The sequence below is a fragment of the Arachis stenosperma genome, chromosome 1, assembly GCF_014773155.1.
Source record: "Arachis stenosperma cultivar V10309 chromosome 1, arast.V10309.gnm1.PFL2, whole genome shotgun sequence".
Classification (NCBI taxonomy): domain Eukaryota; kingdom Viridiplantae; phylum Streptophyta; class Magnoliopsida; order Fabales; family Fabaceae; genus Arachis; species Arachis stenosperma.
Genome location: NC_080377.1, coordinates 6026365 through 6098453, shown reverse-complemented (window position 1 = coordinate 6098453; position 72089 = coordinate 6026365). Strand labels below are relative to the sequence as shown.

General features: G+C 31.5%; 5 protein-coding genes across 12 annotated transcripts; 2 read left to right on the top strand and 3 right to left on the bottom strand.

The window, feature by feature from the left end:
- Window positions 1-2511: 2511 nt before the first annotated feature.
- On the top strand, window positions 2512-6394 carry LOC130944356 (uncharacterized). The gene is made up of 3 exons (XM_057872648.1): window positions 2512-2673; window positions 2951-4587; window positions 5470-6394. The coding sequence occupies exons 2-3, from the start codon at window positions 3152-3154 to the stop codon at window positions 5714-5716; spliced, it is 1683 nt and encodes a 560-aa protein (XP_057728631.1). The 5' UTR covers window positions 2512-2673; window positions 2951-3151; the 3' UTR covers window positions 5717-6394.
- An 18169-nt stretch (window positions 6395-24563) lies between these two features.
- On the bottom strand, window positions 24564-30294 carry LOC130947365 (uncharacterized). Of its 8 annotated transcripts, none has more exons than XR_009072630.1 (5): window positions 30050-30294; window positions 29441-29933; window positions 25605-25690; window positions 25268-25400; window positions 24564-24942 (listed from the first exon to the last, which is right to left on the bottom strand). XR_009072630.1 is itself a non-coding variant. In XM_057876061.1 (5 exons), exons 2-5 carry the CDS (start codon window positions 29734-29736, stop codon window positions 24653-24655), a joined length of 459 nt encoding a protein of 152 aa, XP_057732044.1. In that variant the 5' UTR covers window positions 29737-29856; window positions 30050-30290; the 3' UTR covers window positions 24564-24652. The 8 variants fall into 8 exon arrangements, 2 of the variants coding, with proteins under 2 accessions (XP_057732044.1, XP_057732036.1); XR_009072635.1 differs by having other exon boundaries at window positions 24564-24872; XR_009072638.1 differs by having other exon boundaries at window positions 29441-29856.
- A 1927-nt stretch (window positions 30295-32221) lies between these two features.
- Window positions 32222-34772, top strand: LOC130974220 (transcription factor MYB119-like). The gene is made up of 3 exons (XM_057899007.1): window positions 32222-32715; window positions 33082-33208; window positions 34029-34772. The coding sequence occupies exons 1-3, from the start codon at window positions 32222-32224 to the stop codon at window positions 34770-34772; spliced, it is 1365 nt and encodes a 454-aa protein (XP_057754990.1).
- Window positions 34773-38782: 4010 nt separating this feature from the next.
- LOC130945999 (GDP-mannose transporter GONST2-like) lies at window positions 38783-42539 on the bottom strand. The gene is made up of 10 exons (XM_057874685.1): window positions 42481-42539; window positions 41782-41967; window positions 41388-41580; window positions 41092-41231; window positions 40849-40978; window positions 40658-40756; window positions 40116-40270; window positions 39902-40018; window positions 39040-39137; window positions 38783-38936 (listed from the first exon to the last, which is right to left on the bottom strand). The coding sequence occupies exons 2-10, from the start codon at window positions 41961-41963 to the stop codon at window positions 38893-38895; spliced, it is 1158 nt and encodes a 385-aa protein (XP_057730668.1). The 5' UTR covers window positions 41964-41967; window positions 42481-42539; the 3' UTR covers window positions 38783-38892.
- A 6088-nt stretch (window positions 42540-48627) lies between these two features.
- On the bottom strand, window positions 48628-50585 carry LOC130960752 (uncharacterized). Its single transcript, XM_057886215.1, has one exon. The coding sequence runs from the start codon at window positions 50276-50278 to the stop codon at window positions 49004-49006; it is 1275 nt and encodes a 424-aa protein (XP_057742198.1). The 5' UTR covers window positions 50279-50585; the 3' UTR covers window positions 48628-49003.
- Between the last annotated feature and the right edge of the window lie 21504 nt (window positions 50586-72089).

The following is a 72089-nucleotide window of genomic DNA, read 5'->3' as shown; positions in this document are numbered from 1 at the left end:
GATCTCTCCAAATTACTGCTTAATTTGATACAATGACTAACCTTTTGTTATTAGTGGAAGAAATCAAGAAATAGTTAATTTAATATATTAAAATATTATATATATAATTTCGACAGTTGATCAATTGAACGAGTCACTTATGATTAACTATACTCCCCAAATTGATATTTTTTTTTCCAAACTATATTATTTGACAAAAAAATAAATATAACCAAATATATTTACAACCGTTCAATTCTCAGCGGTGTGGGGGATATGGCATTTTTCCAATGATAATGATAATAACTACTACACAAAGTTTATGCTAATCGCTTTCAATATGTCATTTTTAATATATTACATCTAAAAGGTAATTCCATTATACAGTAATACATTTTTAAGATATTAATATGCATACTATACCGAGAGAGCTCCTACTAATAATTCAAAAGTTTCATGTTTGTTTTCTTTAATTATCTTTTATAGCCCTAAATAACTTTTTGTTCTTTATCAATATTTGAATTTTAATATTGTCTTTATAATTTTCTTCTTCTAGTAAATCGTTGAAGAAATATTTGATTTAATTTTTTTATAAAACTGTTTTTCATATAAGTTTAGAATTGTTAGCTTAAATCTCTATTTTTTTTATAAAATTTTTCAATTTCACAGATCAATAATTAATTTATTTTAAATTTTAGTTTTATTTGAGAATTTATTATTAATTAATCAGTTGTTGTATGTACAAATAAAAATTTAAATTTTTAATACTTATTTAAATAAATTTTTAAATTAATCACTAAACTAACCCAAATTGATTTGAGGTGTTTCAAATCTCTATTATATAAATAAGGGAGTCACTTAAATAAAGGCGTCTAAAATATTTTTTTAAGATATTTTTTAATAGTTAAAATTTAATACATATAATCGATTAAATCGTGTTATTTTTATCAAAATTAAGCCTGACAAATTAAAAATGGTAAATCAAATTTTGAACTAATCTAAATTAATACTATTTAAAAAATAACTACAATACCCCTATTATAGGAAATGATTAAAATACTCTTATTATATATATATTAAAAACTCTAAATTCTAATATTATGACAGCAGAGAAGAAAATGACTAGAATTTACGATTCTCAAAATTAATATATATATATATATATATATATATATATATATATATATATATATATATATATATATATAATAGAGGTATTTTAGTTATTTTTTATAATAAAAATATTGTAGTTATTTTTTATTAAAAAGTATTAATTTAAACTGGTTCAAAATTTAATTTATTAATTTTTCGACTAAACTTATTTGTCCGGTCTAACTTTAATAAAAATAACATAATTTAATCAATTATATGTATTAAATTTTAATTATTAAAAATATTAAAAAAAATATTTTTAATATTTTTATCTAAATATCTCCCTATAAATAATTCATTTCACAAGCATCAAGCGACAAAATTAAGAAAACTATCAAGTTGAATTCTATAGAGTGAATCTTTCATTTTAAAAGAGATACTAAAGAGATTTACTATTGCATTAATAAAATCTAAAATATGTTTTTAATGTTTTATTGATAGACGAAATTATTTATGTTATTTTCTAGAGTAAAATCCTTGTTAAAAAGTCTTTACTCTCAAAGTATTATTTAAAAAAACTTAAAATAAGGTACTATAATTTTATGAATTTTATTATCTTGTGTCTTAAACATATATATTAAAATTACAAATTAATTTTTTATTAAAAATATAAAAAAAAATTTTTTTAATATATTTATTTTATATTTATTGAAAAATTTAAAATTTTATTATTAGTAATTTTATTATATGTCCCAAAGGTATATATTAAATAAATTCTAATTTTATTAATTAAGGATTTTTTTAAAATAAACATTTTTTAATACATGTATAAAGATAGAAAGTAAAACAGAAAATGGTAACAATTTAAAGAATCAAAATTAATTTAGTAAATATGAACATCAAAGCTTTAAACTAGACACCAAAAAATGGAAGCTTGAAACTATTTCAAAGACTAATAATAAATGTCAAAGTCATGTAAAAGAAAATGAAAAAAGAAGTTGATATTCGAAAAATAATAATAAATTTAAAAAAATAAAATAAATTAATTCTTGAGTTTTTTATTTATAAATATTTAAATTTTTAAAAATTTAAAAATATATTTAAATTTTTTATATTTTTAAATTTGGACACATTAAATTTTAAGTTTAATTTATTTTATTTTAAAAATATTCTTATATGTGCATTTATATTGACCAAATTAATACAATTAAAATAACATTTTATTTTAATTTTTCTAAAACTTAAATATCTACAAATGAAGAGGTGAAAAGTTTATTTATCTTCTTCTCAAAATTTTAATACTCTAATCTAATTGGACCATTGCCACCGCCATAGCCGGTCACGAACCCATGATATTTTTTCTCACTCTTCTCAGTTCTCTCTCACCCTCGTTACTCTCTCATATAAATACCACTTCAGCCTCCTCTCATCTCACTGAAACACAGAAGTCGCAACCACTATTGCGCTTCTTCTCCGCTGCCGTACGTCGGAAAATCTTGGCCGGCAAAAAAAAAAAAAAGATTCCAAGAAAAGAAAATAAAAAACAGACCCAAACAAACCGCAACATTAACCCGAAAATTCAGCTCCTCACACAAATCGCAAGTGAGTAAATTAAATCAACACTATCTCTCTTCATTTTCCACTAGTGTCTCTCGGATCTCGCTTCTTTTTCTTTGTTTCTCGAGACCCGTTCAAAGATCCGATTTTCATGCCTACAGTAATCATTAGCCATGAAAATTTTGCGTTCATTATTTACTTATTTTTTAATTAAAAAAGAAAAAAATTGAACGCTCTTTCTTTTTTTTATATAAATATTTCATTTGTGCTGTCCCCATGAAAGCGCGTTTCCAATTATAAATCTGCTTTGTTGGTTTTTCAGGTTGGAGTGCTGTTGTTGAATGGCAGAAAGAAAAAAACTAACAAGAAAAGAAAGTTTGTTATGAACAGGTGTTTGAACAAAGCTTCTTCTTCGTCTTTTCGAACACTGATTCTTATTCTCATCCTCATTCTCTTTATATAAAAATACCTCTTTCTTTTATCTCTTTTTGAGTTCAATCTCTTTTCTCTCTGTGACATAATCATGGGAGGATTGAAGGTTGTTACTCCATGTTTGCAATGGTCATTACCTCATTATTCCCCTTCTTCTTCTCCTTCCTCTTGTTCTCAAACCCTAGCTTCTGCGATTTCATCCCCTTCTTATGTATATTCCTATGCTTCGTCAAAACGACGCAGTTTTAATCCTTCCCTATCGTGCCGATTCGTCCACCCTTGCACACTCTTCAAAACGACGTCGTTTCTCCACAAGTCTCGATCCTTAGATTTTCACAATCACCTCTTCTCTACCAACACCAGAACACCGATCAGAAGATCTTGTAGCGCGAGCTTAGATTCCTTCTCCGACGAGGAATTCGCTAAGAAGATCGAAGACTTGACCCTCGGGTTCCAGCTCAACGAAGACGATTCAGATTCGGATACCACTTCTTCTCCAACCTCGTCCTCGAATTTCGTGAATGGGCAGAGCATCCCGGAGCCGCCGTGGATGGTGTCCGGCGGTGGAGAGGAGATAATAATTCCGGCGAACATAGAGCGGAAAGCGAACAGCGTGGAGCTTCCGTTCTCATTGAGGATCATCAAGAAGAAGCTCCAATGGAAGGAAGGTTTTAGGGAGGCAGGGGAATCCGCGTGCTGTTCGGTGAAGAAAGCGTTCTCTTCTATGGTGTTCATCATTCGAGAGCTCCATAGCTACACCCTCCAGATGAGAGAGACTCTCTGCTACCAAGACCTACAAGGAATCCTCGAGAGGGTACAAACGGAAATGCACGCTTCCTTCGTTTGGCTCTTCCAGCAAGTGTTCTCACACACGCCTACTCTCATGGTTTATGTCATGATCTTGCTCGCCAATTTCACCGTTCATTCCATGGGACACAACGCCGCCGTCATGGCCGCCGTGAATCCACCTACGCTGACCATGGAGATGGAGGAAGAGGAGTCTGTCAGTGATAATCAGAGCGGATTTGATTCCTCTGCGGTAAAGACATTCACCGTGTCATCATCTAACGGGAAGAAAACGACTTCAGTTGGTGGCGGAAACGGTGGTGGAGGGAAATTCCGGCCAGCGGCGCACGGAACCGACGGGGAAGGCCGGTCTGACCGGTCGGACCGGCACCAGGGAACGGTTTTCCCTGACGGTTTGTCGTCGACGCAGTCTCAGGTTTACAGAACAGGGGAGAGCAATAACAATAATAATAATAATGCGGAGTCTTCGTCAGTGGAGGAGGAGGAAGAGGAGCTGTGGAGTTCGATGGTGGAGGAAGCTTCTAGAATGGAGGATGTGAATCGTGGCTCGATGAAACAGTTCATTTCGCCCGTAACAGCCAAGATGGAGAGTGATGACTATGCTGAGTATCTGAGAACGGAGTTGGTTTACCAAACGGGCTTGTCCAAGGAACCAAACAACTCTCTTCTTCTCTCAAACTATGCTCAGTTCCTCTACCTCGTTGCACATGATTACGACAGGTGAATTTTCCTTTTTTTTTCCTTTTTAAAAAATTCTTCATTTTTATTTGCTAATTTTGCTTGCCATGGCATAAGTATTCTAGTTTCTAGTATCATTATTATTATTATTATTCCCGTAGTAATGTTTTGGTAAAGTCGAAATTCACATGCATAGAGTCTCCATCTTTGGTTAAAATATATTTATTAAAGTTATATATGACTACTTGAAAGTCCATAAAAATTAACTCGTCATGTGTTTCTTGCTTTGTTAAAAGAAAATGGAAAGCAAGATTTTACAAAAATATATTTGATTATTGTATGTTGTGGTAATATACTCTTATAGGACTAATTTATGATTTTGTTTTTATATGAATTATGTGTGTGTTACCAAAGAGGTCGTTCTAGGTAGGAGCTGCGAAAGCATATTCTAATTCATCGTCAAAAATATATTAAAACCCAAACTGGAAAAATTAGGGGGATAAAAAAGACAATGAGGTTCTTGATTTGTCCAAGTTTGAATCTTGATAGAAGAGTGTGCGGTGTATTTACCCTGCACCACAGGTTCATGAGCAGGATCAATATATTTCGGTATCTGTCATCTTCCGTGCGTGATAGTCACGTGCATGACAAATGATCTCACACGGAACTTTGTTGACTTTGACTTTTTAATATTTTTTTTGGTCTAGACTTTATTCACTCTGTTATTTACTAGTATTTAAATCTGTATGTGGCTATATGCCTATAAGGAAAACGATCAGAGACAGCACATAATAATAAATTGCTTAGTAACGTAATGAAAGAAATATCCTTGAAATTGAGTAGTTTGGCATTGCAATTTTCATGTGAAAAGTGGTTAAAAATGATGTTGACATTTTGGTCTTGTTCTTTGAATTATTTCACCAGAGCGGAAGAATACTTCAAGAAGGCAATAGGGGTGGAACCTCGTGATCCAGAGGCATTCAATAAGTACGCAACGTTTCTATGGAAAGCAAAGAATGATTTGTGGGCTGCAGAAGAGACTTATTTGGAAGCAATTTCAGCTGAGCCTACAAACTCTTTCTATGCCGCTGATTATGCTCATTTCCTATGGAACACTGGTGGGGAAGACACTTGTTACCCTTTGTCATCTGATGCCTCCCAAGAACTTTAATTGGAATAAATATCTCAAGAAGAAACAAAAAAATAAAATATATGTAAAAGAGTATAGAGAAAATAAGGGAAAAAAATTTTCAAAGCAAAATAAAAAAGAGAAGTTTTGTAGGTTATGTTTTGTTCTAAATTTTTTTATTGAGTGAAGATGAGGGAAATAGGAGAGGTGGGGTTTTGTTTTGTTATATAACTCTTTGTAATTATAATTGTACATAGCTCTTTTTACAATGGCTCATTTTGAGCTTATTGGGTCACGTTTTGTGCAATCGAATGTGCAATTATAATTATAATTAGTTATGTGATTTTGATGGAGAAGACGGTGGCTGTGAGGTGGCGTTTTGGAGAGGCAAGGCGATGCATGGATTGTGTTGTTGAAATATTTAATTTTGGCTTGGCAAGTTGGCAATAAACGGCACTGCGTTTCATATGGGAAGATGAAGGGTGGAGTGTGAAAGGGGAAATGGGACCTTTTCACCTTTGGCTCTCTCAAAATGTGTTGATAAGGTTTATGCTTGGTTGGATGTCATTGAAGCAGGATTTGCTTTTTGCACATATTTAATCACACTAATGTTTCTTATCTTTGTTTTGTTCACACTTCACATACTTAGTGTAATGATGTTTAATCACATGGCAAATTGTAATTAATCCTTCCTTGTTAATGTGATGCCGTTTTTGGATATGATTTTCTTTCTCTCAATATTAAAATGATTTTTTCCATTTTCAATACGAGGCTTGAATTTCACGTGGGTTATTTTCAATATGCCGTATGATTATTAATTATTTTTCGTACTGATCTCATATTGCTTATGTAAGCGATGTTACTGGATTCTCTCTGGACAAATTCTTAGTGGGTCTAGTCTTTGATAGTTTTCTTTATGCTCAATTTATTGAATGATGATGGAGAGGGATAAAGAAAAAGAATATGTGCTGGATGAAAGAAAGGCTAGAATTTGAGTAAGGGATTTATTGGACATAATTATTAATTACTAACATTTTTTATTTTGCATATGATATAATATTACGATTTTGCTCTGATTTCTTCCTTCTTCACTAATCAATAATGATGTTTTATATATGGTGGGGGTACCAATTCCTCCTTTTTGCACGTTTCTTTTGTTATTGCTTGATTATATTTCAATTTGATGATATATATGACAAAATATTTTCTAATAGGTTACTTGAGGGTTAATGTGGAAATGTCAGTCATCTGAAAAGAAGTTTCCGAATAAAGAGCATAGTAGGTCACATAATTCTTACATAAATAGTTTAGAATTCAAATTAAAAACTATTAAAAATATTTCTATGTTCACTTAAAAAAAAAGATCAAATGACTTCTTTTTTCATTTTAACTTTAGTTACTAATATAAAAATCTAACGGTTCAAATTTATTCCTGTCATTAGTTTCTCGTAATTAAAATCGGTTTGAGGTTTCAAATTTATTCAAGTGATATATTTGAATCGGTTTGAAAATTAAATTTAGTTTAATTTATTTTACTTGTATCATTACCGTTTCAGGTACAACTCTGCGTAATTTCATTTTTCACGTACAATTTCTCTCTTCTTGCACAAACTTTATCAGATTTTTTCTCCTCTTTCTTCTTTTTTGAGTATAAAAATTTTGATATACAATATACAAATATTGAAATACAACATAAATTTTTCCAAAGAACCATAAGTTCATAATATTAACATCGAAACTAATTTTGGTGCATGCACATAAATTAAATTTTGATTCGCAAAACAAAAATTTTAAAAAATCACAAATTTAAAACTGTTCATAAGCTGGTCTATTACTATGCTCCAAATCCAAATAGATTAAAAGGCCCAATCTAAATATTGACCTTCACTACTTGTTAATCTCCTCGAAAGAGGTCGGATTCGACATAGATTCCTTCCCAAAGAAGTCGGACTTGATGAATAACTGGCAAATAACACCTATTCAAATAAGTAACTATCCCTAAAATCTCTCAACCCACTTCTAAGAGTCATATCTCAACTACCCTAAGACAAAGGGACGGTTATCTACCTTAAAAGGTTGAACTACTCCAATGGTGGTTATTAGATCACCCCTATAAATACACTGACACTCCTCAGGTATCTCTAAATTCTAATACTCTATAAACCTGTTTAACCCCTTTGCTGACTTAGGCATCGGAGTGTCTTTGCAGGTACCACCCCCATTCTTTCACACAAACAAGTCGGACGGCGGCTCCCAGACGCACACCAAGTCGGAGACCACCTCCTTCAGAATGTTGGGCCACTCTTTCAAGCCCAATCCATTCAATTCCAGTTACCTACCGTAACAAAAACATTGAATCATTTAACCAATAAAATACATTAGTATAAAAAAATTTATATACTATGTGCAAAAGTTTTTATGCTATATCAATAAATTATGTGTTATGTGCAAAAATTTCTGTATTATATACAAAAAATTCAAATATATTAATAAATTTTTATATTTTTCAACAAAAAATATTTATAATAAACAAACATGAAAAAAAAATGTAATACATCATGCATGGGATGTATGAGAATAAGAAAGTTTTGTGGTGCTAATGAGAAGATATGTGATCATCAAAATGATTTTTGTGAACAACTGTGGTATTAATAGGGATGTGGTCTTTTATACAATGCTAAAAATGAAATATTGCAATAAAAGGTGGAGATATAATAAGTTATTGTAGCTCTAGTATTTAGTTGGAAAACTTTTTTTTTGATTTGGTGTTAGTCTTTGTATTAGGTGTGATTTTTTTTGTATTTCGTGCATTTTTATATTAGTAGTGTCCTATTTTTATCATTATTCTTGATGGCAATGACGAAGGAAATATGACTGAAATGTAGGATTTATTTTGTGTCTTCTCTCCTCTTTTTGGGTCGAGTTTGTGGCACATTAATTTAGATATGCCATACGTATGTGTGTTATGCGTTGATATGAATTATGGGGGTGCTATACATGGATGTGGGATAGCTTTTGGCTGAAACTTGGTGGAAGAAATCGGACTATCCGAGTTCTGTGCAAAAAAAAATTGGCTTACCAAATCGGATTGTCCGAGTTGTGAGGGAGGGAAAATAAGTGAGTTTATAATTATTGTTAACTAAAAATATAATTAAGAATGAATGAGTTTTAACTAAAATTAAACTAAATTAAATAGAAGTAAATTATTTGCTGAAAGATATTTATATATATTAATTTGTATATATATTAATAACAAGTTTAACAGTTTGGTAGTTGTGAGTATTATTTTCTCCTTAAAGAGAGGGGTTCGAACCCCATTTTCCACATTTTGGGAAATTTTAAAACTCAGGCAATTCGGTCAAACCGATCTTACCGACTTTGATCGGTTCATTTTGAATTTGACCGATTCGTTGCCTTATGCAATCACATCATTGGACTGGACCAGTTTTGGGTCCAATTCATTGATTTTTTCGATCTGGTTTTAATAACAATGCCCTCAACTACACTAACATATTTATTTCAATTAAAAATCTAACAACAAACAAAAATTTATTACAAAAAATTCTGCCTAGTTTACTCAAAATTTTCCAAAACTATTTCCAAACATTATTCAACTTAAATGTAATAATTAATTATAATTTCTAAAATTATTACAAAAAAAATTCTAAACATATATTTTTTTACTAATCTATCATATTACATCAATTTAAATATTATCATTAATTAAAAAATTCACTAATCAACTACAACTATACATATACATATATATAGACTCAACAATAAATTTTTAAGTTCTAATGATAATCACAATCTTAATCTATATGTTCCTAAATTCACTTTCTAACAATAATAACATTAACTCTATAACATATAATATTTACTTCATTTAAATATATATGCCTAAATTTTTAACAATAATAATAATAAATCGAAAATATAAAAAAAATTAAAAACTAAAATTACATAATTAGAGTGGCTGAGATAATATATAATATAAAGTTTAGGACGATTAACATCTTTATATTTTTTTTTTCGGCATTGTGAATTTTTTCTTCAAGCTTGCATGAAGAACAATGACGTTTTGGAGGTTGAAGAAGAAGAAGAGAGGAAAAGAATTGCTGATGGGGTTCTATGAAAGAGACTCGAAAGAAGTGAGTATAGTCTAGGAAGCATGTTGGTATAAGGGGGACATCGTCTTAGAGGCAACGAACGCACGCCACGTGACTGGGACCTCACAAATCGGACGGTCCGAGTTGCTCCCTCTAATCGGACCGTCCGAATTTCTACCTCCAACTCCTTCGGTCCGATTTCAGCTCTCCTGACACCACATGCAAGTAAAGTACCTGTATTCTCCATAATAATGCAACACACCAAACTCTCCTCCATATTAAAAATAAAAAGCGCGAGTTTATAACCCAACAATTGAAAAAAAAAAAAAAGAATTCCTCATCCACTTTATCCATGATTGCAAAATAACATGTCTAATATTATTATTAGTAGTAGCAGCAAAAATAGTAAAGCTTTTCTTAAAAATTGTAAAATATTATATTCAAATAAAAGATCAATTTAGATTGATTTTTGAAAAAAATATTTATTTTTTTTAAAAAAATTTAACAGACAAAAATTATTGTATATTTAGATAGATTTTTTAAAAAAATTTAAGTATTAAAAACGTCTTTTATTTCTTTTTTTTAAATAATATATTATTAGTTATAGAAAAAAGACAAATAATTTATTAATAAAAATACTTTTTATAAAAGACGTATCTAAATAAATTTTAAATTGAATAAAAGTATTTTATTTAAAAAGATAAAGATATTTTTTTAACTAAAAAAAATCAATCCAAATTAATACTAAAAGCTAAATATGAAAGATGAAGATGAATTTAACCCGGTTGAAGATGAAGACTTTGATGGGGCCAATGAACAACTAAACTTATCTTCAAGAATGTTGTTCATCTTTTTTAAGATCTCCATACTCTTTGCATTTTGTTGGTAGGATCATACTTAATGAAAGAGAAATTGGATTTGGTAATTAGAGGTTGAGAAGGTTGGTTGGGGGAAGAGGGAAGGGGGAAGGGGATTTTAAGAAAATTGAAAAAAAAAGTAAAATTTAATCTCGATTTTTTATTATTTTGTTAATTTTTATTTTGTTTTTTTATCGATTGGAAAATGATATTGTGGCCTCTAATGATTAATTTTGTCAAACATTTTATTTCTTCTATTATTGTTTCTGTCTAGAGTTAATGAATTTTGTCTACATATTACGTTAGCTGAAGACGTGTTAAATAACCATTTTAAGGAATAAAACGTCTATTGTCGTATCAGCAATAGGCTGCAATAAAATAAAATAATTAAATCCTTAAAAAAAAATTTAAGCTCTATTTAAACTCGTAACTAATTTAAACATAGACACATAAATACATAATAAATCATGAATTAGAATAAATATCTCTAAATTTCAACAAGCCATTGTATTTGCTGTATTGTTGTTGGCCTTGGTTGGCCATAACGCCAGTTCTTTGCTCTCCTCTTTCTTTTTCTATGCAAAGTCCTAGTATAAATGCAGTAAAAGTTATCTCATCAAATTTAATTCATTTCAATTATTTTCTTTTTGATCTCAAATATAAATTTCATTTTCTATCTTTGCAATATCCATCTATTAGTATTGTGAATGTGATCTTATTAAATTTTAAAAAAAGATAAAATATATTAGGATAAGTATATATAAAATAAAATAACATAAAATTATTTTAAAAAAGAACAAGATAAGAATGTGATAAGAGATAATCAAAATTAAATAAGTCAATAAATAAATAATTAAAAATAAATTAATAATGCAATAATAAAATTAGAATGTAAAAATATTATTAAATATGTTGAATTCTATTTTAATTTGGAGAGAAATTGGAGGAACAAAAAAAAAATAATATCTCCTTCTAAATAATTTGAGTTTTTCTTAGGTTCTTGGTTAATAATGTTTCAACACCTAGATCTGCTTCAAAACATATTCGTCAAAGCATATGGCATTCATTGAGTTAGGAATGGGTTTTCTATTGTTTAAGATAAAGTATTTAAGTGAAGCCAAGCAGAAAATGACGCCATTTTCACGTGAAATTATTATGAGGACTTGGTATAATTGGTTATTAGATTTGAGGCTATTATCTCTCCATATCCATAAACCCATACCTCTTTAAGTGAGCTCAGTGCTTCTTACTATTACATCTACATTCTCCAATTAATTTCTTTTCCGTGCCTTTTTTTTTCTTAATATTTATATAAGATTAATTTGCTTTATTTTTCTTTTTTGTTTAATTATTGTAGTCAGCTGTAATACATTGACAGAAATTATCACAACAAAATCCTAGTTATTAGGGTGAAAAAGACTAAGCTAAGGTATTCTAATAAATATTTTTTTAAGTATTGATTTTTCAAGACTTAAAAATTAATAATTTTGGAAAGCCGACATTTTGATGACTCCTGTTACGGTATGTAACCGGAGATTAGTCCAATGGATGGTGTTCGGCGGCCCAAGTGTATAATAGAGGAGGACTCCAGGTAGGTCCGCAACTCGGGAGGCTCCGTCCGACTTGTGCTCGCGTGTGAATGGGGGGTGGTACCTGCAAAGACACTCCGATGCCTAAGTTAGCAAGAGTGTGAGCAGGTCTTAGAGAGTATTGGACTTAGGGATACCTGAGGGGATGTCAGTGTATTTATAGAGGTGAGCCAATAACCACCGTTGGTGTAGTGCCGTATCTTTAGGGTGGTAACCGTCCCCATTATCTTGGGGAGGTTAAGATATGGCTTTATGAGGCGGTTAGAGAGATTTTAGGGGCGGTTACTCATTTGAATGAGTATTTATCTGCCAGCTAATCTCACATCCGACCTCTTCATACCAAGTCGTGGTTGACACCGACTTCTTATGTGAAAGTCGGTATTTTGTAAGGCTTATCCTATTGGATTAGGCCTTTCGGTTGGACCTGGGCCCTTATCATTGGGCCAGGGTATGAACAGTGCCCCTACTTGAGCCCAAATTTTCTTTAAAGTTTGGGTTCAAGTATTCAACTCGGGTTCGTAGTCGACTTGTTTGAGGGAATACGGATCTTGGAAACCGACGTGATTTTCGCGACCTTTGATTTCTGACAGTTACGTCAATTCAAGCGTCGTGTCCGTTGAGGGATCATTTAGGGATTGAGGGCTTTGGTAACGGTGCAGTCTCATTAATGACTGCCTCGCTTTTTACCATTATGCCCCTTAGCCTTTTTTATTAATACTTTCCCTCTCTTTCCATTTTCCGTTTCTGCACTCTTTCAAACTTTCTCCTTATCTTGTTCGTACTGCATCCTTGCGTTCGAAGACTTCTGTTCTTCTCCAACCTCCATTTTCGGATAAAGGTTAGTTTTGTTTTTTCCATGCCATGCTTTATGTTTGCATGTTTTGTTTTGCGAGTAGATAGGTTGACCTGTAGATTCTGGTTTCGAATCTCTCTTCTTTAGTGGCCGTATTTTTTGATTTTCTTTTTCTTTTTCCTTTTTGTAGGTTTTCTGCCACTTTCTTCTTTATATAAAAAATGGCCTCTGTAGACATTCTTTCTCAGTGGGTTGACGATACGGTCCTTGGGGAGGAACCGTTGGTTGACGCTGAGTTCATCACCCACCTTCGTACTCATCATAGGCTCTGTACTTCGGACGAAGACGAGCCCAAATATGAATTGATAATCCCGGGTCCTGAAGACCGGGTCTGTTTTGGGAGAGCTAATGAGGCGGCCCCTCATTTTTTCTTCATGTATGAATGTATGATCACCCGTTTGGGTGTTTTTCTTCCTTTCTCTGATTTCGAGATATCCGTTTTGCACCACTGTAAGGTTGCCCCTACTCAACTCCACCCCAATTCATGGGGTTTTTTGAAGATTTACCAGTTTATAAGCCACGCTCTGGACTTCCCGACTTCCTTGAGAATCTTCTTTTATCTTTTCCATATGACTAAGCCCTTTAGTGGGCTAAACAACAAACAACAATGGGTATCCTTCCGAGCCATTCAAGGTCGGAGGATTTTCACCCTTTTTGACGAATCTTTCCATGACTTCAAAAATTTCTTCTTCAAGGTTCAAGCCGTAGAGGGTCACCACCCCTTTTTTCTGGACGAGCATTCCTCCCCTCGCTTTCCCCTTTATTGGCTGCCGGCCACCCCTTGTGAAAAGATTGGTCTAGATGACCTAGACGAGGTGGAGGTGGCCATTGTGGGGTTTTTCCGAGAAGCATGGGGGAGGGCCCCATACTTGGATACGAGGAAAATCCTCCAGGGGACGTCGGTCTTTGTTCAATCTTGCATAGGTAGTGCATGCATTTCTTGTTTCCGAGTTGCATTTTACCGACTTGTATTTTACCGACTTGTAACTTGGTTGTTCGTTTTGTAGATATGGCAAAGAAAAATGCTCAAGAGTCCTACCAGCGGGTGCAGGAAGCCAAGGCAAAGTCCCGGGCCAGGTCCGGGGGTTCCAAGGCGGTCGTCTCTCCTCCTCCTCCTCCTCCTCCTAGAAATGTGGGTACTCCCTCTCAACCTTTTATCCTCTCTTCCTCCTCAAGTTTGGCTCGACCACTCCCTTCTGCCCCACTACTTTCCGAGCCAGAGAAGAAGAAGCGCAAGACTTCAGAGTCTGGCCCTTCTTGGGAAGGTGGGGTTAAGGCGGATGCTTTTGCATTCGTCCGAAAGAACATCTATCCTCTCATAAATATGGATGATGTTTCTGTTCGGAAACACCTTGCCACTCTGGCCGAAGAAAGTTTTAGGGCGGCGGGAGTTTGTGGCAAACTTTTGGACATGTTTGAGAAGACTCCTCTCAGCTCCTTGGGGACTTCCTCAAAGGTTGAGGAGCTAGATGAGAGGCTTCTTTTATTTGAAAAACATCAAAAGGAGTTGAAGGAGGAGAGGGATAAGTTGAGGAAGGAGAGAGATGACCTCCGGGAGAAGGAGAGCCAGCTGCGAGCCCAATGTACTATGGAGGTAAATCTAAGGAAGGCAGCCCAGGAGAGTTACCAAAGCCTATTTAAAGATATGGTGGAGGTGAAGAAGGATTTGATGAACTCTCGGAATGCTTATACTGAGTTGGAGGACTCTATCGCCGATGGTGGCGAGGAGTCTTGGAGAATTTTCTTGGAACAAGTCAGAGTTATCGCTCCCGACTTGGACCTTTCTCCATTACATCCTGACAAAGTAGTTATTGATGGCGCCATTGTTGATCCTTCTGTTCCCGAGGTCGTTTCCGAATCAGACCTGAAGACTCGGGGACAGAGGATTATTGAGTCTCCTCCTCGTCCCCAAGATGCTCCGAGTTCTTCAATCCTCACTCCGACTTCCTCTTTGGCTCCTCCTCCCGGTCCTGGTGGTGTTCCTCCTGGTGATTCCTCTACTCCGTCCAAGAAATGACTCTTTTATTTTTGTGGCTATATGGGGGCCCGGCCTGTGGGTCCCCCCTTTTTTTAAACTTCTATTTATTTGCTGGTGGTTGTGAACAATTTGCTTCTGGCCTTTCAAGGCCGTAAACAAAATATTCTGTTTGTTGCCCTTTTTTGGATAAGGGTTTTAAACAAAATAAATGCCCTTTTTGGATAAGGGTTTTTTAATCGAAGTAGGTGCCCTTTTTTTGGATAAGGGTTTAAGTTACTTTGCGCGTGCACATGCTTTTCTATTTTGAAATATGTTTGATCTTTTTCGAAAAAACTTTTTGCTAGCTTGCATTATTTTCTCGAGCCTTTTTCGTGGAAAGGCTTGTATGCAAGTTTTAAACTTTTCAGGTTGTCCTATCTCTTTTGTTATCCTTTATACTCGACTTTGCTTTAGTGAGTTTTTATGACTTAGGTTATTTTTGCGATGCGTTTTTCTTCTACTCGGTGTTATACTCCGATCTGTGGATCAAAGTTTTCCAAGTTTCCCTACTCGGGATCTCTTTCCGACTTATGAGTCGGGTTGGTTCCCGAGTTTTTACGATCGACTTATATAACCTCTTTACACCGACTTGTACCTCGTCGTTTTATCCTGACGACCATCTAGGTCGGTTCATGGGATTTTCACGCTTTGTCGAGCTTAAGTCGGCGCGTTTCGTAGAAAGACTTAGAAAAATAAAGGAGGATATTACAAGAGATATTACGAATGAAAAAAGATCTTTATTAATCGGGAAGGTACCTTTTTGCTACTAAGGGTCTTGACAGTATATTTTCCCTTAGCCTCTACTATGATGCCTCGTTAAAAACCCCTCTCCAGAAAAAACCCTTTTTGGGAAAAAATCATGAAGCTGGGAAAAGAGTACATCAGGGAGTAGGGTTCGCTTCTAACTGTAGTACCTTTTCATATTACAAGCATGCCACAACCTTGGTAACTCAGTGCCATCCAGGTCGGTTACTTTATAATAACCTTTCCCTAACACTTCCTTGATTTTGTATGGCCCTTTCCAATTTGCGGCGAGCTTTCCATCTCCCGATTTGTTGACCCCAATATCGTTTCTAATTAGGACCAGGTCATCTACGGCGAATGTTCTTCGAATGACTTTCTTGTTGTATCTGGTAGTCATCCTTTGTTTTAATGCCGCTTCTCTTATCTGGGCGTTCTCTCGGACTTCGGGGAGCAAGTCGAGCTCCTCTTTGTGCCCCTGTACATTTCCGACCTCATCATGGAGAATTACCCTTGGGCTTTGCTCACTGATTTCTATAGGAATCATGGCTTCTACGCCGTAGACTAGTCGGAAGGGTGTTTCTCCTGTGGCGGATTGGGGGGTCGTCCTATAAGCCCATAGCACTTGGGGGAGCTCGTCAGCCCAAGCTCCCTTTGCTTCCTGTAATCTCTTCTTCAGTCCTGCCAGTATGACTTTGTTAGCTGCCTCGGCTTGCCCATTGGCTTGTGGGTGTTCTACCGAGGTGAATTGATGTTTGATTTTCATACTGGCTACAAAACTTCTGAAGGAGGCGTCGGTGAACTGAGTCCCATTATCTGTGGTGATGGAATAAGGTATTCCATACCTTGTGATAATGTTTTTGTAGAGGAACCTGCGACTTCTTTGAGCGGTGATAGTAGCTAGTGGTTCTGCTTCTATCCACTTTGTGAAGTAATCTATTCCCACGATCAAGTATTTGACTTGCCCTGGTGCTTGGGGAAAAGGACCTAACAAATCCATTCCCCATTTTGCAAAAGGCCAGGGGGAAGTTATACTGATGAGCTCTTCTGGTGGAGCCACGTGGAAATTTGCATGCATCTGACATGGCTGGCATTTTTCACAAAGTCTGTTGCATCTTTCTGCAAGGTCGGCCAATAGAATCCTGCTCGGATCACTTTTCTGGCCAGCGATCTCGCTCCGAGATGGTTTCCGCAGATCCCACTATGTACTTCCTCCAACACCTCGGTGGTTCTTGAGGTCGGTACGCACTTTAGTAATGGCGTTGATATCCCTCTTCTGTAAAGGACATTTCTCACCAAAGTATAATGTTGTGCTTCCCTTCGGATCTTTTTAGCCTCTTTTTCCTCTTTGGGGAGGATGTCGAACTTCAGGTATTCGACTAAGGGGTTCATCCATCCGAGGTTTAGGCCGACTACCTCAAGTACCTTTTGTTGATCCTCTGTTTTTGATACCGAGGGCTCTTGGAGGGTTTCCTGGATCAGGCTTCTATTGTTCCCTCCGGGTTTGGTACTTGCTAACTTGGATAGGGCGTCAGCTCTGCTGTTTAGATCCCGAGTTATGTGTTTAACCTCGGTTTCCGCAAAGCGCCCGAGGTGTTCCATGGTTTTTTCCAAGTATTTCTTCATATTGGGGTCCTTTGCCTGATACTCTCCACTTATTTGGGAAGTCACCACTTGTGAGTCGCTGTAGATCATCACCTTTGTAGCGCCAACTTCTTCTGCTAACTTTAATCCGGCAATCAAGGCTCATATTCTGCCTGATTGTTTGAAGCCGGAAATTCAAATTTTAAGGAGACCTCTATCTGGGTTCCTTTTTCATCTACCAATATTATGCCTGCGCCGCTCCCCGTCTTGTTGGAGGATCCGTCTACATAGAGTTCCCATGTAGTCGGTTTTTCCTCTTGTTCTCCTGCATATTCTGCAATGAAGTCGGCGAGACATTGGGCTTTAATTGCAGTCCGAGTTTCGTATCTTAAATCGAACTCGGAGAGTTCTATCGCCCATTGAACCATTCTCCCTGCAACATCCGTCTTTTGGAGGATTTGCTTCATGGGTTGGTTTGTACGGACTCTTATTGTATGAGCCTGAAAGTAAGGTCGTAGCCTTCGTGAGGCTATCACTAAGGAGTAGGCAAACTTCTCTAGTTTGTGGTACCTTAGCTCAGGGCCTTGTAGAACCTTACTGGTAAAGTAGACCGGGTGTTGACCGACCTCGTCTTCTGTGATCAGGGCTGATGAGACAGCCCTGTTTGCGACGGATAGGTATAGGACGAGGTCTTTTCCCTGTATTGGTCGGGTCAAGATAGGAGGTTGGCTTAAGAAATTTTTGAACTCTTGGAACGCCTCCTCACATTCCGGAGTCCATTCAAACTGGCATCCCTTCCTTAACAGGGAGAATAATGGAAGGGATTTTAGTGCCGATCCTGCCATAAATCTGGAGAGGGCTGCAAGTCGGCCATTGAGCTGTTGAACCTCTCTTAAACAAGTCGGGCTCTTCATTTCTAGGATGGCTCTGCACTTGTCGGGATTGGCCTCAATCCCCCTTTGTGTTAGCATGAAGCCTAGAAATTTCCCTGCCTCTACTGCGAAGGCGCATTTTGCGGGATTTAGTCTCATCCCATGCAACCTTATAGTGTCGAAGACTTGTGAGAGGTCGGTTAAGAGGTCGACTTCTTGCTTGGTTTTTACTAACATGTCGTCGACGTATACCTCCATTAAGCTCCCTAAATGGGGGGAAAACACTTTGTTCATCAGCCTTTGGTACGTGGCTCCTGCATTCTTCAGTCCGAATGGCATGACCACGTAGCAATAGTTGGCTTTTGGTGTGATGAACGATGTTTTCTCTTGGTCGGGTTCATGCATCGGGATTTGGTTATATCCCGAGTAGGCGTCCATAAATGATAGGTATTGGTACCCTGAGCTGGAGTCCACCAGGGTATCAATACTTGGTAAGGGATAGGGGTCCTTAGGACAGGCCTTATTCAGGTCGGTATAGTCGACGCACATCCTCCATTTACCATTTTGTTTTTTGACTAGCACTACATTGGCTAGCCATGTTGGGTATTTGACCTCTCTGATAAAGCCGGCTTCCAGGAGCGCCTGTACTTGCTCTTCTACTATGGAGGCCCTCTCTAGGCCGAGCTTGCGTCTTCTTTGCTGTATAGGTCGGGACCCTGGGTAAACCGAGAGCCTGTGAGACATGAGCTCGGGATCAATCCCGGGCATGTCGGAAGCCTTCCAGGCGAAGAGGTCGGAATTAGCTTTTAGGAGTTCACCCAACCTTTGTTTCAGGGTTTCCCCTAGGTTGGCTCCTATGTAAGTGTTTTTTCCTTCCTCCTCACCGACTTGTATCTCCTCGGTTTTTCCACCCGGCTGGGGTCGTAGCTCTTCTCTGGTTCTTGCTCCGCCCAACTCTATGGTGTGGACTTCTTTGCTCTTTCCTCTCAGATTTAGGCTTTCGTTATAGCACTTCCTTGCCAATTTTTGATCTCCTCTCACCGTTGCTATTCTTCCTGGAGTCGGGAATTTCATGCAGAGGTGAGGAGTTGATACCACTGCTCCGAGTCGATTAAGGGTAGTCCTGCCAATTAAGGCATTGTAGGCTGACCCTTCGTCGATGACTATGAAATCTATGCTCAAAGTCCTCGATTTTTCCCCTTTTCCGAAAGTTGTGTGAAGGGGCAAAAATTCCAGTGGTTTTATTGGCGTATCTCCTAACCCGTATAGGGTGTCGGGGTAAGCTCTCAACTCTTTTTCATCTAACCCTAGTTTGTCGAAGGCGGGCTTGAAAAGGATGTCCGCCGAGCTTCCCTGGTCTACTAGGGTTCTGTGGAGATGGGCGTTAGCTAGGATCATGGTTATTACTACGGGATCATCATGCCCGGGGATTATCCCTTGCCCATCTTCTTTTGTGAATGAGATAGTGGGAAGGTCGGGCGTCTCATCCCCGACCTGATAGACTCTTTTGAGATGTCTTTTGCGAGAAGATTTGGTGATTCCACCCCCCGCAAATCCTCCTGAGATCATGTGGATGTGTCTCTCAGGGGTCTGTGGTGGGGGATCTTTCCTGTCCATATCATCTCGCTTCCTCTTTCCATGGGTGTCCGACCTCTCCATGAGATATCTGTCAAGCCGACCTTCTCTAGCCAGCTTTTCTATCACATTTTTGAGGTCGTAACAGTCGTTGGTGGAGTGACCATATATTTTATGGTACTCGCAATACTCGCTGCGACTTCCCCCTTTTTTATTTTTAATAGATCTTGGGGGTGGCAGCCTTTCGGTGTTGCAAATTTCTCTGTATACGTCCACTATAGAAGTCCTTAGAGGAGTATAGGAGTGATACTTTCTGGGCCTTTCGAGACCGGGTTCTTCCTTCTTCCTGACTTCCCTTTCCCTCTCCCTAGAGGAGGAAGTAGGTCCAGGTCGCGAACTCAGGTCTCTTAGTTTGGCATTCTCTTCCATGTTGATGTACTTCTCGGCCCTTTCTTGTACATCACTTAGAGAAACGGGGTGTCTTTTAGATATGGACTGTGAGAAGGGACCTTCTCTAAGTCCATTGACTAACCCCATTATTACTGCCTCCGTGGGCAGGTCTTGGATTTCTAAACATGCCTTATTGAACCTTTCCATATAGGCTCGTAAAGACTCTCCGACCTCCTGTTTTACTCCCAGGAGGCTTGGTGCATGTTTTACTTTATCTTTTTGGATTGAGAACCTCATCAGGAATTTCCTTGAGAGGTCTTCAAAACTAGTGATGGATCTTGGGGGGAGGCTATCGAACCACTTCATCGCTGCTTTCGATAGAGTGGTCGGGAAAGCCTTGCATCTCGTAGCGTCGGAGGCATCAGCTAGATACATCCGACTTTTGAAGTTGCTAAGATGATGCTTTGGATCCGTAGTCCCATCATAGAGGTCCATATCAGGGCTTTTGAAGTTCCTTGGAACTTTTGCCCTCATTATGTCCTCGCTGAATGGATCTTCTCCGCCCGGGAGTTGATCTTCTCCTTCATCGCGGGAGTTCTTGAGGGAGGATTCTAGCTGCAAGAGTTTTCTTTCTAACTCTTTTCGCCGTTCCATCTCCTCTTTAAGGTACCTTTCGGTTTCCTTTTGCCTCTCCCGCTCTTGTTCCAATTGCTCCAGGCGGCTATGGACTAGTCCCATCAATTCAGTTACGTGGGATGGTCCACCCTTTTCTGACTCACGTCCATCTGAGGAGTTTACCTTTGGATTCTTCATTCCAGAGGTACCCTCTCTGTGTTGGTCGTTATCTTGTTGTTGGGCCATGTCTTCGTTGTCATTACCCATGTCCAGATTCTCTTGTTCAGAATCTGTTTCCACATGGCCTTCTTCGTGGGATCTGTCCGCCATCGTTGAATGATCTCTCGGGTCCCCGGCAACGGCGCCAATGTTACGGTATGTAACCGGAGATTAGTCCAATGGATGGCGTTCGGCGGCCCAAGTGTATAATAGAGGAGGACTCCAGGTAGGTCCGCAACTCGGGAGGCTCCGTCCGACTTGTGCTCGCGTGTGAATGGGGGGTGGTACCTGCAAAGACACTCCGATGCCTAAGTTAGCAAGAGTGTGAGCAGGTCTTAGAGAGTATTGGACTTAGGGATACCTGAGGGGATGTCAGTGTATTTATAGAGGTGAGCCAATAACCACCGTTGGTGTAGTGCCGTATCTTTAGGGTGGTAACCGTCCCCATTATCTTGGGGAGGTTAAGATATGGCTTTATGAGGCGGTTAGAGAGATTTTAGGGGCGGTTACTCATTTGAATGAGTATTTATCTGCCAGCTAATCTCACATCCGACCTCTTCATACCAAGTCGTGGTTGACACCGACTTCTTATGTGAAAGTCGGTATTTTGTAAGGCTTATCCTATTGGATTAGGCCTTTCGGTTGGACCTGGGCCCTTATCATTGGGCCAGGGTATGAACAACTCCATTCTATTGGTTAAGACTTATTATGAATATTAATATATATAATAATAATGAACTAAAAAACTTACGATGAAAAATCATTACCATAAAAATTAACTATTATAATAATAGATCAAATGGAGTTCAAAATTTTGTAAAACACTTTTTTTTTTTATTATTGATCTCCTCGATATATTAAAATTCCTTTTCACGCATTGACTTCTTAAAATTCATAACATAGATGTATGTTAAGCAAGTATAAAGTCGATAGTGTCCTTTGGATTCAAAGTTTCTTATGGTCAGGTAGTATGTAAATAATAGGTTATTGCTCTTTTGGGTTTATTTTGTAGGGATACATTTAATTATGCTTATTTTCAAGTAATATCATGCATAATGTCACCTACTTTTGTAATTATTTAGCCTAATTTGTCCGAATAATAATGTTAGTGCATTTTGCTTTTAATTCCTTTTTGTTGGTTTGCTTTTACTGGTTTTAATAGAAAATTATTGGGATCCAAAAGTTAAAAAGAATGACACAAAATATTAAAATTATACACCGAAAGTGTAAAATAATTCTACACGAACATTAATTCAACTGTATATTGTTAATTTGTTATACGGTAAAACCGTAAAAGGAAAAAAAAAAAAACTAGAATTTTTAAATTCACTGTTTAATAAGTTAATTAAATATATAAATTTAATTCGATGATTCAGTAAAATTAAAGTATATCAAATTTTCTCACAATCCCTCAGACAATCAACCACGGTTTTCTGGCTATTATGACATCTAGGACATGTATCCAAATAGTCAACCAGAAATGAGTATAAAGAGAATAATCTAAAAAATCTGTAAAAATATTTTTTGGAATATACAAAAAATAATGCTACACGTAATCTCCTTCCTAAAGTATTTTCTTCTTTTTCCCTTCAAGATATATTGTTCCTCTTGTTATTTATTTATTTATTTATTTATTTGTACAAAGTTCTCTTGTTAATTTTATTTATTTAATGTGAGATCAGAACAGCAAACACTTGAAAGGGACGATGGGCCATGAGTTTAGAACAGGCCCAACAAAACAGATCATTTGTAAAACAGATATTCTTTTAATACAGATCTTGGGGCCAATGTGGGTTGGGCTTTGGGTGCCCTAAGGTGGGTTTAAGTTTAGTCTGAGCCCGTCCGTAACTAGCAGGCCATGACAAAAAAAATTGTTCATTATGTAAGCTCGTAGAGATACTTTCAATAAGTGTCGTGTCCAAAAAATTGAATTTAAGCAATATTGATGTTTTTTTTTTGTCAGATAGATTAGACAACTTCCCATCTTAAGTACTATACAATACACCCACGCAGGCTCATTTGGCAGCACTATTGAAGTTGATAATAGTTCCTTAGTCTGTGACCAAAATAAAAAAAAAGGTTGACCATACTTCATGACCAAAAAAAAAAAAAAAATTTGTTCATAGTGATTCTCTTGAATTAGGCATAGTTCATGACAAAAAAATAGTTTTATTTTTTATTTAACTAACAGTTAGTTAGTTAACAAAATATAGAGAATGATGAGCAAAAGTTAATTGTTTTACTTGTTATTGTAGGGAGAGAAAGATTAAATTTAAAAAAAACGATTGTTGTAAAAGTTTATTGTTGGTTGAAAAAAACTTATTTCTAATCTTTTTCTCATTTTATTTATGTGTATTATAGTATTTTTTATTTTAAAAAACAATTTTATTAAATATTATTGGTGTAACTTGCATTTATTATTTAAAGCCATTTTATCTTGTTGTACCAAATATATGTAACTATTATGGATTTTAAAAAATCATCTTTAAACGGCTAATAAAGATAAAAACCTTTAAATGATTAAAGCAATTTCTAAGGAATTTAGGCTATTGATTCAATTGTACTATATATTTCAAAGATACATTACTAACTTGTTTTAAGGTAGAGTTTTATTGAGAAGTATGTTTAAGATATTTGTTGACACTCTTTTGACTGAAAGTAAATATCTTTAATAATATATTAAAAAATTTAAAATGTTCATTCCTATATCTTTAAAAGGGTATTTTAAGGACACTTATTTACCAAGATGTATTTTTTAGAGTTTAACGAACTTACTCATTACTTTAGTGCCTCCAAATTTTTCAGATCATTCCTACAAATTTCTGTGTATAGTCTCACCCAAGAAAAAGAAATCCTTGTAGCTAATCGTCTAGACTTAATTCAGGGTATTTATTAGTTTTTAATTATCATTTAATTGTAGGCCAATTTATGTAGAATGTATTGAATTTAGGGATGAGTAGGCAATATTTATTTTTGCTCTTTGTTATCCACATCTGAATTCTAGTCTATATCCAAATACAAGAGTAGATCTTTAGTTTTATTGCTATATCCTTCAATGGGTCATGAATGAGATAAAAAAGTTTTTATACGTGTTTGGTTATTATTGTTGAATAATGCTGTAAATATTTTTGTCTAATATTTCTAAAAATAAAAACAAATCATTTTTAGATGTAGAAAATATTAGCTTTGCTAAATATTATTTTATGTTTAAAACTAGTATATAAAATTTTTAATTAAGAAATTGAAATACTTCTTGTGATACTCTAACAAAAAGTCACTTGGCGCAGCATTTGCCAAAGTTTGAATTCGGATGCAGTGAACTAAGAGCATATGGTTTTACCAATTGAGTTAGGCCTCAACTGTCACATGATAGACTTTAAATCTTTAATGTTTTATTTATTTTTGGACAAGATGATGAATTTTAATTTTTTATTTTTGTGTGTGTTAGACAATAGTAATGGGCCACAAAGAAAACAAGAATATTATTTATTTATGTTAAAAGAGTTTAGGTCTATATTAAATTAATACAAAAAATTAGCTGTTACAGACTTTTCTCTCTATACAATTGCTGAAGAACCACCCACCCAGGCCATAGAACCATTACAAGAAGGTTGGAGACTGCTCTGGCTGACCACCATCCCACTGACCAAGAACAGGAACCTCCAAGATGCAGTACGAAGAAAGTAAAAAAGGTGAAGAAGACTTTTCTGAAACATCCTCTTTGGTGCCCAGAGTTGAAGAGTGGATGCAGGAAGAGACAAGCAACGCCACCATCTCCTATGCAAACAGGGTAGGGACAGCAGTAGAGAAGGGTCAATGGAACCTCCAGAATCGGAAGAAAAAGACTCTATGAACGAAGACGAAGAAATTTCAGAATCTAAAAATAAGGAAACAAATAGACAGCAAGAAAATACACAAAAGTCATACATGGTGGTGGAAGATCTTGAAGAAGGTCTATACAACATAATCATTAATGAAAGAGCCAAAAAAGACCTATGAAAACCATGGTGGAACTTCCTGATAGTGAAGCTAATGGGGAGAAAGATCGGTTTTGAGGTCATGAAAAGAAGACTTGAGACAATGTGGGAAAGATTTAGAGGTATTGATGTCATAGATCTTGGCAATAATTTTTTTCTCGTTAAATTTCACGCTGAAGATGATCTAGATCATACCTTCTTGGACAGTCCTTGTAAGATATATGACTACTACCTTGCTATCCGCCTATAGGAACCTAACTTTAACTCCCTTGTCACCACCATAGGCAAGATCACTGCTTGGATTAGACTGCCTGGATTACCTATTAAACTATACAACGAAAAATTTTTGAGAAAGATAGGTGATCTGGTTAGAAGGATCTACAAAATAGATTATAACAACCCAACTGTGCAGGGATAAATTCGCTAGACTATGCGTTGAGGTAGACTTGACAAAACTGCTCCTAAGAAGATATATGGTGAACAATACTCTATATAAAGTCGAATATGAGGGTATTCATTAGATCTATTTTACCTGTGACAAGGTTGATCATGAGTAGAAACACTGCGCCATTTGGAGAGAAATAATGGAGAACAACATTATGGAATAACCACAAGAACCTATTCATGGAGACAAATAAAAGGACAACCCCAAACATGAAAGAGTAGAACATTAACACAGAGACAATCACAATAAAGGATTCTAAGAAAAAAGAGAAAAGTAAGGAGACAATACATAATAATAGTGACAATCATGGGACTTGGATGGTGGTATAAAAACAATGCAGAAGCAGGAAAGAAATCAAAGAGGCAAGCAACAAAAATGAAGCAGGTACTAGCAAAGCACAGGAAAAAGAAGAAGACATGAATAAGGCAAATGAACAAGGAAAAGAAGAAGACTGAAGCAGCAATGATAAACAAACCCAACAAAAGAACAAGCAAATGAAGAAACAACAAAAGAAATTACAAATACAACATCAATATACTGAAACAAATAGGAGCAACAACAAGGACACTCAAAACAAGATCTCACAAATCACAGGAGAAAACAAAAGCAGCAGCACACAAGAAACAAGAATGATACCTACTAATAGAACAAAAATCAATAGGAAACAAAAAGAGATACAACATAAAGACAACTGGATTGAGACAGATGATGTTACATAAAGTACAAGCAACATGGAAACTAAGAATGAAGGGACCATTGCCATCAACCCAAAGGAAGGGAGGTCACTCGACCCTATGGCTAAGGTGATGGAAAGGTCTGATCAGCCGAGACAGGAAAGAATCAACAATGACCTCATGGAGACAGATCAGCAAATTAATTTTGAGAAGCTAGTTGAAGGGTTGGACTTTACCACACCTAATCCTAGCAATCTAAAGGAAGACGATGCTGCTGAAATGTAGCTCCACTAAATCTCTCCATTTAATTATTATTATTATGGCTTGGAATGTTAGGGGTGTGGCTAGCAATGCGTTTAGACGCACTCTTAAAGAAATTTTAAGGCAATATAAGTTTGATATTGTGATCCTTGTGGAAACAAGAATTAACTGAGATAATGCTAAAAACTGTATTAGAAACTTGGGATTTAACTACTACATCATAAAGGAAGCTCAGGGATATGCTGGTGGAATCTAAATCTGCTGGAACAATAGCTATCTCATGATCACAGCAGTTGAAACTCATAACCAATTCATCCATGCCAAAATTGCTACCCAGGGAAAAGAGGATTGGTACCTAACTGCCATCTATGCTATCCTTCAACCAAGAATTCGTAGTGATCTTTGGCCTCTACTTTACAACATAGCTAACAACATGAACAAAGCTTGGCTAGTAACTAGGATGATTTCAATGAAATAAAGGACCAATCAGAAAAGAAAGGGGGGAGGGCAATACAAATTTGAGGTCCTGCAGGAACTTTGCGAATTGGATAAATGATTGTGGGCTCATCGACCTTGGCTTTGTGGGAACCAGATATACCTAGAGAGATCCAGTTTGGGAGGGGCGTGATAGGGTCTTTAAGAGACTTGATAGAGTCCTTTGCAACCTGAATTGGAGATTGGATAATGAAGATGTTGTCGTCAAAGTTCTTCCTAGGGCTAACTCTGACCACCATCCCCTCCTCATCATTAATGACACAGACAACAAAAGAGGGGAAAAACCTTTCAGATATGAGTTGATGTGGGCTTACCACCCAGGTTATGAGGACATTGTGAAACAACAATGGGCCCAAAACTCAACCTTCATCAATGGTCTCAACAACATTAGACAGGAACTAAACAAATGTAATAAGGAAACCTTTGGAAACATATTCAGGGCTAAGAGAAGGATGCTCAACAAATTAGCCGGTATTCAGAGACACCTCACTTATGAAATCAATGCCTTTCTTGACCAGCTCGAAGCCACTCTCCAAAGGAGCTTAATGAGCTTCCGGATAAGGAAGAAATTTTTTGGCTCTAAAAATCTAGAGAGCAATAGATCACAGAAGGTGACAGAAATATTAAATTCTACCATACAAATACCATAATCCAAAGGAAAAAGAATAAAATTCTTAGAAATTGGATCAAAGAGGCGCAACAGCTTGAAGATCACATCACTGGCTATTTTTTCAACCTATACCAAGAGGAGGTAACCATCACTCATAACCCAGTGAATACATATTCCCAATCTAACTTGAACTCCTTATTTTGTAGGTCTTTGGATAGCATTCCTACTGATGCAGAGATAAAGAAAGCGCTTAACATCATTAGTTCTCTAAAAGCCCCCGGTGAAGATGGATTTCAAGCAGCCTTTTACAAAAACAACGGGGACATTTTAGAAAGGAAAACTTACGACTATATCATGGAGTGCTGGGACAACCAAAGCTCATTCAAGACTCGAACTCCACCCTCCTAACACTCATCCCCAAGAGCTGCAACCCAGAACTCATTACTCAGTTCAGACCCATAGCCTTTTACAATGTTAGATACAAGATTCTAACCAAAATTCCTGTGCAAAGATTGAAACCCTTACTTGATGAGAGAATATCCCCCTTCTAATCCAGTTTTATTCCTGGGAGAAACATTCAAGGCAACATCCTCAAAGCTAAGGAGCTCACGCACATTATGAAGAAATTCAGAGACAAAAGGGTTTTATGGCTATCAAGATAGATTTTGAAAAAGCATATGACAGAATCAAGTAAAACTTTATAGAACAAAGATTGTGGAATTTCAACCTGACAACTAAGTTCTCTAACATCATCATGCAAGAAATCAAAATTGTCGATTACAATGCTCTTTGGAATGGGAGCAATACTAGAGTTTTTAACCTCATGAAGGGAGTGAGACAAGGGGTCCCATCTCGCCCTACATGTTTGTGATTTATATGGAAAAGTTCTTGCAGAACATAGAGCAAGCAGTGAAAACGGGTAGTTAGAAGCCTATTAAGGTTCGGAGCAACGGACTAGAGATTTTTCACTTTATTTTTGCTGACGACCTCCTCCTCTTCTTCGTGGAAGCCTCAGTTACTCAGTTCACAAAAATATAAGAGATTCTGGATAACTTCTACAGAGAGACAGGCATTAAAGTTAATCATTCCAAGTCTTCTATAGTGTTCTCTCATAATACCCCGACACAAACACAGCAGGAGATCATTGGAATGTTAGATTTAAAAGAGAACAATGCTCTTGGGAGATATCTAGTTGCTATGATCAACAACAATAAGGAAAAAGAGAATTTCAAAACGACAATTTATAAAGTTCAAAACAAATTAAAGGAGTGAAAAAGCAAGCGCCTCTCACTAGCAGGTAGAGTCATCTTAGCGCAATCAACCATTAGTCTCATCATCAATTTTGAGATGCAACATGGCAGAGTACCTAAAGACATTTATAGCGAAATATAAAAAACTTCAAAGAAGGTTCATTTGGGGAGGCAGTGATAATCAAAGAAAAACACATGCTATGAATTGAAAAATCATATGTACCCCTAAGCAAGAAGGGGGGGGTTTGGGCATGAGAAACTTGAGCACTACTATGAACGGTATTTTTTTTCTAAAGATTATTTGGAACATCCATGAAAATTCTAACTCACTATGGACAGAAGTCATCATCAACAAATATTGCACCAATAACAGAAACTTTAACCAGTCTATAACTTGGAATACTAACTCATCTCTCTAAAAGGAGTTGGTAAAATGCTGGCCAACCTTCAAAGATTGCACTATCCATTAAATTGAAAATGGGTTGTCAACTATTTTTTGTAACTGGATAGAAGGAGAGGAGGACCTACTAAACAAGGCTATTAATAACATTATTGACACAAAGATCACACTATAAGAATGGACAGACAGTACAAAAGATTTAGATAAATATCAACTCATCAATAATTGCTTACCTGAGGTAATTGTTCGAAAGATCCTGACCCAACCAACTCCTATAAAAGACCTGAGAGAAGACAAACTAGGGTAGAAGCACACAACAGATGAAAACTTTTCAGTAGAAGCAACTTACAAGGCCTTAGCAACATAGTTAGAACCTAGGATAAATCTCTAGACATAGATTTAGAGATGGGAGGAATCGCAAAAAGCTAAATTTTTCATGTGGCAGGATCTCCATGAGAGAGTTTTCACCAACCAAAGGAAAGTTCGAATTTTTGGTAGTGAGGATACTTGCCAACTTTGCGAGCAACATGCTAAGGATATCATTCACGTCTTAAGGAATTGTCCAAAAGTCTCTTCAATTTGGACAAACTTACTGTGGCCCAATGCACCTCAAGTCGGTACCAACTTCAAACAATGGGTAGAAGATAACCTGACCCATCAATTTGGGATTAGACAGGACAGAAATTGGCAAGATGTTTTTATCATCACTTGCTGAAAATTATGAAGCTGGCGCAATAGAGAAATTCATGACAAAAATTATCAGAGACCACCCCAAGTTCACAATAAAATCTAGAAAAAAATTGATGAAGTGAAGAATGCATTCTCAAGGAAGAGAATCTTACCTTCCAACGCTAGAAGAGAAGAAGCGCACATTAAATGGAACCCACCCCTACCAAAATGGTTGAAACTGAACACTGATGGATCAAGAAATGGCGCAACTAGGATGACGGGATGCGGTGGTCTCTTAAGAAACTGCAGTGACAAGTGAATTGGAGACTTTTCTCATTCAATTGGATGTGTCTTAGTGTATAAGGCTGGACTTTGGGGCATGTTTAATGAGCTCAACTTTGTTTGGACTATGAGTTTCAAAAAGCTTGTAGTGGAATGTGACTCTAGGCCATTATTTCCTTGAACAACAAAAAAGATCTTAATAAACACCCAAAAATTTTATTTAGGAAAATTTCTTTTAGAAAAAAAAAAAGCCTAGAACATTTATTTTGTAAATTAGAAAAAATAATAAATGTGTCGATTGCTTAGTACAAAAAAGTTTAAACATTGATCCAGAATTTTATTTTTGAGATGTACCTCCTAATGAGATCATTAGGCTTTTGAAGATGAACAAGGGGTTTCTTGTCCCGTTTAGTTTGTTGTTAGGTTTTTCTCTTTTGAGCATTTTAATCCTGTTATAATACCAAAAAAAAAGTCTCGGTCTAACTAAGTTAGGTTGTTCTAGACTTCCAGTAGTTGGTTCACTAGTTCGTTTAAACAAATGTCGGAGATTCGAATCTCATCTGTTGCATGTAATAATGATTTATTGGCCAACAACAAACTTTTAAATAGAACTCTAATCTGTGACGAATTAGTTCTTAACACGTAAAAATAAAAAATACTATGAAAAACTATATAAAAAAAAAGAATCCAGGTCTAGCTGATTCTTTCAAAATTTATTCATACATGATAAAGAAGTGATTTAAATTTGTTCATCTAGTTGTTAGTTTATTAGTGCGAATTCTTAAATGGATAAAAAGTTTTTATACGTGTTTGGTTGTTGTTACGTTGTTGTTGAATAATAGTGTAAATATTCATGGATAATATTTCTAAAAATAAAAATAAATTATTTTTGGACGTAGAAAATATAACAGTTGCTAAATAAACAAAGTTGACATCAATGGCATATAATAACATGATTTTAAAATCTGTAATTTTTTTTAATATATGTATAGAATGTCCTATCAATTATATATATATATGCTTCTGTATAAAGTGACGTTATTTGGCCATGCTTCTGTATGAAGTGACATTGTTTGACCATTAAAATTGGAAAGATATAGCACATTAATATTTAATTTGTTAAAGATTGATTTTAAATGTAGTGGATTGTTATATTAAAATTTAATTAATTTGTGTTTTAAAAATATATGTTAAAATTATAAAATAAATTTTTTATTAAAAATATAAAAAAATCAAAATTTTAATATATTTATTTTTATTTATTAAATAAAATATGTAAAACCTTTTTTAATATAATCTTATCAATTGTGCAGGATGCATATTAACTAAATTTTTATAATTATATGACTATTTTATAATTGTTCTCTATATATATATATACACGTGTATACATTATTTTTCTTTTCTTGCATGAAATTTATCTTAAAATGTTTAAGATGACAAGTGCATGGAGATGTTTTAAAATGAATATTCATTTCTAATAAATTAAATAAAAATCTTAATATTATTTGGCAAAAGAAAAATAACAATAAATAATATTAATATTTTAGAAAGCTACTAGTAATATAATCTTAACTTTTTAATTTATTAAAATTAAATTATATTGTTTCTAAACGCACATCTAAGAGTGAGTTATATTATCAACAACTATTTATGCATTATTCCATATATATATGCGCTAAACAATAAGAACAGTGGCTATCTTTCATCACACCATCATGGGTTGATGTTTGGTCAAAGGAAAAGTCAACAGAAAACAAGAAATTAGATATAGGTTAAATTATATATAAACTATAATATTATATATACATAAATGAAATTAATATGGGTTTAATTACATACACCATTGATTCCTCCCCACCATTGAAGATATACATTATGTCCATAAGGGAATTGGAGGAGTTACAAAACATGGGAATTAATTTCTGACCATTTGATATAGTGCAAAATCAATGGCTCCAATTCCATTTGCTTACAATAAGATTCTTTTCCATTGGTGTTAAATATCATCTCTTCTCTCAATTATCCCTTTGTTTTTCCCACTTTGATATTCCACTCTCCTCATGAATAGTAATAGTAGTAGTAATAGTGTTCATCATGAAAATGATGTTATTCCATTTCTTCATCATGAGTATGGTGGTAACAACAAGGTTACTACTAATAATAATTCTATGTGTCGGTTAGGGCTTCCTTTAACAGCCATAGATAGGTTCTTATGTAGCCAACAACAAAGTCAAGTCCTTTACAATGATGATAGTGTTTTTGATGAAGATTTTCAAACTAGGTTTTCTAATTGTTATTATGGTGGTGGTTCAAATAACCCTTATTATAAGTTTGTGTGGCCTAATTGCACTACTCAAGAAGCAAGCATTGTTGTTCATGATAATAATAATCAACAAGAGGGTTTCAATAATTGGCTACAACAATTTCACAATCAAGAAGATGTTCATCAAGCTTTAGGGAAAACTAATGTCAAAGTTGTGGGAAGAAACCCTAAAAAAGCTTCTTCTTCTTCTCTATCCTTGATCAAAGGACAATGGACTCCTGAAGAGGACAGGTTAATTTAGTAAACAAAACATTTTTCTTTTTCTTGCTTCTTCTTTTAATTTTTCCTTTTTTTATGCTTTTTAAATCTATATATTTATGTAATTGTATTTCTTATCATGTTGAAATATACAATTTTTTTTCCATTCTTCCCTTTCTTCTATTTTGCATAGTATGTATTCAATTTTAGTTTCAATATTATAACTTTTCTTCCTTTCTATTTTCCACATTATTATTTTGATCTATAATACATGTCTTATTTTGAAATATATATAACTTTTCTTTTTTTATTTTATTTTGTATAATTTATCTAGATGTAACCAATTTTATGTTATTTTCATGATCTTATTATTTTGATTTATGAATAAATAAACAAAAGGAAATTGGAGAAGCTGGTGAAACAACATGGAACAAGGAAGTGGTCACAAATAGCTGAAAAATTGGAGGGAAGGGCTGGGAAGCAATGTAGAGAGAGGTGGCATAATCATCTCCGACCAGATATTAAGGTTAATTCCTTCCTAATTTCATTCTAATCTTTTAATTTATTTATATTATATTGTCCCATCAGATTAACAAAAATTATTATATTATATATTTTAGTATAAAATTGAATGATGATGGATTTTCATAATTTATTTTACAATGTTTACAGTAACAAAATTGATTATCACAATTTCTTTTAATAAAAAAAAAATAGAAGATTATGAGATAGCTAGATTTATATATATTTTCAATGATCTAACAATGTAATCTGTAAGTTGGAACAATTAATTTTCCCAGCTTTCCTTTCTTTGTCTCTTGTGGAATATAACTTTTTCGGATGTACAAGATTTATCATTATATTGTTAACATTTTTCATAACTTCTGATTCATTTATATCACTATATTATCCTCTTATGTTCTAAATTTCATCCTAAATTCACGTTTGTAATTGATGGTACTAATTAAAGGCATTTTTAGCTTCACTAAAAACCAATGTTTCCCTCCATTCTATTCTTTAATTTCCCTCCAAAATTCTCCTAACTATACATGATATTTATGAGTGCACAAGAATAATGCACCTTTTCTTTTAACAAATTCTTAAAACTGAATCAAGTAATAAACTTCTTTTCTATCATGACAAAATCTAATTATTATGACATGAAAAACTTAAATTACAATATTCACAAGTTACTTTTTATACATTTTGCACGGTCCTAAGTATTATACAATTTAGTATGAAATAAAAATGTATTTGATTACCATAACTTATTAAATTGAATTTTCTATATATAAAAAATTGTAAATTTTTTTTACATCCACACCAAAATTATTTTATGTTTTCAGAAAGACGGTTGGAGTGAAGAAGAAGAGAGGATATTGGTGGAAACTCATGCCAAGGTTGGAAATCGTTGGGCGGAAATCGCGAAGCATATACCAGGGCGAACTGAAAACTCGATCAAGAACCATTGGAACGCAACAAAGAGAAGGCAGAACTCAAGGAGAAAGAACAGGAAACCATCATCATCAACCAACTCAAACAATAATGGCAAACCACAATCTTCAATTCTCCAAGACTACATTAGAAGCCAAACCCTAATTGGTACCAATAATATCAATGCTCCTATTACCACTACTAATTCAACCCCAACTATTACTAGTGAATCTGAATGTGATAATAATAATCCATATTATTCATCACCAACAATCATAGCTGAATCATATGATGATGAATTACTCTTCATGCAACAACTTTTCAAAGAGAATAATCAAATTGTCAATGGAGATGGTGTTGGTAAGAACCCTAGTGATGAATGTGGTGATGGGTTTGTTCATTATTCCAATAATTATTATTATCTTTCAAATCCATGGAACATGCACAACCCTACCACCAATAATAATAATAATGGTTACCTTGATTCTGATCTCTATATCTCTCAATTGATGAACAATGGAGTTTCAACAACAAGTTCATCATCATCACTTCATGAGGCTTATGAGAAGAATCAAAACATGGATTTTCATTGTTCAGCTGTGAAGAAAAGTGAGATGGATCTGTTAGAGTTTGTTTCCACTCAATATCAATTTTAATTTTTTTCCCCATGAATATTAATTTATATATTTTATGTTATTATTATGAAATCCAAGCTTAGGATGTCTTATGGTCTATGGATTTTTTATTTTGTTGTGCTTTTGAATAATTAAATTTCATTATTGTGTTATTAGTGGTTTAAATTGCTTTACATATATGTTGCATGAATCTGTTGTTACAATGGATTTACATTTGTCTTATACCGTTATACGCCCGAGAAAGAAGAAATTATTTATATATTTAATTTGTGAATTAGTTATTGTATTGATAAATATCAAATATATATATATATATATATATATATATATATATATATATATATATATATATATATCTTTTAACAATATTATCACCTTTTATTAAAAATATATTAATTATAAATATAGATTATTAACAATATTTGTAAACATATTCTCAAAAGAATATGAATTTATACATATATATATATTTGTGAGAAATCAAAATCAATTTTGATGATTAAACAATTTGAGTTGGATTAGAAGAAATATGAGAAGTTTTAAGAAGGATTACAATTTCATTGTGAGGAATTCAAAATTAATTTAGGTTGAAAGATAAAAATTTTGAGAAATTTGTAGTATGGTCAAAAATGATAATTTATACAAGCTTACAACTAACAACACATCAAGTTGATGAACTTGACAAATTATAAAAAAAAAAAAAAAGATAATTATAGAAGGATCAAGAACCAAGAGTTGCATGACTAGTGGTGTTTTTTTGCCTCCATAAAATTAGTATAAATATAGGTAATTTGGCCTTAAGTTTATATATACTATTTTGTTAAGAGTTATGAGTTATAATTAGTGGCTTTAGAGAGAAAATTGTAAGGTTTATCTTTGAGTGTTATGTCTCCATATTTATTTTCTGTATCAAGTCATTAGTCATTTTTTTTGTTAAAAAAGATTAATTTCATTCTTTTGGTATCTTCTCTTTATATTTGGATTAAGTGCTTACACTATTTAGTTTGGTCTTTTAGATATAATTGAGACTTGGTTTTGAGGTGGAGTATCGTAAATTACTATTTTATATCTCGTTCGAAATCGATTTAGTTAGGATAGAGTGATTATCCGATTTTGTAACTTTGTTATATCATATTTCTCTAGTAAAATATTTGGTATTCTTTTATATCAAATGTGTAAATTTTGCACTTCTGTTCGCACGCTTTGTTTTCTAATATTTTTATCCGTAATATCTATATTTGATGATGAATTATGCTGTTTTTGGGTGAAGTAAAACTTAAAATATAATTGAGGAATAAATATAATATAATTTTTTATTTATATACCATTTTAATTAGAAGTTAAATATACAACTATTAAGAAGTTTAAAAATAATATTATTGAACAATAATTGATTAATAATAAGAAAATAACAATTTTAAATACTTTTATAAGATGCAATATCATTTGCAAGGTTGCATTATTGATAAAAAAAATATATTTACATTATTTTGTTCCTTCTTCACATAATGTCTTTTTAATCAAACTATGCATACATAAAAGAATTAATAGTAATTAATTATATATAAAATATATATTTTAATAATATATATAAATATTATCATTCCTATTTTAATAATTAATGTCACCTTTTTTACAAAAATATATAATATAAGAAAAAATTATGTGTAAAATACTAAAATGACATTATAAAAATAAGAAAAAAATTTCATTATGACATTTAGTTTTTGTGAACTTTTCTGGGGGTATTTTGTCCGGGCGTTCTATGAAATACTTGAATATTGAAGATGATAAGAATGAACTTTGTGCAGATAAAAATGAAATAAAAGAAATTATATTGACGGTGTTAATTTTAGAGGTCAAAGTTATTAAACACATGGGCATAATCATTGAAACGACTAATCAATGCATTCGTTATGGATTTCGAATTATTAGAGCCACGTTGTCATAACTCATAAAGGGAATTGATTCCTTTTCTCGCTATATTAAATTTCAATAAATTAAAATAATGATGATCACATTCACATATATGATATATGTGTGACCCAAAACCAACGAACTTCACATATAATGAAAAAGAATAAATAAATTAGTTGATTTAATTCATTGTGAATTGTGTTACAGAGCATCAAGCTGCGGGAAATATAATGTATAGGATGTAACATTTTTTGAACTTGTTTTTTGAATCTTTTGAAGCTCAACATTTTCTTTCTACTTATTACCCTATCTAAATTTAAATCTAAATGATATCATTACGATGAAAATATTTATTAGCAACAATTTTTTAGCTAAAATATTTACCAAAAAAGATTGCTCATTATTTTATGAATTTTTTCTATAAATTTCAACGCCACTCATGTTATTTAAAACGTGGAAAAAAGAAATAAAATAAACATTTTATTAGTCCCTTAGTTTTACATTTTTTATTCTTTAAAATAAATAAATAAATAACAAAAATCGATCACTAATATTGCAATTTTTGTTTTTATTATTTTTTATAATTTGCTCTTTCTTTGAAAAAAAATAATTGACAAAAAAATATTAAAATAGGATTGGTGATAGGATAGGATAAGGTTTAAACTTTATCCTAATCTTATTCCATAGATTTAAATTTTTTCTAAAATTCAATCTTATTCTACAGTTCTACTTATTAGGAGAATTTTTTAACTCTAACTCTAACAGCACTCTAAAATTCTACACTTGACCCTACTGCTCTAACCGATCTACAATTAATCAATTTTTTCAATTAAACATAATATTTAATTATTCCATAATTTATAAACATACTAATAAAATAAAAAATACAAAACTATTTTCATATTAAAATTAAAAGCAACAAATCATATTAAAATCTATTTTTATATTAAAAAATGTGAGTTCGATTTCCATCAACTTCATTAAATATGTATAATAATAATCTTTAGTTACATATTATACATGTGCGGATTGGTCGGATTGGGTTAGACCTAAACCCGCACTCGATCCTTTTCGTTCTGCTCTTAATCCAACCCATTGTGAATTGGGATGTTATTAGTCCTATTCAAACGTACATATTTGATCGAATTAGATACCTGCAAATAGGGCCGTCAAATGAGTCAAATCCATCGGGTCAACTCGTTTACCCATTTAAATGGGCGAGCTTTACTTTTAAAATTAAACCCGTTTAAATTTCGGGCTAAATGGGTTGAGCCCGATTAACCCGTAAAAAATGATGGGTTAAATGGATGGCCCGTTAAAATTTTGTTTTTACATTTTTTTCAAAAAAAGTAACACTTTTAGTCGGCATTGCCCCCGATCCGACCCAAAAATCTAACTCATTAACTAAAAAATATTGTTTGTTTAAAGTTTTTGACTTAAAAATAATATTTGTTGTCAAAATATTTTTCAAAAAATAAAATAAAAAAATAAACGAACTAACCCGTTTAACCTATCGAGTTGACTATAAACAGTCCGAACTGAAAAATTATGGCCCACGAATAAAGCGGATTTAAACGGGCCAACCCATTTAATCTACGGATTTAATGGGCCAACTCATTTAACCCACGCGAACCTAAATAAGCTGTACTAACCCGTTTGACAGCTCTACCCGCAAATATGATTAGTATTGTGAGCCCTATGTTAAAGTAGTGTAACACACAAGAGGCTTTGATGAGATTTAAAACGACTTCAATAAAAACTAGCACACAAGAGTTACAAAATTCAAATATTGTATCGATGTGCTTTGATGAACAGAAAATGAATTGCTGAACAATACAATTTTAATCGTCCTTGATGCTTTCTCAAAAGAACATTACTAATTACTTCAAGGACAATGCCACTTATTGAAATTAGTAATACGTGCCAAAAATAAAAATCAAGGTTTAAATCATTCAATATATATAATTCCTGTGTCTACGTATAATAATAATAATAATAATAATAATAATAATAATAATAATAATAATAATAATAATAATAATAATAAAACTCGCTGATATTATTCTTTATGAGTATAAATCTTGCGTGCTTCTTTCAACTATTCACCTTGACCTTGCGGTGTATGATAAATAATGAACTATTTTCATATATGTGACTCTATATATCACAATTAATTGGTACATATTATTTTCATTATAACTTATAATAATGATAGCTTCTGGGATCATGACATCTTAGCTTTTGCAAAGAATACACCAGCAAAGAGGCCTGAAAATATTATAATAATGTGCATTATCAATATAAGATAAAAGAAATTAAAAGAGAAACTAGACAATAATAATAATAACAAGGAGGTGTTGTGATAAATTACCAAATAAGATGCTGAACAAATTTGATATACTTAGTGGAACCTTGAACACTAAAATGCCAGCAATGGAGATTGGAATCTTGTTTAAGGAACCTACAAGACTATATGTTTTGAACATACACAATTATAACAGAGACATTAGAAATTTAGAGAAAAAAAATTGGATTTTTTTTTTGGCTTGACATCTTGTAAAGTTTTTCATAGATTAAGAAGTAACATTTAAAATTTTACTTTGATTAACAAATCTCTAAGTTCTTTAGTTATGGTAAATTGACAATATAGTCTTTTTTTTTCTAAAAAATAAAAAATACAAAAATTACAAAAGATATCCAATCTTATTTGGATAGATGTTGTGTGGAATCAACTAATTCTTTTGACTCCTTTAGCTAAGTATGAAAATACCCAAAACTATTAGTAAAATTTTTAGTATTTTCTAGAGCTGGCAAATTAGCTAGATCACTAAAAAACCAATTTTTGAACAAAAAGAATTTAAATAAATAAAGATTTTTAAGTTGATAAGTCGGATCTTTAAGTCGAATCAATAAAAAATTAAAAAAAAATGTTGATTTTTTTAAAAAAATGCAAACTCTTTAGTTTGTAGAATGATCCGTTTGACCATTTTTATTTTGGTTAATCGAATCAAATTTTTTTTATTGCCTTATTTTTATAGCCTTAATTTTAAAGACAAAAGTTTATTCGTTTAAGTCGAATTAACGAACTAGTACCATAAATTTGACCCATTTTAACCGACTCAGTGTTTTTTCCTTAACTCGGAATACTGATATACACTCTGCCACTAAGAAATTCTGAAGCTCCCTTATGCAATCCATGTATTAAATTATTTGAAGTAGATGAAATTAATTACCTATATGTGGTAGGTCCAGTTTGATGCAAGAACCACATTGATGTGAAGCTGATAGAAAGTCCAATGAATCCACTTGCAGTTGCAACTCCCCAAAACATTGGCAACTTCACCACATTGCTACAACATAATACCAACCATAATCATAATCAAGACACCATAAACAACTAGTTAGGATTCTGATTGAGTTTCTGAGACTAAGAAACGTATCACTCACGCATGTATTACATAATCCAACTCGCCAAAAACAAAGATCAGAACTATGGCCAGAGGTAGAGACAACAAATTATTCAGCAACACCATTGAAACTTCATTTAGAGATCCTGATTTTGTTGCTTTCTTTGCTTCATCCATCACCCATCTAAGGGTAAGCTGTCACAAAGCATTTCATTCCATTATAGTATGTTTCTGTCATGAAATTATTCATTACAAAAGTTTAAATTGATCGAAAAAAAATACATAGATTTGCATGAATCTTGCATAGGCCTTATTACTCGTGGATCGAACTTGTTAGAATCTTATTGAGTGTATTCAAGTTATCTATTCAAATTGTCTAGAATAATACAATATAAGAGGATATTTATAGGTACTAAGAGAATCGTAATAATAAAGACATAATCTCCTATAATAAATATTCAGATATACTAAATAATACTAATTGATCCTAATTGATCCTAATTATATTTTAACAAAACTTTATTCTAAAAGTTTAACCCGATAAGAATATGAAATTAAAGCAAAGGACTAAAATCTACATACAGAATAACTTGCAGTAAGAACACAGTTGATAATCTGCCAAGCATAGCCAACACCGTCGAATGAAAGATCCGTAATGCCGCCACTCACGGCGGAGATAATCTGTATCAAGAATGTTAATGTTGTATCTTAACTAAATTTAAATAAGTGAGTATATATAATTATGATGTAAGAAGAATGAAAATTCTATTTACCATGAGAAACATGGCAGCCCAGACTTTTGAATTTTGATGTTTCCTAAACAAATATAATTCTCCAATTGCTGTCAAGATATTTGTCACATTCTTGAGAATTGTCACCATTGCAATATTTATGAACTTCAAACTGCAAATTGAAAATAGTTCACCATATAAAAAAATGGTTTCTCTAATGATCATCATATCCAAATCTTCTTAGATCTTAAAAGAAAAAAGAGAGAGTTGATTATTCTTGCATACCTATACATGCCTGATACAAGCATGCTAATAAATATGACATTGACAGGGATCCAGACTCTAACCAGCCTCCAATTTATCCTTTCAACCGAAATTCGGCCGAAAAGCGACAACAGAACCACAACCAGAGTGCTAATAAGGTTCTACAAAGCACAAAAGAAGTTATATCGACGAAGAACCTTTCATATACTATCTCTCTGTCTATTTTTTTAAGTGTTATTTTTGGAATAACCACGTATTCCAAGAATGACACTTAAAAGTAGTAAACGAACAAAAAAAAGGTTAGAAAACTAACTAACTTGATAAAACATAAGTGATATTCCTGCATTGAAATTATAACTTGATAGAACAATTTTGTTTAGCATTATCATGCTGCAGGAAGAAATACAGTATGCCGTGCCGGAGATAAGCGGCCCGGACTTCTTAGCCGATCTATGCAAGCGACGTCCTTCGTCCTCGTCGTCTTCTGTAACTTTACTAGTTTTCAGAAATCTGCTTTAGAAATGAATCATGAATGTGTTTAACACATCACTTGCATTATATTGTCCTTAAAAGAATCATTATCAATTTATAGTACTATGAGATTAAAAACATGCTACCATGGTTGAATAAGTACTTGCAATCACTCCTAACCAAAACAGAACATCAAAGCAAGAATTAAGTGAAAATGATCTTAGAAGATTGGGTTGGCACCTATCATTCAAAGCTCTACGCTCTAGGTTGGTTGCAAAATTGTTGAGCATCTTGGCTTGCTCATGAATTCCATTGAAAATTGTGTGCACTGCATTAGGGTTTTCATCATCTAGTGCTAGTTCTTCAGGGTCATGATGATGATCAACAATGTCTAACTTATAATCAGACGACATATTAATCATCAACCTGCAATATAAGAGTAGAATCAAAAGACAATCAAGTTTATTGACTAAGATCTTGTTTTTACAATATTCTAAGATTCTGTTATGAAAATAATATGTCATTTGTGTAACTAAGGTAAAAAACTAAAAATATAGTAATAAGCAAAAACAGAACATTTCATTAAAGCAGGTCCAATTTTCCAAATTCCAACAAAGTTTCTTAGGAGCATAACAAATTCCAGCATTGTGAAGAAACCATGTGAAGGGTCATGCAATTCACACACAGCACAGTTGGAAGAACAAGATTCAAGATGCAAGAATTCAGCATAAAAGCTAAAGAACAAACAAATCTGAAAAGCATGATACTACTCATTACTCAATTTCCAAACATATCATAGAGTTCAAAACATCAAGAGATTATAAAAACCTGAAGAAGAGTAGATTCTTACTGTTTATGCAGCAGCAGCAGCAGCTAATTAGATTTCTAAAACAGTGATCATTCACAAAAGGTAGAAACTTTGAACTAAATGGAGCATACCCAGATGAAGAGAAGTGAATAAAGAGTGGAAAGAACACGTATGCATTCAAGCCTTTTTGAAGAACACGCAAAGGGGAATGATGAAGAAGATGAATTGAGCAATAATGAAGGTATGTAGTTGAGAATTGAATAATTGATGAAGATAAACATGAATATGAACATGACATTGATGAATAGAATGCGGGATTCAAGGACCGCCAAGGAAGTAGAGTTATGGAACACATTCCGAGGACTCCAAAGTCAAACAGGTTCATGCAGCCATGGCCTTTAGCTTCAAGAACAAGTAAACACTAATAACAATAACAAAAAGTATATAAAGGTGATGGATTTTGCGTATGAATCAATTCCAAAGTTTTTATTTTCTGTTTTTGTTTAAATCAAACAAATTCGTGGCAATCACATATTAATTCACGCCATGTTATGTTGAGAATATTGCATTCACATATCACAAGCTACTCTAACTTCTAACTCAAGTTCAATTAGAGTAAATTAAATAAAAGATTATTTTATTACAAGGTATGAATTTTGTTTTATTTTTAAGTTGTTATTCAAGGTATTCTTCACATTTGGTAAAATTTAATATATATATATATATATACACACAAAAATACTATAAGTATCAGTTATCATATATTTATATATAAATATATGTATAATTTAATTTATTTTTAATATGTATTTTATATTTTAATATTTATTCTATACTAATAGTGAATATATATTTTTTAAATTTAATTTGTACTTACACAATTAAAAAATTTAATATATTTTTATATAATACTTTTATTTTTTATTACATATATGACTATTATTATTTTAAATTTTGAAAATAATATAACCAAATATTATTGTAATTTATGTTTATTAAAATCCTTTTATTAATTTTATTAAATATAATTATTACAACTTTTGGCAGACTATTTTTAAAAAGTCAAACAAGATAGACAACTTTTTAATAAAATACAAAATTCACCAAATCAACCTTAAATTTTTCTATATTAATGACTTTTTGAAGGAAAAGAAAGTAAATAAGCTCTTCATACTATGAGGAGATATGAATATGATTGGATGATATATGATAATTTATACCAGTATTCAATTCTGTTAGCAAAGATTATACTGCCTAAACCAGTACTTAAGACTAGAAATATTCTTACTTAAACTTTACTCTAACCTTTGTCAAAATTCAACTCTCAAAACCACTACCTGATCCAATCTTATACAAAGACTTATACTTCCTAAAATTATAATTTGGTTTAATTATTTTGTTAATTCCTATAATTTTATCAAATTTTTAATTAGGTTTTTATATATTTTTTCTTTTTAATTGAATCTTTATACTTTTTCAATTTTATAATTAGATTATTTTCATGTCAAAAATGTTAAAATAAATAGAATATTTTTCACAAAATATATGCGGTCAAAAATTTAATTAAATTTTTAATTATGGATATTTTTAATTTACAAAAAAATATTCAGTTAACTCTAATACTTTTTACACTAGAAAAGACTTAATTATAAAATTAATAACAGTATAAAAACCCAACTAAAAAAAAATATAAAAACTTAATTGTAAATTTAATAAAATTACAAACACCAACAAAAATAATTAAACCTTATAATTTATACCATAACACCTAGGAAACAAAACTCTCATAAAAGAAAACTATTGATTCTTTTGGGCAAGTTTGTCATAATTTCTGCCTTCTTGCACTTAGCCCATATCTCAATTAGTTACAGCAAGTGGTGAGTCATAACTACCTTAACTGATCTTATCCTAAAGTAACTAACTTTCCGTTTAGAGAATTTTACAGCTCTTACCCTTCCTCTTCTTGTTCTGTTTCTTCAGATATAGTTGCTGCCTTTATAAGCTCAAATCACCCAACTCCACCATCATACCACTACAATTTTTTTAAATTACTACAAGCATGAGTTTTATTATTAATAATTTGATTATCCTGACCTGATTATATTAAATTTTATGAAAGAAACAGAGATATCTTGCTTTAATATATGGCCAATTGAGTTACCAAGATATCATAGTTAATTGAGATAATTAACATTAATCATATTCCATTTCTATAAAATGGAGTTTACAAATTGGCTTAACAAAAATATCCAACTAGAAAAGTAATTATTTATTGATCAATATCAGTTAATTTTTTTAAAATTTTATTTTTAACTCACATTAACATTTAAATGAACATCAAAAATCACTTGTCATAAAAATATCTAAAACTCCACTAATAAAACATTTAAAAGTGAAATAAAATATTTAAAGTCAGTGATAGTTTTGTTAAAAATTACGAGAAAGACAAATAATATAATTTTTGAATTGAATTAAGATCTTAATATAAGTGAATGCAAAGAAAAAAGTAAATTAAAAAAAGTCTTAAGAAAAAATTAGTTAAAATTAACTATATAAAAAAATTAATTCTCTATATTTTCTCTATGAAAATATTTATTTGATTACCTTAATTGACTTGTTGATATTCATCAATCTCTACGGAGAAAAAAAATTACTCACAAATCACAAATCATTCAAGATTTACAGATTCAGATAAAGATGCTTAAAATATTTTTTTTAAATATTTTTTATTAATTAAAGTTTAATACATATAATCGATTAAACTGTGTTATTTTTGTCAAATTAATTTGACCAAAAAATCAATAAACCAAACCTTTAACCAATCTAAATTAATATTCTTTTTTATAGAAAATGACTATAATAATCCTATTATAGAAAATGACTAAAATATTTCTATTATATGTATATATTTTAATTTTAAAAATTCTAAATCCTAACCTTATAACGATACAAGAAAAAAATTAGAATTTAGAATTTAGAATTTTTAAAATTTATATATATATAATAAAAATATTTTAATCATTTTTATAATAAAAATATTAATTTACTAATTTTTTAGTCAACTAATCTAATTTTGATAAAAATAATATAATTTAATTAATTATATATATTAAATTTTAATTACTTAAAAATATTTTTTTAAAAATACGTTTTAAACATTTTTATGGTAGTGTTCTCTACATTCAAATCTGGCAAACTATTGTCATCAAGGTTGAAAGGAACTTCAAATTAGGTTTGACTGCATGCAAAGTTTGACCACATTTTTAAATAGAACAACAATTAACTAAGCCTAGCACACACACTACTTGCTTTAATTTCAATATATATTATTATATATTCGGACCAAATTAAAACATCATTTTTCTGTGTGATTTTTTATAAAAACAACTTGAAAGTGGAAATAATATAAGGGTGTAGGTCCACCATTTAACTACCAACTCTTCCAAACTACAACATATAAATGTGGGTTTCATTCAACAAATAAAATTGTTAAAGCTTCAATTAGCATTGCATATTGTGTAGCCTCCTAATTGGTCTTGTAGATGAAAATGGGTGCATATAGGGGTAGAAGGGTAAATGGGTATTCAAAGTTGGATAAGGAAGATCCTCAAGAGAAAATGCATAGAAGGGCACAGTTCTTAATCTACAAAGAGTTGAACAAAGCAGATTCTATTAGTAAGAAACCATCATCATCATCATTTGTTATGAGGATTAGAATGTTCAAGTTGAAGACTAAGATTGGGAACACGTTGAGGAGGATCAACAAGAGAATCTCCCGTCATCATCATGTGGGGTAATTAAATCACAAGTTATGGATCAAGTGAAATCATTCAAGAAGCAACTCATCATTGGTAGAGGACAATGCTTCAAAGTCTAAACACTTTCTTCTCCTTTCTTCTAATATTACTGATTAGCAAGATGCACTAAATTTGTTAATTGTATTCATTTTTATCTTGTACACTAAATGAAAAAAAAAAACACACTTAGTTTCTTAATCTATTAATAAATATAGTACTTAAAATAAAATAGATCTAGAAAACTAATTAGGAGTGTAGCCAACTTAGAGCCAATTAATTAAAAGACAGGTCTATTACAAAAAAAAAAAATTCACTACCTTAATTTTTTGAATTTTAAAATTAAAAATAAAAGAGGATGAATTGAGTTGGCTTATATTGTAGTTGGCTCCTTAAACTTTTTTTAATAAAATAAAATAAGAGACAATATTTTTATTAGAAAGTTTGTGGGACCAACAGTTTTATTAAAATTTGGTCAATACTTAGCAAACAAAAGGAAAGTAAGCAATCTTATACTATTAGATATAATTCTACACTATTAGATGTAATCTCATACTATTAAAAATACTAATGATGACTAATTAGCCCTAGCATTCCTCTATTTTTATTGTTTGAGAGCAGTGAAATGTGATCCCTTTTATATTTCTTAGGTTCATTGTTATGCTATCAATTTTGGAATGGATCATGCTATTTTATTTCTTCTCATGTATGTACATTTTCTTTGGAATTTTGTATTGAAGTAAGAGAGTATGTAAGAATGACAACCAAATTGCTGGAATCAGAGTTCATCATTTGGAATCACAAAGCACCTTTAATTTGTTTTAATAAGTCCACAAATTTTGTTGTATGTATAAAGAAAAATTCGATTTTTTGATATTTACTTAAACAAACTAATGAGTTAACTACTGTACCAACTCAACTTAGTTTTAACTTTTAACCCTTGTTTTTTTTTTTTTTTAAGTAAAACCCTTGTTATTATTAAGGAAGAGGGTTAGAGGAATGGTTTTGGAAAGGGGGATGAGAGAAGGGTAATAATTTTGTAAGAACCTATTTAGGCTTTAGTTTTTTTGGACTGAAACTCTTTCTCTTTCATGAAAGTGAAACTGCATTGTTTTTGGTACAAAGAAAGTGAAACCTTTAATATTGTTTCGGTTATAATACAGGAGTAAAGAGCCCAAGCTTGTAAAGCTATATTTTTAATATCTAGCCCAATATTCTCAGTAACATAATAGAAAAATCTACTACATATTTTTGGCATTTAAAATGATACTTTGAACCAAATAATGGAAAGCCCAATACCTCAAAAAATGATCATCTTTCATTGGAATAAAGTATATTTTTTGTTTTTAAAGTTTGGTAAAAATTTAAAAAATACCCCTAAATTTTATTGTGTTTCAATTTTATCCGAAAAGTTTTCGATTTGCATCAAATATACCCTCAACGGCTAAATTTTTAAAAAAATTTAAGACCAATCTAATAATATGAAAATTATGTTTGATTTACTTATATTTAGGAGTTGTTATTATGAAATTGTTGTTAAATCGGTCTTAAATTTTTTGAAAAATTAGCCGTTAGGAGTATATGATGCAAATAAAAAATTTTTGGGACAAAATTGAAAGAAAATAAAATTTAGGAATATTTTAAAAACTTTTATCAAACTTCAAAGACAAAAAATATACTTCACTCTTTATTATCAGTTATTTTTAATATAAAAAATGAAACTTGTACAAAAATAATATAACAAGTATGTATAACATTCTCCCTCCTTTTTAAAGTAAAACTTACACTTTAAGTATGTTTTTTAGTGCATTTTTTCATCATAAATAGGTAAATTATACGGTAAAAATGTAAGTTTATAGATCTTTCTTTTTATAGAATAAAAGAGAAATTAAAAAAGGTAGGACCTATACTTTGAATAGTAATAAAATAATAAAAAATAATTATCAAAAGAATTTATTTTCTCTCTATATCACTTCAATCTGTATAGTAAAATGTCCCAAATAAACAAAAAAAAGGGGAAATTAAGGCATCTTAATTGTTATGCTACATGAAATTAAAGTCCCTTTTTCCTTTTCAGAAGTTAGGAATCAAGAAAAAAAAAACTACGAAATTTTAAATTAAAATGAGGACAATAACTTATATCATACGTATTCTTAAAAAGATGCTCCTATGTATAGAGTTGTGACATAATGCTCTTCCATAGGAACTGTTCAAGACTTCAAATGATTAAGTGAAAGATGATATTTTCACAAGCTTCACATTCAAGAATCAACCATATTTTACCAAATAATAAATACCTACACAAGTAGTACAAGTACTGTGCCTCCTACCATTCCACAATTTCAATGGAACCCGACAAACAGCTTCTCATAGATGCAAAAAAAGCAGAATCACATGGTTGCTACTGCCAAAGTATCAAACTATATAATTGAAAAATATATAAAAGGAAATAAAGAAAGAAAAATGAAGGGTAGCATTAATCACACAATCAAGGAAATATCATACAACAGCAAAGACAATAACATTTACATATAAACTCTATTTGATTTCTATACTAAGTGTCAGTTTAATGCACAAATTTTGTGCCAAATGATCCAATAACATGGATTATGTCAAAAATCATCACTTAAACTACAAAATACATATACCAAAATTAACATTACATCTCTTCACCATCATAACCTTTTGATCAAATTCCACATACTACTTTGTGAACTCTCTCTAATGTAAAACTTTTCCACTATTTATTTATGTGTAAATTTTTATAATTGACTAGAACAAAAATGGGCTCAATTTTATTCCAACCAATCACAAAATTTGCACATATCTAAATTATGCAAAGTTTTCACACAAAATTTAATCACACACTATACACAATCACAAAGCAAGGAAGCACAGCCCTAGGATTAAACACCAAAAGCTCCTCCTCGTCTAGCCGAGTGTACACTCCGCTGTCACCGCCACGTGCCATCACGGAGTCGAAACTCCCACCATCCTCCTTTTCTGCTTCGTCTGAATCCGATCCGACCCGACCCGCAATAACTCTACAAACCAGCATGGCTCGCTTCACGTTCATGAAGCGAAACTCACTTTCAATATCTTCTGGGATTGACACGTGTGCCCTCCAGCTGGATGCCAACGTGGAAATTCCATCTAATTTGGGCGAAAACCCTGATTTAATTATCCCACAAATATTACAAAATTGTTGCGAACAAATTGAAGAATTCCCATTAAGTCCCAAATCACATAAAAAAGTTGAACAGTGAAACCTCATAAGCTCATTGCCATCGGCGAGGCACCGCTCGTCACGGCGGCGCGTGGACATTATGCCGCCGTGAAGTGCGGCCCTCTCCTTGACAGCCTCGCGATACTCCTCGAACCGCGAGAGAATCTTTTGGCTGTTATGGATCTTAAGTATCCGGGTTATGGTCGGGAACTTTCGGATCTCGGGCCAACCCGACTTGAATATGATCTGGACTATGTTATGACCGGGGTCGGATCCGGGTAGCTCCGACACCGCGTGCTTCGTAGATTGATGCTGCTCCAGTAGGAGCGGCTTCTGGAAGATCTCGCCGCACGCGGTGCAGGGGAATATATCATTCCGGAGAGGGAAGAAGAGGCCGCTGTCCAACTCGCCGGAGATTTCAGATTCGGGTCGGACCAATGATCCGGGCAAGTTCCGACGAGGAATGTTCATGGAACTCGGGTCGGGTTGCAATGAGGAAATAAGAGAATTCTGAGAGGACCTGGCGGCGGTAACGGTGGCGGAGGCGGAGTTGCTGGTTGTGGTGGCAGTGGTGGCGGTGGAGGATTGTGGGGAGGGATGGGTGGTCGTTGTTGTGGCGGTTTTGGTTTTGGTGGAGAAAAGGTGTTTGATGAAATGCCAAGAAGAAGAGAGTGCTTTGTGGGTTTTGAATTTTGGGTGGGAAGGTGAAGAGGGTTGTGAGTGCGATGAAGGTGAGATTTTGCGTTTCTTTGAAGATGGTTGCAAGAAATTATTATTTTTGTTGTTGTTGTTTTCTTGCTTTGTTGTTGTTGATGTGTAGCTGGTGGTGAAGATGAAGCAACCAAGGTGAACAATGAGGATGATGAACATAGACAGGAACTTGTTGAAGAAACTTGCTATGCCTGCCATGTGTTTGTGTTTTTGTCTCTGTTTTTTTGAGGTTGTTATTGTTTTCTTTTTATCTGTCTCTCTTTGGGTTTTTGAGTTTGAAGGTAGCTAAGAAGAAGAGACCATGATGATGAATGATGATGGGGTTGGATTGGTGGTGGTTCATTTCATTGAGAAGAAGAAGAAGAAGAAAAAGGGTTTTTGTGAGATGAGAATAATGGGAAGAAAGTAAACAGAGAAAGGGAAGAGAAAAAGAAAGGAAGGAAGGAAGAAAAGAATGGAAAAGGGAAAGAGCTAGATTGATGGGTTAGAAGGGTAGGGGCATTGGAATAAGAATAAAAGCTAAACAAGACTATAAAAGAAAAGAGCATTAGGTGTAACGCTACTTCATATACTTCATTAATGTTTTTTTACTCATATTTCTATATAGTTTCATTTTTAAGAATATCTCGTTATTAAATGAATGATATGTGAATTGTGATTGTGGTGTGGTGCATGCATGTCCTATAAGGAGAGATTATTATTATAATAATATAAGGGTAAGTTCTTAGGGAGAGAAGGGTAAGTTCCATGGTTGTACTAGGGTAAGCTTTAACCAAAAGTAACGGTATGTCACTTCTTGCTAGGACCCTTGGCTAATTTCCCCCTTCAATTCAGGATTATTGAAAAATGATTCTCTCTTTATTAGTTATCTTTTTGGTGGAACAAAACACGTTTAAGCAAAATTTAGCTCAAATTTCTCCCCCCTATGCTTTTCACATAAATAATTTACACGGATAAGCAATTATGAAGCAAGAAATTAATTAGAAAGTTTGGTTAAGAGAAACGAGAAGAAACTAAGATTTTGATTGGAACTTACAAGTGTGTAAGTTTTGTTGGACTAATGACAAAAAATTTTAGCTGATTTTAGTGAAAATTATAACAAAATTATTTTATTGTATGCAGTACAAATTATGATTGGAGACATCACCAATTTAACTAAACAATTATGCCTTTCACAACTATATATTTTAAAGATGAAAAACGTTTAAAAGTGTTTTAAAATATTTTTCTATTATTTAGGGTTTAGGTATTTTATCAAATATTATTTACATATGAAAGACTGACTACATAAATATTTATTTTTTTGAGATAAATTGTGAAAGTATTAATATCTTATGAACTAAATTTGTGATTTACCCTTCAATAATTCATTAACAAGTTACATTATTTTTATATTCTATAAATATTTTTTTTAGTTTGATGGTCCAATTACAAACTACACATACCCAATAATTAGACTAGTGGTCTAGAACACAATTATATATGTTGCTGTAAAATTGTGTTACACAATTTATGCTGTCCATAAAAAGTTAAACATAATTGACTATTTATTCATAGGGTCTCATGTTTGTTTGTTCTGTTCTTGCATAGTTTTCACACAAGTGGCTTCTCAGTGGAAAATATTCTCTTAAAAATTTTAATTAGAAACATCTCTATAGTAACAATAAAATTAACTACCTTTTTTAGTTTTTGAACTTCTAGGTTCATGCATACAGATTTCATACTGCATAAAATAAAATCAGGAATATATTATTTTTCAGGAAAGCTAGAAAAATAAATAAATATTAAGATACACATTTTGGAAATAAATTACTAATAATGTGATTCAAGTTCAACCAAAAGATATTGCATATATATATATATATATATATATATATATATAATGTGATGAGTATTACAGAAAAGTCAAGTATTTTTTGTCACCTAAGATGGGTTTTTGTATTTTTCGCCAAATTCTAAAATATGAAAATTATTGTAGAAATATGACATTGCGACAAACTTTTTTGGTTCTATTGTTAAATGTTAAATTACTATTATTAAATATATTTTTGTTGTTCTTTCTGTATTTTTGCTGTTATTCTTGTGGATCTAGTAAAATAAAAAAATACTTTATTTTTAAATTTTAACATTAGAATAATTATTTGTACACTTAATAAATTGAATATCTAGATATTATTAATTTTACATGAGTAAATCAAATAAAAAAATAACCATCCAATTAAATATAATGAACATAATCATCTGCATACTTATTGAATTAAACATCTGATATATTCATTATATATTCACATTATTTAATATTCTTACTGTGCATCTATACTTTTCCATTATATATATACTATGTTATATTATCTCTCAAACTAATTTCCAAATACTAGTTTAAGATTAATTACATGATGAAACAACTGTGATGATTCATAGATATGACAAGACGTGCAAAACAATGATGCTAATTGCTAATAATAACACAGCCATAATTAATCTTCTTAAGAGGGAAGCAAGAAAATCATGCTTGGCATGTGAGGATCATCACAATTCACAAGCTCCACATACAAGATTATTATTTTTATTATTTGATAAATGCAATATATTATTACCAAAGCTATTTTATTAAAATTTAAAAGGAATTTTCTGACTCATCATATTAATTATTTTCATCATGATATATATACAACAAAATTACATGATATGAGAAGGACATATCTCACGTGCGTAGTTCCACGTTAAACGGTATCATCTATCCCTTTTTAATTAATAACAATTTATTTATAATTTTCACAAAATTAATTATTTACATATTTAATTAATCCCTTTTCTCAAGGGGAATCCAAAGTATTGCGCACTTCTTCTTGTCTAATTCCTTTGTATAATCTTCTTCTTTTTTAACTTTTTTTTATTATTTTAAAGATTCGAGCAAAGCACACATGACATTGTCACATTGTCTTTGATTTAATTTCCCATCTTAATTTTCTGATTAATAATTAAGTATCTTAGTTATATTATGTCATCACCTCAGCTTTATTATTTCTTTTGGGATTGTGGTGAATAAAGTTAAGAGGTTTCTACCGTTTTTTTTTTGTTCTCCGCATTATTTTTTAATCCGACAGGTTAAGGACTAATTCGTCACGGATTTAAGTTCCATTTAAAGGTTTGCCGTTGGTCAATAAGTTTCTGTATGTACAAGGCAGAATTTAAACTTCCAACACTTATTTAAACGAACGAATGAGCTGACCACTCGACTAATCCAAATTGGTTAGAGGTTTCTACAGTTACACAAACTGAATTGCATGGATTCTTATTGAGATTTGTACTATTCAGTGTCCTTGGCTCATAGACAAATGTTCCTGTCATTTGAGGATGAAGGATAGCACGTGAGAATGATGAGCAAATTTGTCATTTACTACACCATATATATAACTTCATTCAATGGAACTGTTTATATATATTAAGAAATTTTTATTGTTATGGCCAATCACATAAGAATATTTAAATTACAGACCACAACCTTATGTCTCCACACAATACATAATAGATTAATTTATTTTTTAAATTTGTGACTATACTTATATATAGTTTTTTTTTTTTAAACAAATGAAATTCGACATATGAGAGTAAAGTATAAAATAGACAGATTCAAAAACAAATCTAAACATAAGGTTAACAATCCTATGTCATTTTTGGTATTGTCATCAACAATCAGTAGAATTAATACCAGTCCACTCTTTATAGCTTAAAAACATTCTGTTCTATATGACATCAACAGTTACTTTTTTATTGTTGAAAATTCTGTTATTGCATTTCAACCAAACGTTCTAAATAACCGCATAGAACCCAATCAACCACCTCTTCTGCTCTTCTTTTCTATTAGGTATTCCATTCCAACTTTCAAACAAGTCTTTAATACTTTTTGGGACAACCCAATCTCTATGAAAACATCTCAATCAAACGCACTATACCTGCCACGTAAACTCACAGAACACAAACAAATGATGAACACATTCGATTTCTGTTTTACACAAGACACAAATACTATCATGTTGACAAGTTATGCCTAATTTACTCAACCTTTCTTTAGTATTCACTCTACTAACTAAAACAAACCAACCAAACAGTTCAATTCTAGGGAGAACCAACTCTTTTTAAATCGAACTTGTGAAGCTATAACTCATAATCTTTTTCGAAAGAGTCTCCAATTGTAACACCTTGTAAAAAAGAGTTAGTATACTTATATATAGTATATAATAATTTTATTTTAATTTGTTGGTAGTCTATCTTCAATTACACACAAAATCTTTATAACTGTGGATGTAACTCTCCTTTTTTTTCCCCAAGTGACATATAAATCTTGGAACTTGTACTAGAATCATATAGAAGCTTGAAAGTTAAGCATCACTTAGATCAATGAGTTTTGTGTTATTAATTATTTTAATTTATTCAACTAATAGTATAGACCGAATCTCATCACTTGAACCTTGCATACATAATTACATATTTTGCATCAAACTACATATTCAAGATAGAGATTGCAATCACTACTAATTGGCAATAACATATTAAGTGGCCATCAATCATCATTTTTATTTATAGGTAAAATAACCACAAATGGTCAAGTACATTTGCCATTATATTTTGCTATATAGAGACTTGTAGAGTCATTACTTTTAATGATTTTAAATTAATTAGATGCAACCAAGTTTGATGTAAATCTAGCCCTTTGCATTAAGCCATGTATATATATTGGGTAATACGACGACAATAAAAAATTATATTTGGAGAAAAATATAGACTATAAAATAAAAAAAAATATTATTTTGATCTCAAATATTTAAACTAAATCTTAATTTTTTTTAAGGTTCGAAACGTCTTATTTTATCCTAAATATTTTGTTTCTTTTTATTTTATTTCTCTGGTCAAAATTAAATATTTTTTTAAAAAAATACTCTTTTCTCCATCATAATGTTCTTCTAAATAGCAGCAAAAATAATAAGTATAATAATCATAGTAGTTATTGTAGTAATTTAAGAATGGAAATGACATAATATTAAGAGAAAAAGAAGATAACAATAAAAAAAGTATTTTTGCAAGAAAAAACTTTAGTTTTAATTAAATGATTAAAACAGAATAAAATAAAATATTTATAATAAAAATAGAATATTTTAAACTAAACTAAAATTTAATTTAAAAGTTAGAGACTAAAATAATTTTTATCAAATGGAGATAAATGAATAATCATTAAGATAATTATTTCTTCTGCACTAAATAAATAAAGAAAAATAATTATTATTAAAAAAGAACCTAATTTAGTGTGTGTATGTATATAAACATGAAAAGCATCTAAATCATTCTACTATACCTTGGGCTTTTGTATTTTTCTGTTTTTAATCCTCGAGTTGAATAATGAAAGTTTTTTTTTTTTTGGTCGGTGGATTGTTTCAATCCTTCAATTCTAGGTACCTCAATAGATTGGATAACTCCTAATTTTAGGTACACAACACACCTACACATTTCTCATATATTTACTACATTTTTTTCTCTGATTGCAACCGATCAAGTTTGAATATGTGATCTTTGAGGTGAGGAAGGAAAGATATGCCATAGTGATTTTTAAAATGTCAGCATTCCGTAACAACCACTCAACAACTATTTCGGGCAGTGACCTTGAAAAGCTTGTAATAATTGTTAAAATGCAAAAAATTTTCCATTCCATTTTATGTTTAGAAAAAAAAAAAGAAACATATAAATAAATAAATAAAATACAAATGATGTATGTTTGTTATGATGAAAATGGGGGGGCTCCATAGAGACAAGGATTTCCAAGTGGGCCAGATTAGATATCATATAGGCCTTGTAGCTTTGTCTCTTCTGTGGGCCCAAGTAACCTTCTTTCTTAATTAACGTGACCCATATAACCCTCTCTTTGCTGAGGCCTTAGTTCAAGACTTCAAGTAGTAAATTATAAGTTTTTTAATATATTATATTTAAGTTTAAATTTTCGCGAACGGGTCTAGTATTAAATAGAAAGTTTTTAGTGTTGTGTAGGTGAATGTATAGTATAGGTGTGTGTGATACCTAAAATTAAAAATTGTCTAATTTATTTGACAGAAAAATATTTTTAATAAAAAAAATGGTTTGGCCAATGTACTATACTATGATCAGTTTAGTGGTAACATGCTTCAGTATCTTGCTGACTTTAACTTTGGTGTAATTGATAATTTAGTCCAAAAATAATAAGTAAAGTAAATCGTCGAATTTGTCATTTAGAGGTTATTTTGTTTTTTAAATTAGTCTCTACAAATTTTTTTAATTAAATTTGTCTTTTAAAAATTTTAAGTTAGTCACATTAGTTTTATCATTACTTTTCGTTATTGATGACGTTAAAATTCGCTAATATAACATATTAAGTGATACTACACTGACTTTAGTATGCAGTTTTAATTAACTAATAATATGATAAGTTTATGAAATTAGATCAACTCAATTTTAATTTGAGAAAATTTTGAGGTATTGAAATATCTCAATTTAGAGTTAATTTAATCTAATTTTATAAATTTATTATATTAACAGCCAATTAAAATAGTCAAATATGTGTTGTGGTGTTACTTAATATATTATATTAACAAATTTTAATGCCATCAACAAAAAAATAACGAAAGAATTAATATAATTAACTTAAAATCTTTAAAAGACTGATTTAAATAAAAAAAATTTTCAATGACTAATTTAAAAAACTATATTTTTTTTAGTAGAGACAAATTTCATCGATTGATATTTAGATAAGATTGAATATTTTTTGTTAAAAAAATCATTTTTCAATATTGTTATAGTCTAGTTCTTATATTAAGTCAAAACGTGCGTAAATAATTTATTTAAAAAAATATACATTTAAATTAAGATGATATTTTATTAAATAAGATAGAATTAGACAAATTTTGTCAAAATTTCCAACCATCAAAAACTATAAATATTGAGATAAATTTTTTTCCAATATCTTTTATAATCTAATCCTTATATTTTTTTAGACTTCTTCAAATTCTTTACAAATATACTGTTTACCCAACTTCAAACCTAGGCTTATTAGTAGCTCTCCTTCTCAATACCTCTTTCATTATTGAGAGTAATTTTTTTACTAAAACAGGTATTTTGTTTTATTTCTCAGCCGTATCTAAATATAGGATCCTAATCCTATTATACAAAAAAATAGAAAATAAAACTCCACCAAAAGAATCATACTAGAATCTCATTTTTTGGTATGGTAGGGGTCTAGGGGATATAAAATTAAAAAATATAATAATATCAATATCTCTCTTGGCTTTACAAATAAGACGCTGCAGACTAATTAGGTCGGTTCTAATTTAATTTTTATCTATTGGCATATCATATATGCCAAAAATAATAATGAAGTTAAGCAAATTAGTTATACAACGTTAACCGTCACTAATGAATTCAACAAACATGTGCTTAATTCTCTATTTCTCTTTCCGGGTGTACTTAGAATATTAAAATAAGGTTCTGAAACATTATCTCGATTATGCAAGAATAATTGATGTTGAATTTACTTAGTTTTACTAATAAACAAATTGATAGAGAATTCAAAGTTTCTATTAATTTCTTTGGCCAAAATTTTCATAATCAATTCATCATGCAATTAAGCATAAAAATGTATCATTCTGAATCAGCTGCAAGGAGAGATTTTTAAGTATTTTTTTTTTAATGATAACCAATTAAAAATATTGGTTTAAATAAGACTTTAAATTCGGTCAATTATATATATTACATTCTATGATGGCTATGATTATAATTAATGGCCATAGCAATTATAAAATTTTAACAATATTTAAAAAATTAAAATCACACTATTTTTATAATTCGATAACACTTTTAATTTAAAATATAAAAATATGATCAAATTTAAAAATATTATTAAATAATAACAAATATAACTCTAACTTTAACCATATTTTTAAGTGTTATTAAAATTTTATAACACAATAACTATAACCACCATAAAAATTCATCAATTATATGTATCATAAATTTTACTTGTCTATTTTTGTTCTTCACGTCTGTAGATAGAAGCAGACAATAAATAAAAAAAAATACATATCTTCCTTTTTTTATATGAACATAATTTTAGGGCTTATTTGAACAATACAAAATAATCGAAGTTAGCCGAAAATTAAGTGAAAAATATGGACAAATTAAAAATGTTGCTCTATTCAAAGTCAGAGGCAGAGATTTACGCATAATTAAGGTTAAAGTAAAAATGAACGGTGATAAAAGAATAAGAGATACCCTAAAATTAGTTTATCCTAACAAAAAATATACTGAAAATTAGAGTTCGCTATGAACGAATAGGTATATTTTGTACCTATTGTGCGAAATTGGGATACGAAACTAAAAACTGTCAATCTTTTGTTGATGATTTTGAGCAAAACAATGTCAAAGAAGATAGGGTTGGTGAATGGTTTAAGGGAGATCAAATTGAAAGACGATTAACTGGAAAGAAAGATCCCTTCAATCCTAATCACCCACGAGATGATTCTGTTCTAGTTTAACCGAAGAAAAAATGTCCACCTTCCTGACATTTTGATAGCTTCTCAAAATTAAGCATGCAAGACTACCAGAAAAACCATAACAAAAATACCAATATTGTCAATTCGGGTTCTAAAACTGGAAAGGAGGATAAATCAGGTGACAATGATAACACTACTGTTACTAATTCTTCTTCTAATGGTTTACTGGAGTTATTCTATCTCTTGAATAATGACCAACAAGATAATAGTACCATAACTAAGTCTGGAGAATAGAGTAAAAAATCAAGCCTAAAACAACTTACTAGAAAGTCGATGATAAGTTTCAAACGGAGGATGGAGGTAAAGATCTGAATCATATCTCTAAAAAAAATTATCTCAACGATATTGTATCTGACGATATAACGGTGGAGGGTGCTAGCCTTCAAGTGGTACCCAGAGGAATATGAAGCTATTCTCATGAAATTGTCAGGGTTTGAGAAGACTCCTTACAATGATTTGTAAATCCTACTCCTTCGAAGTTAGTTTTATCTACAAAACAAAAAATCAATCTCGACAAATTAAAGTAAAACTAATATCCTGTGGTTTCAAAGAATGGTTTATTGTGGATCCAGATGGCTTATCTGGGAGTTTGATAATGGCATGGAGAGATGGTTACACCGTCCAGATTTTATAGTATGGTAGATTCTTTATTGCAGTATCAATTTTAGCAGATGGTTCTAGAATATTGCAGCTTGTTGAATTAACACCAATCATTCAACAGTTCCATGCTAAGGTCATTATAATAGGTAATTTCAATGTCATTTCTAATCAATTAGAGAGAGATGGTGGGGGTGTAAAATCTCCTTCCTCTATTAAGACTTTCAATAATTTTATTGATGATAATTTCCTAATTGATATTGGTATGATTGAAAGACCATTCACTTGGTCAAATAGATAAAGTGGTGATGAGTTAATACAAAAGAGACTAGATCGATTTCTAGTAGAAGTTGACTGGCAACAACTCTATCCTAATGCATCGGTTCTTAGACTCTCTGAATCAAAGGTCAGATCATTCTCCTCTTTTTTTGGACTCTAACCCGAGAACTAAAAGGTCTAAATAACGGTTTAAATTTTAAGAAAGGTGGTATTTTAATGAGAAAATAAGACAGAATGTTAAAGAGATTTCGTATGAATAGATTGAAGGATCAGCCATGTATATCCTAACCCAAAAAATAAAGTGATGTCGGCATAAGATTGTTAAGTGGCAGCAAGAAAATAGATCTATATCGAGGATGAAGATTAATTTATTGCAGTCTGAATTAGAGGCACTTCGTTTATCAAGAATTCATGGAGGTGAAATCATTTTAGAACTGGAAGACAAACTTGAGAAAGCACTACAAAATAAAGAATCTTATTGGAAGGATAAATCTAGAATCAAATGGCTCAAATCTAATGATCAGAACACAACTTTCTTTCATCAGATATTTAGAAATTGTACCAGAAAAAAATTGAATTTGGCAACTAAATAACGGTAACAGTGGAGTAGCGACTTCTAATGCTGGAATAATTTCCATGGCAGAAGCATATTTTAAAGACATCTTCTCCTCCTCTTGTCATGAAAATTTTGAATTTTTTTCACTAGCTTGAAATCTAAGGTTACAACTTCCATGAATTGTAGGCTTCAAAGATCAGTAACTCTGGAGGAAGTGAAACGAGCTACATTTAATATTCATCCACAAAGTGCTTCGGGAGATGATTGTATGACGACAAAATTTTTTCAAAGCTTTTGGAACATCCTCAGTAGTGATGTTTTGCGAGCAGTAGGAGCTTATTCTCAAGAGGCAGAATTTTGAAGGATTTTAATCACACTCAGATTTGTCTTATCCCCAAGATTTCAGATGCTAAAGATATGGCTCATGTCAGACCAATAAGCCTATCCTCAACCTTTTATAAGATTATCTCTAAAGTCATTGTACATAGACTTCAGGGTATGATGAACAAACTAATTAGCCCTACAAAATGCTTTTATTAAAGGTAGATTAATTTCTGACAATATCTTAATTGCCTATGAGTGCATGTATTACTTGAAAAACAAAAAAAGAGGGCTCACAATTGAAATGACTATAAAATTAGACATGATTAAGGCATATGATAAGGTGGAATGACACTTTCTTTTGGTTTATTTTGGAGAAATTTGGTTTTGACTCCCGATGAATTATGGGATTTAGAAATTGGTGACAACTGTTTCTTATTCTTTCATTGTGGAAGGACAATCCTATGGTTTCTTTAAACCAAATAGAGATATCCAACAAGGAGATCCTCTATCTCCCTACCTTTTTCTTTTCTTTGCATAAGGTCTATCCTTCTTGTTACACAAAGTAGAACAAAATAGATTAATTCAAGGTATTCATGTTCACAAACGATGCCCCAAGATCAACACCTCCTCTTTGCTGATGATTCTATCTTATTCTGTAAGGCTAACCCTGAGACATGTTCAAACATTCTGCATTTGTTACTTCTTATGAAAACATCAGTGGTCAGAGGGTGAATCTTAATAAACCTGTTGTATTTTTTAGCCACAATACTCCTTCTACTACTCGTACACAATTCGCTAACTCTCTAAATATCAATCACATTGAGGTTCAAAACAAATATATGGGCTTGCCTTCTATGATATCTAGATCTAAAAAGGCATCGTTCAGTATGATTAAAGAGAAAGAGCGAAAGAGAATCCAAGGATGGAAACACAGTCTTTTATCTTCGAGAGGTCGACAGGTATTGCTTAAGACTATGGGTGAAGTTATTCCTATTTATACATTGTCTTACTTTAGATTGCCTGATGGTTTAATTTCGGAAATTCACTCTCTACTCTCTCAGTTTTGGTGGGGACAAAAAAGCTTTGAAAGACAGATGGCTTGGATTAGTTGGGACACTCTAACTCTCCCAAGAAGAAAAGGAAGTCTTGAATTTAAAGACCTTATTAGAATTTAGAATTTGGCGCTCTTAGAAAAACAATAATGGTGACTGGTAACACAACCAACTTCTTTATTATCCAAAGTCCTGAGAAGAAGATACTATAAAAATGGTAATGCTATAACTGTAGAAACTGGAGTCTTACCTTCTTGGAGATGGAGGAGCATATTGGAAGGCCGAAAGATAGTTGAAAAAGGTCTTAATTAGGTGGTAGATACTGGAGAGAATATCTGAGCCATTAAGGATCTGTGGCTACCTCCTCCTTATCCTCTAATAATCTCAGCAATGCCAAACAGTTAGGTTATTTCCAATCTTGTTCCACGAGTGACAGATTTAGTTACTGAAAATAGGATTTGGGATCAGAGCCTCATTCGAAAATTATTCTTCCAAGATGTTTCTGACAAAATTCTTGCAGTTTCAATTCATAAAGTTCGTGACAAATTGCAATGGGATTTGAATAATTCCAAACAATATAATACTACTTTAGGTTACAAAATCGGCTACTTATTTTACCACTCGCCTCTTAAACTTTGCCCTAATCATATGCAGTAGAAGAAGCCATGGATTGAACTATGAAAGTTGAACTTGCCCCACAAAGTTAAGATCTTTATTTGGAAGGCTCTACATGACCGTCTTCTGGTCCTTGCTCAGATCCACCACCGCTACCCATCTGCATCGCCAACATGCCTTTGTTGTTAGGAAGCAACAGAAATGATCACTCACTGTTTTCTCTACTCCTTTTCAAGTAACAAAGTATGGTCTCAAAATTCTCTGAGAGATTGTCTTTCTTTGCAGAGCTTTGATGATTTCTGGACATGATAGATTGCAATAACAGAGATGATTAACTCATTGAAGAATGCTGACTGAAATCCTCAATTGCTTGTCATCATTTGCTGACATTGCTGGAAAGCACGCAATCAGTTAATCTTTGAAGGTTGCACTTCAATGTCATCAACCATTCTCGCAAATTCCGTTAAGTTGTTTCGTGAAATCTAAAAAATTTCCCTTCTAGCTCGCCATCCCGTGAGGACAATTCTTAGTTTCACTTAGTTTACTTTATTATTTTCTTTCTTTTAGTTTATTCTTAGTTTAATTATATATTGTTGGATGAATACTATTAATATATTTTTTGAGAAATTTTTATTTTTTGTTATGCTATCTTATTTTAAACATTTTCATATTTTATTTTTTACTCAATAATAAAATATAATTTATTATCTTTTTGAAAAAAAATATTCGCCTATTAATTATGATGATACATGCACATAATAACTAGGGGTGTTCATGGTTTGGTTAATCCAAAAATCAAACCAGTTTTTTGGTTAACCAAAAATATAGTATTGGTTAATTAACCAAATTGGTTTTACATGATGAAACCGGTTATTAACCGGTTAGTGAAATTCAAAACCGGTTTTTAACCGGTTATTAAAACAAAAACCGGTTTTTAAAAAATAACCATTTTTATATAAAAAATTGGTTTTTAAATTAAAAAACCGGTTTTTACATTAAAAACCGGATTTTACACCAAAAACCGATTTTTATATTAAAAAATTGGTTTTTATACCATAAAATTAGTTTTTACATGTAAAAATAAATTTTTACACAAAAATTAATATTTTTACATAAAAAAATCCAAACTTTTCGAACCTTTTTTTAATTGAATTTTTTTAATCTAATTTTTTTTCTTTCTAAATGATACGAGTAACATTTGTAAATAATGAAATCCCTTCCATTGCTTTTGTTCCTTTTTCTTTCTTATCTCTTTTCAGCATTTTCTATAAATAATTTTTTCTAATATAAATAATTTTCTTTCTAAATGATACGAGTAACTTTTTCTTATCTCCTTTTCTCTCCCCCTCCTCTTCTCTCTTTCTCTTTCTCCCCTTCCACTCTTTCTCCCCCTCCCCTCTCTTTCTCTTCCTCTCTCTATCTCTCCCCTCTCTTCTATTTCTCTCTACCCCCTCCTTTCTCTCTCCACTTCTCTTCCTTCTCTCTCTCTCTCCCATTTTTCTCTCTCATCTTCTTTTTCTTTTCTATCTCTCTCTCCCCTTTCTCTTTATCTATCTCTCTCTCCCTTTTCCATCTTTCTCCCCCTCCCCTTTCTTTCTCTCTATCCTTCTCTCCCTCTCTCTCCCCATGCTCTCTCTCTCTCCCCTCCTCTCCCTCTCTCATTCTCTCTCCCCTCTTCTCTTTTCTCTTTCTCCTTCTCTTTTTCTATCTTTCTCTCTCCTTCTCTCTCCCTTTCTTCTTTTTCTCTCTTTGTCCTCTTTCTCTCTCTTCATCTCTTTCTCCTATCCTTCTTCTCTCTTCTTATCTCTCTTTTTTTTCTTTTTTTCTCCTTTATCTTCTCCTCCTCTCTCTCTTCTCTTTCGCTTTAGAGAGAAGAGGAGAAAAGAGATAGAAGAGGGATAGAGATTGAGAGAAGGTTGAGAGAGAAAGAGAAAAGAGAGTAAGAAAAGAAGAGGAAAGGAGAGAAAAGGGAGAGGAGAGAGAGAGAAAAAATGGGATAGAGATAAAGGAGAAAAGAAAAAGAGAGGATGAGAGAGAGAAAGAGAGAAAAGAAAAGAAAGAGGGAGAGAAAGAGAGGGAAGGAAATGAAGAGAGAGGAGAGAAGAGAGCGGGGAAAGAGAGAGAGAGAGAGAGAGAGAAGGAAAAAAATAGGAGAAAGGAGATATAGATAGGAGAGGAGAGAGAGAGAGAAGGAGAGAAGGAGAGAGAGATAGGAGGAGAGAGAGAGGATAGAAAAAGAGGAGATATTAAAGAGAAAAGAGAGGAGAGAGAAAGAGAGAGGGGATGGGAAAAGAGGGCAAGGAGAGAAGAGCGAGTGAAAGAGCGAGAGGAGAGAGAAGAGAGAGAAAGAGAAAGAAAAGGAGAAAGAGGGAGAGAAAGATAGAGAGACAAGGGAGAGAGAAGAAAGTCGAGAGTAGAGAGAGAAAGAGAGATAGAGAGAGATGAAGAGAAAGAGGAGAGAGAGAGGAATGAAGGGGAAAAAAAGAGGAAGTAGAGAGAGAGAAGGAGGGAGAAAGAAAGAGAGAGAAAAGAAAGAGAGAGAGAGAGAGAGAGGGAGAGAAATAAGGGAAAAAGAAGAGAGATAAGGGAAGAGAGAATAGAGAGAGAGAGAGAGAGGAGGGGGAGAGAGAAAAGGAGAGGACAAAGAGGAGGAGGAGAAAGAGGAAAATGAGAGAGAGAGGAGGGTGAGAAGGGAAAAAGAGAGATAGGAGAGAGAGAGAGAGAGAGAGAGAGAGAAAGGGGGAGAGGGAAGAAGAGAGAGAGAGAAAGAAAGAGGAAGGGAGAGAGAGAGAGAGAGAGAGAAAAAGAGTATGTAATTTGGTTTTGAAATTAGGTTTTGATTTTAATTTGGTTTTGGTTTTGGTTAACCTGTTAAAAACCGGTTTTTTTAAATTTGGTTTTGGTTAACCAATTTTAAAAAATATAGATATGATTTTTAAAATAATTTTATTAAACTGGTTAACCAAAATATGATTATGGTTTTTTAACCGGTTAACCACATTTTGGTTTTTTTATGCACACCCCTAATAATAACTAAAAATTTTCTCCCAAATTGATTTGAAAGGAAAAAGAATTGAAAATACTCTCAACTCTCAAGGAATGAATGATAAGGCATGAGAAGTGCCTCGTTGACTTTGACTACAAGGTTGACTGGTGAAGAAGAATTATAAAAAGACCTGAGCAAGAAAAGCAAGTGCATTACATAGTGTAGACAGTTAAAAAGCTTCTCCATTATTATTTCATTCTGTAATTACCTTTAATGACAGCACCACCACAAAGCTTTTTTATTTTTATTTTTTTTTTAATTCTAGTAACACCTTTTTTTGTTCGTAGACTATGGAGAGATCTAAAGCTACCGACAGTTGTGGTCACTCGTCACTATATGGCATATGACACTGCCACTTTCATTTATTTATTTTGTTTTTATTTTAAGTATGTACTATATATATAGACACAAATATAGAATAACATACTCTATTATATATTGATTACCTTACTCCATTAATTAAGAATGAAAATAAGATCTCCATACATATATATACCCTACCTCTAAAGGTAAAGATTCATTTTGATTTTCAACTTTTGAATTAAATTTTAATTTAATTTTTAATATTTTAAATATCATATTTTAATTTTAAAATAGTTTTAAATAAATTTAATATTATCTTTAAATTAAATTTGATACAAACACTTAGTATATTTAAAAATTAATATAATATTTAATTTTAGTACATAAATATAATAAAATCGACCTACCAATAATCAGTAATGTAAAATTCTTTTTGTTAATTATTTTAATCAAATTTAATGATAGGACAATATTAAATTCGTTTAAAATTTTTTAAAATTAAAATAAGACATTTAAAATATTAAGAATCAAATTAAAATTTGATCCAAACATAAAGACTAAAATAATACTTTATCCATTTTTATAATAATGTTAGGTGTATCACAAAAATCGTTTTGATTTAATTTAGAAACTATTTTGTAATAATAAATTTTAGATTGATGAGACTTTTTAGTCATTTCATATATAATAAGCTTTTAAAAGTGATGAATTTTACATGAAATAAAGTTTAGAATTGAGTTTTATGATATCCTATAAATATCAATATGTTAGTGCCTTTATTTTGTTGCATAACTTTAAATTGTATGTAGTAATATAATATCACTTCTGTTGCTAAAACTTAAAGTTGTCCTACAATTTTGAATTATAAGAACATAATATTACTATAATTGATATAAGAATCAATTAAGTTCAAATTTTGATATGTATTATCAATATCAACTTTCTTTTGTGTAAAATTTTAATTATGCATTATCATATCATTAAAAATATTTAACTATTATTAATCCGTCTATTTTTAATTAATTTTCCACTTCTAAATTTTAACTTGAATTAAGGAAATGATTTAACTTCAGAAGTTATAAGTAAAATTTAATATTCAATTATTACTTAGCTTTTATTTAAATAAAAAATTCATTAATTTTTAATTTGTGTAAAAAGCTTATTATTAAGTATTAACATTGTATCCAGGCATATGCTATGAAATTAAAGAAGAAAAACATATTTCTATCAGTGAAATAAGTAACATGAATAAAAAATTTAAATTTCTGTTTTCGACAATTTGTTGACATTCTTAATTACTTTTAAGATTCTTTTTATAAAACATAAGTGCTAATAAAGAAATACGCTGTTTGGATTCAATAAAAAAATAATAATAAGAATAAAAAATAAAAAATCCAAAATTTGCATTTTAGTTCAATTTTTTTAAAAAAATTACGTTTTTATAAACTTAAAAATTTAAAATGAAACAATTAATAATTTTTAAAATTCATTAAAAATTACCATTATTTGATTCATTGAAATCCAATAAGATATCATTACCAAGCCTACACTTAAAAGTGATTTTTAAAACTACAAATTAACATGTCTAGCTTTAATCTTAAAACAAAATACAAACTAATATAAGAAATGGTGCTTGATGAATAAAAAAAAAAAAGAAAAGAAAAAATAAAGTTGAGCACACAATATATAAACTTATAATAATGTTAATGGCATGCCACACACTTGCCGGCATTATATCTAGACATTTGGGGTGTGCATGCATATTGTGTGGGGGCATATATAGAATTAGAACACAAAAGTTTAATTAGGAATGATATGAAATAAACTAATTAATAAGTTCATAATTTAAAATAAAATAGGAAAAGGAAAGAGAAAAAGCCAATAATAAGGAAGGTCTCACCAACATTTTGCGTCCCCAATTGAAGTAACTTTATTCATAATTTCATATCCACTTCCACTAATCCATAAAGAAAATTAAAGCACCATGCTCTTGCCTCTCTTATTATCTCTTTAATTATATTGATGATATGCATATGCATGTTATTAGGCAGCTTTAATTGTTCTGTCTTGTTAGTTACAACTACATACAATAAAGCAATTAGCTCCACTTTATTGTACCTAATAATAATTAAATTGAAAAAGGGGGATTTGGCTTGGTGTAAAATAAATAAATTAGAGATGTAGCATTATTTAAATTATTTTTTAAGAGCTTAATTATTTAAATTTTAATTTAATAAAACTTAAATACATGAATTATTATTTTATATAATTTAAAATTAGAGTAAAATATATCTTTTGTTCTTAAAGTTTGACAAAAATTTTAAAAATATTTCTAAATTTTATTTTATTTCAATTTTATTCCAAAAAATTTTGATTTGCATCAAATATACTCTTAATAGCTAAATTTTCAAAAAAATTTAAGACTAATCTAATAATAATACATATGGCAATTATATTTAATTTGTTTGTGTTGAACTTAAAGGTTATTTTTATGTAATTATTATTAAATTAGTTCTAATTTTTTTTAAATTAACCTTAAAAAATATATTTGATACAAATATTTTTTTTAAAACAAAATTAAAATAAAATAAAATTTAAAAATTTATTTTTAAATTTTAAAAATAAAAAATATACTTTACTCTTAAAATTATTATTATTATTAATAAATGGGTCAATTACTTGCATTTTGGATAAGTCTAATGATAATGATGAGATGGATACATCATATAATATTTGTAGTGTAACCTTCATAAAGGTATATACACCATAATTACTACCCCTCTAAGCTTTGTTACACATTATTAGTACTTTACAAAGTTCACATTATTTTACCTCAATAATTGTGCATGGTCTATGCTACTCTATATATAGTGACCTGGCCCTATTATATGCCATTTTTATAAGGGTCCTCTAATTGATAACATAGAGAGAGAGAGAGAGAGAGAGAGAGAGAGAGAGGGAAGAAGCTGAACAAGATTCCTAGTACTCTTTTTCCAAATTAAAAGAGGTGGTAAAATTTAAACAATGTTGGCTTTATTTGAGAGATAAGTTTTAATTTTATTATATGCTTCACTATTGACCCACAAAGAAATTGAAACTTTATCTTCTTGCTAGTGATGATTGATTACAGGTCATCATTATTGGCAATTTTCTGGCATTCAAAATGTTTGAGAATCTTTAAGAATTAGAGTAAATTTAAACGCATAAGGTTAAGCTACAATAGTTTTCATGGATCATGGATATATATGATGGAACTTAACCATATATGAAAGTAGACCCGCGACAATTTTCAAATTTCAAGCATGGTTGTAGATGATAATATTTTGGTTAAATTTTAACTTAATTTTTTAGTATTTAAAATACTTTAGAATGAATTTTAGGGTCTATTTAGAAAATTTAATTTTTTTTTTGTTTTTGATTTATAAAAAGTCATTTAATACTTAATAGTGTTTGGTACAGTTTTTTTAAATATGTTTTTAATTTTTTCAAAAAGTTATTTAAAAAATAAAAAACTTTGACTTTTTTTAAATTATTTTATTACTCTTATTTATTACACAATTTTAAAACAAGTATTTTTATAATAATTTTTAAAACACGAAATAATTTATTTATAAATTATTTTTAATACAAATCCTTATATTTTATTTTTTTAAAATTAATTATAAATTATTTATCCAAACGAACTCTTAGTCCACTACTACTCTTCTACTTCTACTACTTCTTCTTCTTTTAAGTGAAATCCGTAAAAGTAGTCTTGGTCTCCAAAAGATGCTAATAAAATGTAGTTAGGTGATCCTTTACTTCATGGTAGTTGTTATTAATTTGTGTACATTATGATTTGGTCTTTAATTTCTCCATGTGATTTCGGCAGTAATAAACATGAAATGTACTAGGGGAGTGAAATAGTCAAAAGCTATTGTTTCTACTACTACTTTATTTTAGTAAAAGAGGAATCTAGGAAGAATAATACACACGCTATCTAAACTCTATCGAATTATTACTATTGAAGTAGATTCTTATTAATAGTAAAATTATGTTTGCATAATAAAAATGTTAATGATATATATTTGGTAGAATCTATGGTGTTAATTATAAGAGAAAGATGCAGTAGTAGATCAAGGTTATATTTTACAGGTTGAAGCATATTTTTTTTATAGTTTACCTTCTTGTCTTTCATTTTGTTTTAATATAGACCTCATTGGTGTTAAACATTTTAGAATAACGAGAGTATGATTTTTAGTGTTCTGATTTGGATTGTGGAAGTATAACTCACCGGTAGTAAATCTTTGTACTGAAGTTATCTTTTCTGCAAATAAGTACTTCGGTCCGAAAGCGAACAACCAAAAAAAGAGGAAAAGTATCTACAAAAGCCATTTCAAAATTTAAGTCAATTCAATGTATATTCGCATGAGTCTATTGAAGATAAAACATCTTACTTTTTTATATATGAGGTGAAGTATTAACGGTTATGCTCTTAGCAATTATTTTTATTGATAAATAGTTATATCATATCAGAACGTTATGATATATGGTTGACTGTTTGTTTTTCGAGCTGTACCGTTCGAATGAATTATAACTTATTAAGCCGAATTATAGCGTATGATGTCGAGTTATAACTTTTTAGTTAGAGTATAAGCCATATCACCATATCACTTAGTATTTTGGATGATAATTTCATTGTTGATATGAAAAAAAAGTGAATACTCAATCCGACACTGATAATTTATTTAAAAGATTACGAGTCTCTCAATAAAAAAAAATTCATTTTAATAATAGATATTTAATTTTGTGAAATTGATCAATTTTTTTGTCAATAATTTTATTTAAATATATTTATGTAACATATTAATTACTAATATATTCTCTATTTAATTTTTATAAATAAAAATAATTTAAAAATTACTAATATTTCTTCATTTTACATAATAAATTTAACCAATATATTAAAAAAAACTCAATAACCCTTACAATTATCCCTAAAAGAAGAGACTCTTAACAAAAAGGAATTTGTTAATTCTAGTTCACTCTTAATGGATAAATCTAACAGTTTAACATGTCATGTAAGTTTATTTCATTAATACAAAAAAAAATATTAACAGAAAAATTAATCAATCTCATAAAAATAAAGATCAAAATTCGAAAAGAATAATTTTTTATTGAATATCTCGTTGTCTTTTAAAATAATTACCAATAACCATTTAGGATTTAAAAAAAAAATACCTGCCACCTTCAAAAATTTTAGCCCTTTTTTTTAAGTTTTACCCTATATATATATATATATATATATATATATATATATATATAGTTTGCTAAATTCATATGAAACCATTTTTCTTTGTTTAAAAGTTTTTTGTAAGTAGCTAGTCACCGACAAAATTTGGCAGAATTATTTCTATATATACTTGTTTAAGTTGTTTAGGTACTACTATATCTTTGAATGCTATGAAGAATTGATTGAATATAATTAATTTCATATAAAAAGAAAATTGAATAATATAATTAAAGCATGTGACTTGTAGCAAATGAATAAGTGATCCCTACACAAATAGGAACTGAGGAAAGAAGTGAAGGAGAGACTTCAACCTTACAATTTGAAAGTACTGATTTAAAGGGAGAGAGGACACAACAAGCACTATATATACCTTCCCATTTTCCATCACACCATTGAAAATAATGTAGCTTTATTGCATATACATATTAATTCACATATTGACTTTAGTGCCATAAAATATTAGCATTGATTTTGAACGGTTCAAGTTAGATCGGATTATTATGTTTTTTATAATTGGACTCAAACCAATTTAAATTCGGGTGGGATCGGATCGGATTGGATTATCGGATGCCTAATTAAAATTAAATTTGTAAAAATAAAAAATTGAATAGATAAATAGAAAAAAAATATGTAACACTGAAAAATAAAAATAAAAAAACTTTAAATTAAAGGTGAGAAATTGCCTTAATATTGCCCATCAAGTTTGGTATCTTGTTTAGGATGGAAATTCATTACTTCTTTCTAAGTATATAGTAAACAATAATTAGGCCAACTTGATTGTGTATGTAATGCTTTAACCTAAACTTAGTGAGTCTCCAATACTTTAAATAATTCATATTGGAACAATATAATAAGAACCTTAGTTGAATATGAAATTATTATGGCATGAGAACAACCACTCTTAACTATAGATTCACAAGAGAGATTTCAATATAACTATATGGCAACCAAATTGTTCATCATTTTATCTTAAATCCGGGGAAATGTTGGATCAGATAATAAAGAACATCAATTATTATCAAATGCAACTTGTGCAATGGTTTAACATGACTTTAATTAGTATATAATACATCTTTTGTTATGACTTATGATAGTTTATATTTGGTTTAAATATTTTGTAGATTTCTATAATTTATCGAATTTTTAATTAAGTCTCTATATTTTTTTTTAATTGAGTTTCTATATCATTTAATTTTTTTTAATTAAATCTCTATTGAAAGTAAACATCTAAAAAACGTTAATAAAATGTGAATTTACTTATTTATCCATATTCTACACTTATAATTTCTACTTTCATTGTCCTCCACCTCATCCACCATCTCCTTATCCTCCTCTTCTATTATCGCCCCCTCCTCTCTATCAATAAGCTCTTTTTCTACCAGTGTACAATTT

Excerpts from the sequence above, each read along its gene's own strand:
- LOC130944356 (XM_057872648.1), top strand. The coding sequence starts at position 3,152 with ATGGGAGGATTGAAGGTTGTTACTCCATGTTTGCAATGGTCATTACCT. Across the intron at positions 4,588-5,469 it reads GTTGCACATGATTACGACAG|AGCGGAAGAATACTTCAAGA; the intron begins GTGAATTTTCCT and ends TTATTTCACCAG.
- LOC130947365 (XM_057876061.1), bottom strand. Across the intron at positions 25,691-29,440 it reads CTTTCGAACAATTACCTCAG|GTTCTTGTGGTTATTCCATA; the intron begins GTAAGCAATTAT and ends CTCCATGAATAG. Across the intron at positions 24,943-25,604 it reads CATGATCAACCTTGTCACAG|AGTCTTTTTCTTCCGATTCT; the intron begins GTAAAATAGATC and ends CTTCGTTCATAG.
- LOC130974220 (XM_057899007.1), top strand. The coding sequence starts at position 32,222 with ATGAATAGTAATAGTAGTAGTAATAGTGTTCATCATGAAAATGATGTT. Across the intron at positions 32,716-33,081 it reads TGGACTCCTGAAGAGGACAG|GAAATTGGAGAAGCTGGTGA; the intron begins GTTAATTTAGTA and ends AATAAACAAAAG. Across the intron at positions 33,209-34,028 it reads ATCTCCGACCAGATATTAAG|AAAGACGGTTGGAGTGAAGA; the intron begins GTTAATTCCTTC and ends TTATGTTTTCAG.
- LOC130945999 (XM_057874685.1), bottom strand. The coding sequence starts at position 41,963 with ATGATTAATATGTCGTCTGATTATAAGTTAGACATTGTTGATCATCAT. Across the intron at positions 39,138-39,901 it reads ACTGGACCTACCACATATAG|TCTTGTAGGTTCCTTAAACA; the intron begins GTAATTAATTTC and ends CAAAACATATAG. Across the intron at positions 38,937-39,039 it reads TTTGTTCAGCATCTTATTTG|GCCTCTTTGCTGGTGTATTC; the intron begins GTAATTTATCAC and ends TAATATTTTCAG.
- LOC130960752 (XM_057886215.1), bottom strand. The coding sequence starts at position 50,278 with ATGGCAGGCATAGCAAGTTTCTTCAACAAGTTCCTGTCTATGTTCATC.